This window comes from Carex rostrata, chromosome 9 (assembly GCF_964058835.1).
Source record: "Carex rostrata chromosome 9, lpCarRost1.2, whole genome shotgun sequence".
NCBI classification, from domain to species: Eukaryota; Viridiplantae; Streptophyta; class Magnoliopsida; order Poales; family Cyperaceae; genus Carex; species Carex rostrata.
The window spans coordinates 240,903-312,991 of NC_135926.1; the positions used below are offsets into that span (position 1 = coordinate 240,903).

The 72,089-nt window shown below is 34.5% G+C and overlaps 5 protein-coding genes across 9 annotated transcripts; 3 read left to right on the forward strand and 2 right to left on the reverse strand.

Annotated features, from left to right (window-relative positions):
- Positions 1–13,324: 13,324 nt before the first annotated feature.
- On the forward strand, positions 13,325–15,853 carry LOC144558949 (3-ketoacyl-CoA synthase 6-like). Its single transcript, XM_078307826.1, has 3 exons — positions 13,325–14,284; positions 14,761–15,335; positions 15,451–15,853. Exons 1-3 carry the CDS (start codon positions 13,568–13,570, stop codon positions 15,647–15,649), a joined length of 1,491 nt encoding a protein of 496 aa, XP_078163952.1. The 5' UTR covers positions 13,325–13,567; the 3' UTR covers positions 15,650–15,853.
- Positions 15,854–32,158: 16,305 nt separating this feature from the next.
- Positions 32,159–35,391, reverse strand: RPL15 (ribosomal protein L15). Its single transcript, XM_078308164.1, has 5 exons — positions 35,225–35,391; positions 34,902–35,133; positions 34,219–34,326; positions 33,425–33,576; positions 32,159–32,478 (listed from the first exon to the last, which is right to left on the reverse strand). Exons 1-5 carry the CDS (start codon positions 35,306–35,308, stop codon positions 32,257–32,259), a joined length of 798 nt encoding a protein of 265 aa, XP_078164290.1. The 5' UTR covers positions 35,309–35,391; the 3' UTR covers positions 32,159–32,256.
- A 5,802-nt stretch (positions 35,392–41,193) lies between these two features.
- On the reverse strand, positions 41,194–55,262 carry LOC144559637 (rho GTPase-activating protein 6-like). Of its 5 annotated transcripts, XM_078308723.1 has the most exons (26): positions 54,919–55,257; positions 54,296–54,351; positions 53,896–54,030; positions 53,558–53,594; positions 53,329–53,405; positions 52,515–52,585; positions 52,114–52,192; positions 51,868–52,015; positions 51,005–51,121; positions 50,755–50,832; positions 50,569–50,624; positions 49,449–49,518; positions 49,258–49,342; positions 48,470–48,731; positions 47,710–47,994; positions 47,003–47,068; positions 46,748–46,918; positions 46,160–46,209; positions 45,916–45,982; positions 45,501–45,584; positions 45,145–45,258; positions 44,591–44,754; positions 44,150–44,192; positions 43,176–43,322; positions 42,147–42,431; positions 41,194–41,692 (listed from the first exon to the last, which is right to left on the reverse strand). In XM_078308723.1, exons 3-26 carry the CDS (start codon positions 54,028–54,030, stop codon positions 41,549–41,551), a joined length of 2,835 nt encoding a protein of 944 aa, XP_078164849.1. In that variant the 5' UTR covers positions 54,296–54,351; positions 54,919–55,257; the 3' UTR covers positions 41,194–41,548. The 5 variants fall into 5 exon arrangements, 4 of the variants coding, with proteins under 4 accessions (XP_078164849.1, XP_078164846.1, XP_078164848.1 ...); XM_078308720.1 differs by having other exon boundaries at positions 46,748–47,068; XM_078308722.1 differs by having other exon boundaries at positions 46,748–47,068; positions 51,005–51,118; positions 54,919–55,256.
- Positions 55,263–56,610: 1,348 nt separating this feature from the next.
- Positions 56,611–59,033, forward strand: LOC144560008 (Cytochrome c oxidase biogenesis protein Cmc1-like protein). Its single transcript, XM_078309169.1, has 3 exons — positions 56,611–56,763; positions 57,717–57,864; positions 58,771–59,033. Exons 1-3 carry the CDS (start codon positions 56,709–56,711, stop codon positions 58,847–58,849), a joined length of 282 nt encoding a protein of 93 aa, XP_078165295.1. The 5' UTR covers positions 56,611–56,708; the 3' UTR covers positions 58,850–59,033.
- Positions 59,034–69,061: 10,028 nt separating this feature from the next.
- On the forward strand, positions 69,062–70,298 carry CXE17 (carboxyesterase 17). The gene has a single exon (XM_078308865.1). The coding sequence runs from the start codon at positions 69,158–69,160 to the stop codon at positions 70,184–70,186; it is 1,029 nt and encodes a 342-aa protein (XP_078164991.1). The 5' UTR covers positions 69,062–69,157; the 3' UTR covers positions 70,187–70,298.
- Positions 70,299–72,089: the final 1,791 nt, after the last annotated feature.

The window sequence follows — 72,089 nt, forward strand, 5'->3', positions numbered from 1 at the left end:
CCTAATGGCTGATACTGCTTGTCAGAGGTAAGGCCAACTAACTGTTAGCAAAAGAGGATTTCGGAGGACAGTTTGTGGCCCTGGCCCGTTCCGTTGTTCATCCCTTTCTAAAATGGTTCTCTTATTGAATGATCCCTGATATTATCTTATCATTTTTGCAAATAAACAACCAGCTTTCTGTACTTGTAACTTGCTCTCTAGCACTACTGGAAGTAGTGAATACAACTTCTCAGTCAATATAAAATTTCGGGGCAATTTGGTAAAATTGAGCTTAGTGGGAGTATCTTCTGATTGACCCTACAGATGAAAATGATGTGTGCATTATAAAGAGTTAGTGCTTGATGTTGTGCATTATAAAGAGAGAACTTTGAGTTAATTGGCCCTTCCAGTTTCACCTGCCCTGGGATTTGAATGGGGACCTTCCTCTTTCATTTCTTGCTTGAGAGTTGAGATCAAAGTAGATTTTTGTGATGTATTTTGGACAATGAAGATACAATTCAGTTGAAAGAATCATTTATTTGATCCATTGCTTGGTGGAAAGAGCGTATGATATCAACTGATTCATAAATGATGAATCACAGCCCACTGATCTGTGACATCTGCCTAACTGCATTTAGCACTTAGGAGGCTTTCCTGGAACTGATATTCACAAGTCTGACAAGTACAAAAGGGTACACCAATCTCTCCAAACTCCAAAGTATATTTAAATGACAGGAGCTAAACCAAACTCTTAACAAGTTATATACATGGATTACCGAAACTAAATTGTACATTTACTGGTAAAAAAAAGTGAGTTTACGAGTCTCTTTTTGAGAAATCTCATATATCTGTGCAAGTTTTGATTTTCCCCAGCTAATCTATTTTAATTTCTAAACTTTCTAGACTCCAGAAACTTACAATTAGATCCGAAATATTTGATATGATCAAGACAGTTCGTCTTGTAATAGAGACAAAATTGGGTAAATGTATTGATGTCAGTATATTCTTATAATGACACTGCTTGAATTTCGATAAATGACTATTTCCAATACATATAAAATGACATAATAGTAATTCTCAGTTCGATTATTATGGAAATTTTTTTTGGTAGCAAAATCATGCAATGCCAATTTGCAGACAGTTTAATTTCTAACTGTACAGTATACCTTGTTGTGCATCTAATCTGTAGATAGAGAATTGTGTGCTAGTGCATGGATATGTATCTCTTTCTCTGTTTACTTAAAAAGTTTTTGTCAGTACTCGGTAGCATAATTCGAAAGAGACAAACAGAGGATATCTACTTTACTAGACTCACCTATTTCTTGCATTCAGTGCCGACTATTTATATATACATTTCTCTTGGTTCATAATTGTCAATATTCTCAATGTTCCCTGATCAATGGTAAGATCTAAACAGCACTGATAGTTTTTTATGCATGTTCTACTATATATGTAAGGGACTAGGGCCTAGGGGGGCAACTAATTTAAATGAAAGAATATTAATGGCTAATGAAACGGGCCCTTCGAAATAAATTCTAGTAACAGTTTTCTTTAAGCGTATTTTCGCATGAGGCCCACCACCGGCCCAGTAACTACTCTTGACTTAGTGACTTGATATCGCTTGTTGTTTCCAATAGGAGTTGAAACTGTTGATTTTTGACTCGTTCTTTTCAAGCAAAAAACTGTGTCATGATAAATTCATATTAATTTATAATGGACGGTTCCAATATAAACTCAAAAATAATTTTTGAATTGAATATGACACTTGCTTATTTTTATTTTTATTAATTTTCGTTATTGTCTCGCTCTTCTCCTTACCCCTTGCTTGAAAAAGGTGAGAAGGAAAAGTGTTTTTGTTTGTTATTTGCTTGATCCAGGTGTGCTTGTTACACCTAGTGTTGGGCCCCATTCTATAATGCTCTTTGTAAGATATGAATGAAGTCCAAGTTCAACACAGGTCAGAGGTAACCGAACCAAACAATAAAACCGAATAACTTTACAATTTCCGAAATTACTCCTATTGAATAGTTCATATTATTTTGATTAGATGATTATGATATATCACTGAAATTTTCTAAAATCAAATTGCAATAATATAAAATTAATTTTTATTATGATTCATACTTATTAGTGAATATTTGATCACTAGAAATTTAAAAAAAAAAAAAAAAAAGGTATGAGCCCGTTTCATATATCTGAAACTGGTAAATTACACAGACCCCATTGAAAAAGAATAGTGCCTAATCCCTGGTGTCTGACAATATCCCAAATACATACCAAAATGTAGTAAAATAGTATATGAAAGATGCATAAATGGTCAAACATAGCAAGGTGCACGCAGGCACAATAAGCGCATATATAGCAAGGATAGAACACACTCTAAAACAACATAAATGTCTAAAGAGGCTGATAACAAAATGTGTGAACTTTGGCTAAAGGATCAATCTTCATTGTTGTCGCCAGTAACCCAGTCCACCATCAGATCATCAGCTGGCTTCACCACCTGAAGTGAATCTCATCAAGGTTTTGAGGGACCCATTCTTGCACAGCCTCACGGATATCCTCCTTGATTGTACCTGACCAATAAGAAACGAGAGACAAAATTTGTAAGATAAGATTGCGAGCAGTATATTCCCTAATATTATTAAAGCACAAGTCATTACGATGTTTCCAAATACTCTAAATAACCGCAGAAACAACAATTAAAAATGCCATTTTTTGGTATGTGTTAAAGTACAAGCAAATATGATAACATCAGATATAGAAGACCAAGTTTGATAGCCGTGTCGACATCTTCCTATCCACATCTATATTTGTTTAGCATAAAAACATCTGAAAAATAGATGGTTAGAGGTTTCATCACAACTACAAAATTGACAGACAATATCACCATTCCAGCCCTTGTTTTGCAAGTTTTTCTTTGTCAAAATTTTGTGTTTAGTCACTAGCCACATGAAGGCTTGAATTTTTGGTGGGATTGGGAGAGACCACCAAAGCAAGGGCTGGTTAATCCTGACACCTGGAAAATTCAAAAAGGAATATAGGGATCTAACTGTATAAAGTCCATTACTGTCCCAACACCTAGAAACATTGTCTTGTTCGTGAGTAAATGACACACCACTAATGATATGCAACACTTGGCCATACTCCCGTAACAGAACACCCCCCAGTGTCCTTCTAAAGGAGATAGCAGTTCCTTGAGTACTCACAGCTTCCTGAACTAAAATCATAGGGGTACTACAGATATCAAACAAGTTGGGGAATTTGATTTTGAGAGAACAATTGTCATGCCATTGGTCATGCCACAGCAAAGTTTGCCCCTGACTGCCCGGTACTACAGTACTACCTAATGATGTAATTTGTTCAGTTTTTACTACATCAGCCCAAAAAGAGGAATATGGTAAAGGGTTGGGATTATCATAATATTTGGAGGTAATCACTGTTTTCCATAAGCTTGTGTATGTGGGGTCTTTGAATCTCCATAACCATTTAACCAACAGCGAAAAATTCATTTGTTGAATGTCAAGTATACCCATCCCTCCAAACTATTTTTTCAAGCACAGTGTCTGCCAATTGCATAGCGCATATTTTCTTTTAGTGCTAGTCCCTTGCCAAAGAAAAGATCTCCTAATTTTATCTATCTGAGCCACAATTGTTTTGGGGATCTTGTTAGTTTGTAATAATCTAGAAGTCAATAATACGATAAGTTAATCATAAAGCTTTGTTCATGAATTGAATGTTTATTTATATATCATTTTGTTGCCTTGAGTATTATTGAAATTATGGATCATTTCGAGTTCATGACTGAAATTGTGAAACTCCATAATATAGATAATATATACTCTTAAAAGTCACTAACCAAGATAATTAGCAGGAACACTAATTACCGCTATAAGGTTAGTATGTGGATTAAAAGATGGTTAAGTTTTACAAACCACTTGACACAAGATGTCATTTTAATCACATAGATACATGTTCTAGGAACATGGTATTTGACAGACCCCGAATGAAACATTAAATAGAATTGTGTTCGTGTCATTAATGTTTTCATTCAGTGTCAAAGTTCTACAGTATGAGGTATTTATCGTTCCCACTAAGAAATATATATGAGTGAGTGTTATCTACCGCTGTCCGTAAAAAGCAGCCATAACGGTAGCATTTCCATATATATAACTTAGCTGAGGAAGTGATAGTCTGCCAAGAATACTATTTGTCCCTCGTATCTCTATACGAGCTATAGCATCACTGGGCCCCTTGATAGAGTTAGATTATCTGCATGCGGTATAATTACAAGAGTAATTATATTTGATAATCTACTCAAGATCAAGAAAAGATACAGTTACCAAGGATGACACACATCTACCTTGAAACTGATCTGATAGCTATGAGACAGAAGAACTGACACAAGTAAATTGTTTACTGGATCGTGATATTGTACAGTACAGCATCATCTGTGTAATTGGATGGTCATGATGTGTTGCCAGATGCCACCCATGACTAACAGAAGTTAAAACAGTTTTAACTCTATTTACCAACATAACACAGATCCTATTGGGTCACACCATATAGGAGCTACTCGGAGAATCTTACTGATTAATTATAAATTGATTATAATTAATATTAAGATGGTTATAATTAATTATACGTGATATAATTAAATTATAAATGTCATTTAGAATGACAAGCAGAAACAACGGTTAATTTATAAACGTACACGTTACGTTGTATAAAAGTTACCGAACAATAACCGAAAAGAAATATAATTGTACATGACAATTATATATATATGATTTGGAATTTTAATTGTTAATTATGGGCTTGAATTATGGATTTAAAAGCCCAAAATAATCAAAGCCTTAATTAAAATTAAAGGCCCAAAGTCAAAGCCCAAAATCAAAGCCCAACACTATTCATGCCTTAATGGGCCAAGGGTATTTTGGTCATTTTCACCCTATGCCGACTTCCCTTGTGTTGACATGTGTCATGTGAGGTGGCAAGGGTATTTTGGTCATTTCACATGATAAAAGGATGAGGTGTCAAGGGCTTTTGGTAAATAGATTTGTTTTGAGGGGTATTTTGGTCTTTTGCCAACCTCCTCAAAAGTCTATAAATAGAGGGGTAGGGGTAGAGAGAAAGACTCACTAATTCACGTGTTAATCTGATTACTTCGTTGATCGGTTTTCCCTCTCTTCCCTGATTTCGGTTATTACGAGATTCGGAAAAATATATTTTTAGATTCTGCGGTATTTCATGTTTTGCTTTATTAGTAAAACGGAATAACTTGCATTCTTAAATATATTTAATCTGTCTCTTTTTCAGTGAATAGTGTTTCTGCATAATTCTGCGGTTTACGGTATTTCTGGCAGAAGAAGTAAATCGCTCTCCGGTTAGTCCTGGTGGATAACCAATAGAGGTATCACACGTGTGATACTGCGAGTCGATTCCATCCCTGGTGAGGCTCTACTCGCTCGGTCTGCATTCCAACTGAGATTTGGAATCAAGGTATAAATTGTTATATTAATCTATTTAATTTGTAAATAGATTTAATGCTTTAGGAAATCAATTATGGAGTAGATCTGTAAATAGGATTAAACGAATCTTCTTGATTCATTTAATCCGTAGCTTAAGTTAGATGTAAAAATTTTTGTTTTACTCTTTCCGTAGCTTAAGCTAATTAAATGGGTTTGAACCGTTCACGAAAACCCAACAGATCTTATACAGAGACATAGCATACATAGGAACAGCGGACAACACAACATTCAATAACGTGATCCTACCTCCCAAAGAGAGGAGTTGACCTGTCCAGTTTTGGAGTTTGTTACTATTTTTATCAATAATAAAGCCCCAATCTTGCACACTAAGTTTTCTATTATGCAGTGGTACTCCTAAGTATTTAAATGGGAACTGAGACAGTTTGCATCTAAATATGTGAGCTAGTTCATGTGCAGTTTCAGTAGGCAAGTTAATGAGAAACAGTTCTGTTTTTTCTAAATTCATTCGAACTCCTGAAACCCCTTCAAACATAATCATTGCCCACCAAGCTGCTGACACACATTGAGGGGTGGCTTGAAGGAATAGGATGGTGTCATCAGCATAGTGGCAATTAGTAAGAGCTTTATTGTTAATGCAAGGTGGACCAAGACCAGAAATAATTGAATGTTCTTTACTCGATTGGAAAAGTTTGCTGAGGGTATCAGCCGCAAGATTGAAAAGATAGGGAGATAAAGGATCAATCAATCTTTGTAAGATGGGCTCTAGCCGAAAAGTGAGAACTCACTAGAAATTATTAACTAGTCTTAGAAAACAAGTAATCATTTTTTTTAATCTTTGTTTGACCGGATAATCAAAATTAATTATTAAGTTTTTTCTCATAACATATTATGCACTGAAGCCACAGACGGATCTAATTATGCAAAATGGGATTCAGTGTCCCCCATTATTTTTCAAATTGCACCCTTATATCTGATAATTCTTATGTATATTATTTTGTTAAGAAAATCTACATTTGATGTTTATAAATATGCAACAATTATTCCATTGTAACTCTGATAATTATAATTTTGTTTTTATTTTGTGTATGTGATCATTCCACTGATATCAATATTTACTATATTATTTTTCCTCCATTTAATAATTGTATGGCTTCATTCATCACTGAATAATTATTTATCAATTCAAGCATTAATTTCTCGCATAATGATAATCATCATAGTGTTGTAAATTTAAGTTTTATACATGAGGTAACATCTAAAAGATGTACTTGCCATGTGTGAAATATATACTCTGTGTGTGTGTGTGTGAAATTGAAATAAAAAAGTAATTAACTACACAAGCACCTTGTCCGGTCCGATGCATAAAATAATTTTATAATACATCCCGTATACAGTTATCCAGTATTAGAATTAAAGGAACCGTAGACGCGTAACATTCAATATAATAAAAGTGTTTTTAATTTTTGGTTTGACCTTTGTGAAGCGATCAGCTGAGCCTTGTAAGTTGTAAGTTGTAACCATCCCAACTCCCAACCCCGAACCTCCAGAAAGATACAAGATGGCCAATCAAAATCACCACGGATTACCATCTCACCGTTCAAGCTTTATTGTTTTGGTTGACTAAATTAAGCAGAACAAACTGTTGTGTTGGGCTGTTCACTGTTGGCCCATCGATATCCAACAGATTATTTCTACTTTTAACGTGAATTAATAATTGCAATATGCCAATATCATTTCCTCTGCGGCGGCCGGCGGGTGAGGATATATACACTCCGTATGCCAAGTCTCTCAACAAACTCTATATATATATCTCCATATTCTTTTGTTTCAATATCATTGAGTGACTATTTGGAGCCTCAGCCGAGGGAACCAAAAGGGTGATGTAATCCGTCCCTAGTCTTTGACCAGCTAATTAAAGCGGTTGCTAGCTGTTGGTAATGTGTAACCGGAAAGATCATTTTATGCAGACAAACAAATTAAGACCATATCCTCCAATTACCACGTTCAACTGATCATGCATGCTACCATATTCTAGCTCCACTCACCAAATTAGGATGGGCTGTTTACACACATTAGTATTAGTATCGGATTTTAACCGATTCTAATCAAGGCGATACTAATACTACAATAATCTGGATCGGTTGTTTAATACAACCGATCCAAATAAGCTTTTATCTGGATCGGTTCTACAGAATTATCGATCATAACATATATTAATCTGGATCAGTTTTTGTAAACAACCGATCTGGATTAATATACATTAGGATCGGTTGTTTAGTATAGAACCGATCCTAATAGTTTTTTCCCATTTTTTTAATACCCATTAGGAAATATAAATTAGGTTCGGTTGTATATAAAAACCGATCCTAATAGTCTGTATTAGTATCGGTTGTTATATACAACCGATACTAATTGTTTTTTGGAATTTTTTTTAATAAAAATTGGTATCTAGATCGGTTTTTTTAATAGAAACCGATCCTGATGTTTTATTGAATCTAAAAAAAATATTTTTATTTATTTGACCAGCTTCCATATATATGCTGACCCAATATGCTAAATTATAATTTTTTGCATACAAATCACATACACATCCTAAATTATCATAGACATACACATCCTAAATTAAATATCATACACAAATTCTAAATTATTACAAAAAATTTATGTTCATGCAAATTAAGTTTACACATCACATCCTAAATTGTTGTATTTCTTCTCGGCTTTACCTCATTTAGTAAAATTTGAACCCACATTAGATGAATGTCGGCCAAGCGTTGTACAATATGTTTAGCGGGAATATCCTGCATTTTTTAAAAGATAGAAGAGCATGCACAATTAATTGTGTATTTTATTATATTTGAAGCAACGATGCTTACTTTTCAAAAATATATAAATTTTTATATACCTTTAACTTTGAAAAATCCTCGAGGAATTCCTTTATTATGTCTTAAAAAAAGAGATTTTTTTTATGAATATTTAAATTTTAGAGATTTAATCTTTATCAAAAAAAGAAGAAGAAGCAATTCCTCTTCATTGGTTGTGGTATCCTGAATTCATATCCTCTGCATTAACTCAAAAGGGAATCTTTAGAGTTAATGTATCTTGATCATTCGATATGTTTTAAGATTTGTGTAGACTAGATCTGCACTAATATTAAAGGACCCCTATATTATAGGCAAGAGTTGGATTAACTCCATTTAAAATCAGACGGTTGAGATTTATTAACTCAAAATATTTTCTTTTGATTTAATGCAGAGGATATGCATTCGTGGTATCCTCATCTCTCTTAATTTCTCGTTCTCACTGTTAGCGGGCCGAGAAAAAGAGAGAAATACTACAAGAACTTGTGAGTTTTTGTGATTGTAAAAAATAATTATTATCGAGATTAAACCGACATAAATTATTATTTTCGAGAGTATTGTAATTATCGACAAGAATATATGCAAGGATACCGAGATTATTAATCATTTTCTATCCTTATAAATACTCGTATATTTTTGTATATACTGAAGCGATAACATAATATAATGAAGTGTGATGAGATTTGTGGATGCTTGGGTTTGTTTTTTTAGCTGTTTTCAAAGATTGGTTTTGATTGAGCATTGGGATTTGATACAGGACATCTTGTATGATTGTAAAACTTTTTGGAGGAGGTTTCACAATATTTGATAAACAGGTGGTATTATGCACCACTTTATTAAAAAAGAGTCCTAGCTTGGTCTATCAATTTGCAAGTCGCAGCAGTATATGTAGAAATTCGGATAGGGTTACAGATTTACAATTTAATTTAGTTACTACCTAAATCAGAAATTATGTATATAAATTAAATTCAAGATAAATTTATTACTAATATTGCAATGGAAGTTTTTTTTTTTTTTATAAATAATATATATTGTTGTACTGCAACTATTAGTATCCACGTGAACATGTTAACAAATGACTGCAAGTTGATCAGTATCTCTCTTATTATCCAATTCTGAATAATAGTAAATATTAGGCTTTGCAATATTTAATTGATGTGCTAGCACCAAACATACAATCTCTCTTTTTCATGTTATCTCAGTTCTTAAAATATGTGTATATTGAAATATGTGATCATCTAGAAATCTAAATTGTTGCATATATTTAACTGAATGCAACTGTTTGGTCAAACCTTTTCAGAGAAAATGCACAAACTTTCGGCTCATGATTCATGAGATCCATTAAAGTTTAATTCATATTTAATTTTATAAATTAATTATTAATTTCGACTCAAACCATTTGGATGGGGCATTATTTCTAACAAATAATATATTTATACTAATCAATCACGAACAAAGCTGGAGAAGGCGAAAGATGTTATATGATAATATACTATCTTAAGGGTATATTTAGAATAATAATTATTAATTTTTATAATATAGAAAAGTAATATTTAATACTAGATTAAATTAATTATCTTTTACAAAAGGAAAATTTGTATCACAAGCACATGGATGAAATATACACTTTTCTGATTTTTTTTTCTTTGTTTATCTTTATAATAGCCTTTATATACAAATTAAAAAAAAATGTTATATAAAACGTTAGATGTATGCAAATAATATTTATAAAAACCGTTAACTCGTGATATATTGTCATAGATATATATGGTAAAAAATTGACTGCATATTAATCACCCTCACTTTATAAGTAAAAAACTTATAATATCTCCATTCTTATATTATGCACGTAGATGTCATGATCTGTCAACGGCTATGATTGAAAGATGAAATTTCAAATTTAATATCAACCCTCCAATCAAATAATATGTCTTATTTAATTTGATTAAATGTATATTTTTTACTTGTAGAAGTCTAACTTTAGTTGGAAAGAAAATCAATTGATTCATTTTCTTATTTCTCCTCTGCTATCTCCCATTCTTTATTTCCTTATTTAAGAATTATGATGGATGATCAATTTATTTCTAAGAATATCAAATGTTGACATCTTTTAAAAATATTTTACCAGCATTTGATATCTTCAAATTTAACATATTACTCAATTTAAGCTATAGTGAATATTTTTACAATTTTACTTCTTCAATTTTGATAAGATAAATTTTTTCTTTTTATTAGTATGTTTAGGTTTGTTCTTAGTTTCAGTTGTTAATTATATGGATAATAAGAGCAGAAATTTTAGTAACATTAACTATAATTAGTGCCACAAAATGGAGCAACTAATTTATTAATACGAATTCACTTTTACTAAATATTTTTTGTCATTTTGGTTTTTGCCTAGAATATGTATATATTTCTACAAGTCATTTGCCTTTTTTTTTTTTTTTTTTTTTTTTTTATCAAATCTCTTTACTCACATCAAAGTTTGAAATTCAAATTGTAAATTAAACTCTTGATTTTCTTGATTTTATAATATGTTTCCGTTGCAACGCACGGATACGATGCCAGTTTTACAATGTGTATGAACAATCTTATTATATATCTGACCATGCATGTCACTCAGTTCCCTGTGTATAGCTGCATGTTGATAAGAAATTTGAGCTTTAATTTCGAATATTTTTTCTTTCGCAATCCACCAATTCCCGGTTTCCCCCTCCTACCAAAAGGAAAAAAAAAAAAGACCTCTTTGAAAAGCAATGCTTACACTGACACTGACCCACACACACACACACGCATAAAAGGTAATTATGGATGTGCTGAGCACAGTTGGTTGTTTAAGCATTGACATGAGTAACGAGTCTCATTATAATATATGATTAGAGCAAGTTTCAATCTTCATTGGTTTTTATTTAGTCTAAAGTAGATAACCCAACTAGCTAATAGTTCAGTTATCCTTGTTAAATATATTATATATATATATATATATATGTATATAGAGATGGGCTAGGGTGAGTTGCGAAGTAAAGCGACTATTTTACTTCACGCTCATATTTTGTGATTTTTAAGTTCAAAACGTCGATCTGAACCGTTCATCTTGTTCTCCATATTGAAATGTGCTTGGAGACCAAATTTTACATTTTTTGGAATTTTTTTACTATTTATTAAGCAATTTTGAAAATTCATGGAGGGGTTATGGTGCATTGCAATGCATGGAGGGGTTTATGCATTGGACCATAAATCTAAAATTCAAAATCCAAATGGCCGATCCAAACTGTTCATCTTGTTCTCCATATTAATATGTGCTTGGAGACCAAATTTTACATTTTTCTGAATTTTTTTACAATTTATTAAGTATTTTACAAAATTGTTGATCCAACGGTGGATGCTGATTTTACTGTTTTGTTAAGCCACCGTTGGATCAACAATTTTGTAAAATACTTAATAAATAGTAAACAAATTCAGAAAAATGTAAAATTTGGTCTCCAAGCACATATTAATATGGAGAACAAGATGAACGATTTGGATCGGCCATTTGGATTTTGAGGCATAAATTACGCAGTTAAGTAGACTTTGTAAATAGCTTTTTTTTATCAATATATTGTTAGTGGCTTATTGCCATCTAACCTTAAAAAAAAATAATGTGAGCATAAAATTAATTAAAATTATCCCCCAAATATACCCATGAAAATCCCTTCTTTAAAAAGTATCCAAAATATGGATATCTGTTTTACAACCGACTCTAATTGCAATCGCCGTGGCACTTTTTTTGAGTTCTTGTGCCATTTTTAAGTTCCTTGAAAGACCTACTTAATTTCATGTACGAAGCTGCAAAACAATTAATATAAAAGGAACTCCTGTAACTGAGAAGATAACCTCTGCGTCTTAGATATGCGCTTTAGATTAATTTATACAATTAACAAATCTTGTCCAAATGGTATGTCATCTATCCTCCTAATTAATTAACTTATCATATATAAATTAAATTATAGACTGGCCGTTTCAGTTGTTAAACCAAATCTAAGCTGAAAGCACAAAAAAAAGGACATGACACCAAATTATGTTACTTAATTAAGGTCTTGATGTTTTTTAGATGATTTATTGTTTTTTCATAGCAATGATGTCTCTTTTTGGTCAAATTATGTTACTAACATTCATGTATGATAAGATTACATGTGGATTCAAATTTCAAGATTACTGGATTACATAATTGTCAGGCTTGCAAAGTTGATTTGATTTCACCAGTTCACATTTTGTCATTATGAGGGCTGTTATATATTTGGATTTTTCTTCTTCGCCGCTAGAAGAGCAGAGAAAGTACAACACATGAAAACATGAGGCATGACGATTTGATTTGAGTATGATACCAAAAAAATAAAATAATAATAATTGTAAAAAGATGCATATGCATGAACCATAATTTAAAAAATTATGAAACGGTTGAAGGGCATGGACTAGGAGACTGAGTTATCTTCCCCTGTTTTCTAATCTGATCAGATTTCAAAGCAACTCAATGCCGTTGACCAAGGAACCAACTGTTTTCTTTCCGATACATAAAAAAGGATAATTTTAGCGCCCAAAATATATCCACTTGATAATTAAAAAAAATTATAATTATAATTGTATCTATACTTTTAGTTATTTAGATACTCTGTTAAATTCGAATCAATTAAAAATTTTAATTGATCATTCATTATAAAATTATTACAACTTTACTCTTAGAATATTTAAATTGTTTGATTTAAAACTTATGTATCTTTCAAATCAATTCAAATTTAATGGACGTACATACAATTTTTAAAAAGGAGCTTGTAAGAGGCAAGTAGGCAAGTGTAACTAGCTTTACCAAACTCAAAATAACACATACCACAACCAAATAGAGAGAGAGAGAGAGAGAGAGAGAGAGAGCAATAAGCAGCGTAGGCTGTATTCCCTTCCCACTAGCCGGTTGGTGGCGGTAGGCTCTCATTTAAACTACCCCATCTGCCCTCATTACTCCTTCCCCCCCTCTCTGTTCCAAACCCCATTTAAATCCCCCCCCTCCCTCTCTCTTTTTTTCCCCACTAAATACAATACAGGTAATCACTATACATCCCTTCTCTCCTTTCCTATCATCCCTTTAAAAGGGGAAAAACATAATAAAAAAAAGAAGATAGAAAACCCAAAGCCATTGCCTTATAACATAAGGCAAAAAGGAACTAGCTAGTACTGCACAAAGAAACACACACAAAGCAAAGAATCATGCCGAGACAGCCGTCGCCGGATTTTTCTACGTCAGTGAAGCTAAAATATGTCAAGCTCGGTTACCAGTACCTGGTGAACCATTTCTTAACCCTTCTTCTCATCCCCATGATCGCTACAACTGCTCTCGAGTTGTTCCGTCGGGGTCCTGAGGAGATTTCCACCCTCTACGATTCAATCGAGTTCGATGTACTCCACATAACCTTCTCTGTCTTTGTAATAATTTTTGTCCTGATCGTGTACTTTATGTCCCGGCCCCGTCCAGTGTACTTGGTTGACTATGCATGTTTCAAACCTTCTCCATCATGTCGTGTCCCCTTCGCCACCTTCATGGAGCACACTAGCATGATTTGTGAGGACCCCAAGTCGGTGCAATTCCAGACGAGGATACTAGAACGGTCAGGCCTGGGAGAGGAGACATGCTTGCCTCCTGCAAATCACTACATACCGCCTAACCCCACAATGGAGGCAGCACGTGCAGAGGCTCAGCTTGTCATTTTCTCAGCCATTGACGACTTGATCAAGAAGACGGGGCTCCAGCCAAAACACATTGATATATTGGTCGTGAATTGCAGTCTTTTCTCGCCGACACCTTCCCTTTCTGCCATGATTGTGAACAAGTACAAATTGAGAAGCAATATTAAGAGCTTTAATCTGTCAGGCATGGGGTGCAGTGCTGGGCTTCTCTCCATTGACCTCGCAAGAGACCTCCTCCAGGTTGGTTTTCCTAATATCCTTTTCAAATCGTCCTTTCTTATATATTAATTGTTTACTGTATTGCAAATAATCTCAAGCTACCTTTTGGCCTTTTGGGATTCAGCATATATATCCAGGAGAATAGCCTTTAAGTTTAAGGGCACCATTTGAAGGTCCTTTCCATGAGCGCGTGCAAGTTATTTAATTAAATTTTTAAGGGAACTGTTGTAAAATTACGATCCATGGTCCATGGAGCTTCTATTGGAAGTTCATTCTATTTAAAAGAACAACGGTACTGTGAACTGTCTTTGCTGGCATTGCGGTCCTTGCCAACAGAAGTGATGGGAATTAATTAATATAGCATAGAATTTAATGCTACAGATAATACAATATTTAATGAATTTTGCAACAATTTAAGTTGAAAGAGAATGACCTCAGTAACAATTTTTACCTTTTTTTCCTCAAAAAAAAACAATTTTTACCTTTTGTACGTACAGGTGCATCCAGGGTCAAATGCTCTGGTCATTTCTACCGAAATCATCACACCAAACTTCTACAAAGGCAACCGGCGTGACATGTTACTTCCAAACTGCCTGTTTCGCATGGGTGCGGCTGCTGTACTGCTGTCAAATCGCCGCCGTGATGCCTCACGAGCCAAATACCGCCTTTTGCATCTGGTAAGGACACATAAAGGTGCAGATGACCGGGCATATCGTTGTGTGTACCAGGAGGAGGATTCTGACGGCCACTGCGGTATCTCTCTATCAAAGGACCTCATGGCAATTGCCGGGGATGCACTAAAATCCAACATCACCACCATTGGGCCACTTGTGCTCCCTATGTCAGAGCAATTACTCTTCTTTTTCACTCTTGTTGGCCGTAAGTTAATAAAGCCGAACTTGAGACCGTATATCCCAGACTTCAAGCAAGCTTTTGAGCATTTCTGTATTCATGCCGGTGGCCGTGCTGTCATTGATGAGCTACAGAAGAGCCTCCAATTGTCTGCTGAGCACGTCGAGGCCTCCCGCATGACTCTACATCGCTTTGGCAATACTTCTAGCAGCTCTCTCTGGTACTTAATCAAATAATAACTTTAATTTTCATATATGCATGCTGATAAAAGACCTAACTTAAAAAAACTATGGAGATGATCGATCGATGTGTCAATTTTATTTGGTTGTCTACAGGTATGAGCTAAACTACATTGAGTCGAAGGGTCGGATGAGGCGTGGAAACCGTGTATGGCAAATCGGGTTCGGAAGCGGGTTCAAGTGCAACAGTGCAGTATGGAAGTGTCTGCGCACAGTGAAGACACCGGTTGATGGGCCCTGGGAAGAATGCGCAGATCGTTACCCAGTTGACATCCCGGAGATAGTTAAGCTCTAAGTTTTCAGAGGAGAACCGTCAGATCTTTCATGTTCATGTTTAATTAGCTACTTTTTTTTTTTTTTTTTGAAAAATATTAAATGTATTTGTTAATTAAAGTTGTGACAAAATAGGGAGAACAAGAGATAAAATGGACAACACTGGTTCATTAGTAATGTAATTGAGTGAAATTTTATACACAATTAAATATTAATGCTTGTCAAATGGCAGAGAGCAATTGGTGACAATTTTATTGGTCATGATCTGACCTATGTTTATATATGCAATAAGCAATACTATAGCAATGATTAATTTATTGTACATCGATCTGTTGTACTCGAGACAAACAGATATGAAAATAAAAACAGTATATATATTTGACAAAGACCAATAACTTATTGGGTAATACAGATTACAGAATGCATCTTATGAATAGCAAAGGAAAAAAAAAAAAAAAAAAAAGGGAAGAAAACAAAGCACAATTAATCTGGATAAGAAACGGCACTGGATAAATTCTCCATTAGATAAAGATACAAGACAAAGGTACAACAACAAATATTGTGAGCGGCGCATTCTTGTACTCCACATTTCTGGCGAGCAAATACTATTTAATTACTATGAGGAAGCCCCACGCTTGCATGTGATTTGTTTCTCTCGGCAAATTTTCATGTTAACTGTGAGAGCAATTATGGCGTTGTTTGGCTCAGGCGGTCATTCAATTTTTGAAGAAACAGAATGTGTCTGATGTGCTCCTCCTATCAGACACTGTTAATTGAGTTCGATAATTGGAATGCTGGCAAGTTTGTCAGATCCAAAAGCGGGGCTCAGAGCATCGGACTGATTAGAGCGCTCCCAAGCAATTATAGACACAAGTACTTGATCATTGTTGGATGATACTTTATAATTCTTAAAAATCATAATGACAAATTTTGGAAACATTAATCTTTGGACTGGTTCAGTATATTTCGCATATATTAATTAGGTATATCATATATGAGATAAACAAAAGTCCATTTTTTAATTAGCTTGAACAATGGAAAAAAAGCTCATCACTGTTCATGGTAATTAATTCAAAGAAGTTCAATTAGACTAATTATGATATGGATACCCTCCAGAGGTAATTTACAGATAAGTTGTTTTCAAAATGCAAAATAATATACGAAAATATTTATTAATTCTTAAAATAAAGTCAAATTGCATTTTTTTTTTTTTTTTTTTGAGAGAATCAACAGAGGTCAATGCCTCTGTTTTTCATTAACCGAAACTGGTTACAATTTTCATAAAATTTATTAAGTCAGGCTATTTAATAAAACAATAATACACATTTTATTATTACTATGTCATTTTAGACTATGCTCCAGGAGCATATAAAGGAATGGAGAGGAAGGTGCAGCACTAAATAGAGGATAGGTAAAGAAGTCAACTCCTTTACATTCCGATTTAGTGTAAGAATCAGTGACAAAATTAGCTGAAATTATTAGGGGGGTCAGTGATACCCTTTTAACCGTTTACCCTATCCGTATTGTATTCGACTTGATGGATATGAGTAAGATTTTTTTTTGTTAGGTTATCGGATATGGGTATGAGTAAGGATTTTTTTTCATTAGCTAAACGGGTAAGGATACAGGTAAAATCTATTTCGTACCCGTTACACGTAATTGTATAAAATAAAATTTTATAATAATATAGTATGGTGAAATTTATTTGCGAAATATTTCATATAATATAGTTTGAGCAATAATTAGTGATGAGCTTTTGTTATTTAATGTTTTGCTATAAAAAATATTAAACATATTATTTTTATTTGCACATTTTGATAAATAATCAAATTTATTCAAAGAGATTGTGTCTTTGAATTTTCTTATTTTATATTATTTTGTTAAATAATAAAATTTTATTGTTTAGTTAAATAATAAAATTCATTCAAAGTGATTGTGTTTTTGAATTCTCTTGCTTTATAAAAAAAAAATAGTTGGAATTAATTGTATATTTTTTTATTAGTAATGTGATTGTATATGTGTGAAATTAATGATTTTTTATGTTCTATTTGTAAAATATAATAAAACTAATTATTATATTAGTATTATTCGTTATTCACCCGCTACTGTTTGTAGAGTAGGATAAAATTAATTCTTAATTAATATGGATATATAGAGTATGGATAAAAGCAATTCTTTGTGAATATGGATATGAAAATGCTTGCAACTTATCGGTATCATAACCATTGACACCCTTATAAATTATACAGTAATTTCACCACCGCTAGCTCCCTTCTACTTCTGTACGCTATTCCGCTCCCTTTTGATTTTATCATTATTAGCGAGTAACTGAACGTAGACCAATGCAGTCAGATCGGTCTCTCCTTTGTTTCCTTTCCTTGCTCTTGTGACCCCTCCAGAGTTATAATAAACACAAGGAAATAACATGCACAGGTTTTCTATTAGGTAGGGATTTAAATATATAGCAACATATATAGTTTAATACATATGGGCTTTCAAAAGCATTTTATTAAAAAAGAAAAAAGAAAATACAACATACATTATATTTTTTTGCAACTTGTAAGACATAATACTGTATAGGACGACCCTATATATATGGCGGTGGATCGATCAACAAAACTAGCTATATATATAGTTGGTGGTGGCTGCGAGTGAGAAGTAAGGCCTCATAAATAGTTTCACAAAAAGAGAAAGCTAATTTGATCTCTTATTTATTGCGTTACAAACTTAAATCTTAAATTTGGAACATTTTTTTTTGTTTATCCGGGCTTTTTAAATTAATAACAATAACCTTTGAACATTAGTGAGGGCGAAAGTAGGACATTAGCTGATATATTTGATTGTAAAATCACTAGTTTACCGATTACTTATCGTAGTGTACCTCTTCATTGGAAAGCTTTACCTTTAGAAGTTGGAATGTGTTAATTGATAAAATTGAGCAAAGGTTACAGGGTTGGAAATTAAAGTAGATTACTTTCTATAGGTGGTAGAGTGACTATGTTAAATGTTGTAATTTCAGCTATTCCGATGTATTGGCTTGCTATTTATAAGATGCCTGTAGGGATTAGAAAGATGATTGATCAGTTAAGGAGGAGGTTTTTATGGTATGGAGGTAGTTCGGTGAGGAAAAAATATCATTCGTTTCTTGGCAGGTTGTATGTACAATTAGAGAACAAGGAGGTTTAGGGCTTTTAAATTTAGGTCATATGAACACATCTTTATTAGCTAAATGATGGTTTCGATTTCATGATCCCAAAGTGATTGGTAGATGAAAATTTATTTATTCTCAAATCAAAATATGACAACCAAGGAACGGGGAGTAGACTATCTACTTTTTGGGCAGGTGTTTTTAAAATTAGTCATATAGTAAATATTATTGATTTAAAAAGGTTTTGGGAAAATGATAAAATATAAGTTTTGGGACAGATAGATGGTGGGGAGATATCCCCCTTAATAGTATATTTCCTAACTTATTTTTAACTGCGAAAAACCCTAATATTTCGGTTGCTTAGGTTTTGGAACGGGGTACTATTACTTTAGACTTTAAACGACAATTAGTGGGAACATTTAGGGAAGAGTGGTATGAATTACAAACAATGTTACAACATGTTAGATTGCATATAGGTGAGTTGGATGTATTGAAGTGGAGATGGACTTTAAGTTCTATATTTACTGTTCACTCTTTGTATCAATGTTTGAATTATGGTGGTATTAAAAATGAGGAGTTTTGTACAATATGGAAGTGTAGAATTCCATTTAAAATTAGAATATTTTTGTGGTTGCTAAAGCAAAAAAAACTACTAACGAGGATAAATTTGAGTATAAAAGGTTGGCAAGGGGATGTGAGTTGCTTATTTTGTGAGGAGCCTGAGACTACTTCACATTTATTTGTTAAATGTCCTTTTGTTAAGTGTATATGGTCTTGGATTGCAAATTATAATAACTTTGAGTATGATTGCTTATCTATAGAGAATTTATGGTTTATAGGTAGGTGTATTCCTTTGAAAGATGCATTATTGGTAGAGTTAGTAAAGGGTGTTGTTCTATGGACAATATGGTTAGTTAGAAACAAACTTTGTTTTCAAGGGGTTAGAACTACACCAAGGAATGTTGGGCTTCAAATTCTATCTTTGACAAATTTTTGAGTTAATTCTAGAAATGATGGCTCTAAACTTAAACTTTCTTTAATATTATCTAGTGATGTTTCAAGTCTTTCAATTACCTTTGATGGATTGATGATACATGAGTGTTTAGAGGTGGCTATTCAGGAGGAAGAGGTCCTGCCTCTTTTAGGTGGAAGAAGGCAAGAGGAGATATAGACCAAGAGTGATCCATATCCTAAAAGATGAAGGACTTTTGTGCTTTTTTTGTTAATCTTCTTAGTAGTCGATGCTATGGTGTTTTGTTTTGCATTTTATAGTTGTTTTGTTGTTAATTGACATTGCTTTAGGAATGCTTAGATGATGTAATATTTTCGGTCGATTTTTGTAAGGTGTGTGGTACCAGTGGTTTGATATCAATTCTCAAATGCTTGATTTTCAATAAAAAATCGGCGAGAGTTACCTACTTTTATTAAAAAAAAAAAAAATTGTTTTTAAATATTTGACAACTTCATGTCTATTAATTTAATATACTTTTGAATGCACAAGTTTCTGTTATTGTACGTCCAATATTTTTATTTTTGTTCACATAGTACTATATGTTCAAAATCCTGTAGTTTAATTAATTTCTTACTTGGAAAAAAAAAGTATATTTAATGAATAAAAAAAACGAAATGTAAGCAATATTATTCGAGTATTCGACTTACAGATATGTAAGATGTGCATTTAATTTTGCTTGGATAATTTAATTACTACTTAAATGACACGAGAATCTTTCTAATTATGGTATTAAAGTCTTTATGTATTTTTAAGGAAAAGTTAATTGCGAGACTCTAGCTGATGCTATTAACAGTTAGCTCGCTGACTCTTGTATCATATATAATTAAGCTTGCTGTGTTAAAATTGCAACTTATTCGTAAGTGAGATGACGATGTTTTTATTCTCAATCCAAACAAAAACAAAAAAAAAATATCATAATTTTTTATATATGTATGCATAAAAAATGATATAACATTCTTATTTTGATATTTTGAATTATTAAGTTTTTTAAATAGAAATATGTATAAATAATAAGATACTAAATTTTTTTTTCTTTATACATAATATTAGAGAAACGATTTTTATTTTTATTTTTTGACGAGTTGTAATATTGATATTGTAAACCCATTTGTTTTAATCTTATAGAATTTCAAAATTCGATTTTTTTTTCCGCTACAGTTGCATCGATCTCGAAAACTGATGAATTAAAATCCCTTAAATATTATAAGTAGAATTATTAAATTCGAACTGTTTTTAACTCTGACACAAAATGTCAAAATAAATCTCTTATATTTAGAGTAGACATGAAATTTAATTTTGATCGGGACTAAAACCAGATTGTTCCTTTCTAATTGAGGGAGTACGATACGGCCGGGACACGGATTCAAAACTGATAGACATAGAAACCAAAAAAAAAAAAAAAAAACTGATAGACACTGCTGTTTTTTTTTCCGTCTTCTAGAAGACCGGAAGAACATCGAACTCTTCCATCTCCAGTTGACACCAAAATGGATGCGTTTAACAGGGAACCATCACATATTAAAATCGGAAAATCCAAATTGCAAATAATCTTATTTTTGTCAGTTGCTGGAAATTCAGATTGCACAAATTAGATGAATGCATAACCACATGACCACACAATTTAATTTTGACAGGATACATAGAATTAGAAAAATTACTGGTCTCTCCATTTCTAAAAACTTGAGAGAATGAGAGCTATGGATAAAGAACCGGACCATGCACGGTGCACGGTGCACGGAGAGTCTTTTATCTATATATATTTTTTAGTATACATACACTCGACACCATAGCGTTGGGACTAATAAATTCAAGGGACAGTTGTTAGTTGAGCTGATTTATCCTGGATTTATTGTGGTTGTTGTCACTATAGTTTTTTTTAATTAATCTTCATCACAGATGCAGGGAAATTTTGGTCCACTAGATAGCATCAAGCCTTCAACTCTATATATACAGGCTACAGGCTACAGGCTACAGGAGAAACATCAATTAATTAACCGTTGACTGGATGTATGTAGTTGGTATCATTCATCATTCATAATAATATGATAGTTACTGCTCTTAAAAATAAAAGGTCTCTAAATCAGTCTTTGGTACAGTGACAAATGTATTGCTATTCGTGTAGAACAGTGAGATGTGGTAGATTTGAAATTCAGAAGAGAATCATTTATAGATATTAAATAGTTGAATAGTTTGATCTTCAACTTTTATCTAAAAAGAAAAGAAAAAGAAAGATCTTTAGTGTAACTCAGATATTTTCTGATAATTGAAATTCATTAGTTTGCTTGTACCCAGTGTTTTAAATAGCGCGCTATAGCATTTTCCGACCAAAAAAGCTATGGCGCTATGCCCAAATAGCGCCGCTATTTGAGCATAGCGCGATTTTTTTAACCCGTGCGCTATTTCGCGATAAACGCTATTTAAACCATTGCTTGTACCAATGCATATACTTTATTATTGGAGATGTTATTTTAGTTAGATATAAAATTGATGATTAGAAATTTATTTTAATTATTTACATATCAACTTATTAATTTTGAAATAACTAGCTGGCAACAACGAGCAGCGGCCATTTTTATTAATATCCCTAAAACAAATGTAAATTTTAAAAATGCCCATGTTTCCCATTTTTTTTTAAAAATGCCCTGACCGCCTGGGCCCAGGGCGGCCCAAAATTCCCCATGGGGCGCCAGCCCCTGGCGCGGCCCATAGCACAAGTGAGGCGCCAGCCCCCAGGGGGCCTCATGTGTGTGTGTGTTTTTTTTTTTTTTTTTTTTAGAGAAATCTTAGTATTTTGATTTGAATAATTTTGTGAAAAAAGTTTAGGATTTATGTATATGTGTATGTGTATGTGTATGTCAAAAAATAAAATATTATGTGTATGGCTATCGGAAGCATTTCGGCCGAGGTGCTTCCGGAGTTATATTTTAGTGTGTATCAAACAACAAATCTAAACCGTTGGTTGTTCAATCTATTATAAAATATGTTTGGAGACCAAATTTTATATTTTTTGGAATTTTTTTACTATTTATTAAGATGGTTTGAAAATCGCTGTTTTTATTAAAATTCTGCACCATTAAAAAATTCAACATAATGCGCGCCAATGTAATACAACAGTCCCATAGTAAAAATACTACAGTCAGAAATATATTACAATAAACAAAAAAGTTCACACAAGCAAAATAGCAAGTTTATCTGCCCCTACCACGACGTCTCAATAAACCTAACAAACGACTAGTTGTACTGGTATGAGCTGCAGGTGCGGCATTACTTGTAGAGGCTTGGCAACTAGATGATTGGCTCGGAGAAGGGGGGGTTGTGTTCTACCAGTTGCTTCAGAAACAACTCTAGCATTTTCTCTTTCGTTGTGCGCGTTTATGGCATCTGAAAATAAGAATACAATTCAGTTAGTAATATAATAAAATCATAAATGAATTTCGTACAATGCTACATACCTGCCATGTGCCTGTCAGAAACAGAACGGCGAGCCCGATTTCCCGACGGTCGCCTACCACCCATCTCGTCCATGGTCATTACAATACGCTTGTGTCTCCTCCTCCCCTTTCTTATCCATCCTTCTGAAGGGAGTATTCTATCACCGACATATGCAGGCCACTCGTGCTGATCGGGATAAGAATGGAAAGATCCACCCCAAGTGGAAGCAAGGTAATCAGTACGGTACATGTCAGCAACATAGTGATCCTCGCAGTAGTTCCTCACTCGTACTCATTTGGATTTTTCACTTCGAATTCTGTTCCATCATTACCCATCGGGATAATGGTCATAGTTGCACCTTTGTCCTTGTGTCGTCTTAGTTTCTCCTCCACCCTTGTTGAAAATAACTGGTTCATCCTTATTAATTCTGCGGCCTTAGCACGTCGTTCCTGAAACCAGGCATTTAACTTGTAGATTGTGTCCTCTACAATTGCAGCCACAGGCAACATCCGGCTCTGCTTGAATACTGCATTCAGCGACTCGGACCCGTTGGTTGTCATAATTCCCCAACGCCAACCTCCATCACGGGATTGATATATTTTCTCGTATGCTGGATCTTCGTTGACATCTCGGGATTATTTTTGCCCACCTTCATTAGGTAGAGATTTGCCTTTGGCATGTACTACACAAAAAATAAGGAAATAGAATAATGTAAGTAAACAATTGTACTGAAAAAATCGTTCTCTTAAAATACAATAATATATGTAAACAATTGAAATACATGTACCTTTGCAAAACTGCTAGTCATCTCTACCACCCTTCTCGGCTTTTTCTTTCTGCAATTCCATCTAAATGTTTGTTGAACCCACTCGTCGCCCCCGGTTGCCTTGGAAAGGTTCTCCGCAACGTGTTGCATACACAACCTGTGCACACACTGGCCAGTACGTGTTGACCAACCGTAATCTTCACGATCAAAAACATATTTTATTCCTTTGTGCTGGTCTGATATCATGCAGAAAAACTTCCCTTCTCCAATCACCCGTCTTCTTAAAAACTGCATAAAGAATCCCCAGTTCTCGTCGTCCTCTTTATGAACAATTGCAAACGCCAAAGGCAACAGCTGGTTCTCAGCATCATATGTGCATGCTATCAGTAGCCTCCCCTCGTAACGGCCAGACATGAAGCATGCATCAATGCTGATAACGGGTCTGATGTATGTCACAGCCTGGATACAAGCACCGAAAGCCCATGCTATGCCCTTGAATTGTTGAGCTCCCTCTATTAGTACTCCGTCTTTATAAAAAAAAAGGCCATGCCATCGCTCATATACGGTGCCGACATTTGTACTTGCCATGGCCTGGAGCAATGGTGCCAGATAGCCATACGAATCCTTCCAACTACCGAATATCCTGCAGATAGCAAGTTCACGACCTCTCCACAGCCTGTTGTATTTTGGGATTACATATTTGTATTTGTGTCTGACGGTCATAGCCACCGCCTTGATGCTCATCGATGGATCCAACTTAATGTCCTCCTCAATTGCATCGGCAATTAGTGATGTCGTCAGCTGCGCATGGTCTGTCCTTGTGGACGCAGACTTGCATGTATGAGGTGGTTCACACTTCTTAATCATCCATGCTTCCCCTGAACCCGCAGGGGTTGCAAAAAGGCGGAACTCGCAGTGCGAATGAGTTTTACACAGCACAACTAACCTTGTTCGGTCCCTTTTGTGTATTATACATTCCCAGTTGCCGTGAACATGAGTCTCATTTATTTTCTTTACAAGTTCGTCTATGTTGGTATAAACTTGCCCTGCGGCAAGTTCTTTATTGTATTCAACACGAGGACCGAAGAAACTAATGTCTGCCTCTTCGAAAGCTGTGGTGTCGTTGAATGTGGCGACCAGATGCTTACTTCCCCGACCTGTAATCAGGAATTTTTCTACCCTGGATAAACCTGGTACATTTGCATCACCATCTGATAAGTCATCAGCTTCCCAAACCCCTTGGTATTCGTCCCCCGTTTTCATTTCCCTTTCTGGTATGGCATCAATAGCATCAACATCAATATCAATATCATTTCGATTAACGGGTACCGATCCTGACTCTGGCATAGTTGGAAATATAGGGATTATGGGTGTCTGTCTGGGTGGTGGTGGCAACTCTTCAGTATTTTCTGGGGAGTTGTGGTACCCCTGGTTGTCATAACCGGGGCTGTGGTACCTCTGGCTGTCATAAGGGGACTGCTGGTGATATCCCTGGTTGTCATAAGGGGACTGCTGGTGGTACTCCTGGTGGTCATAAGGGGAGTGCTGGTGGTACCCTTGGTTGTCATAAGGGGAGTGTTGGTGGTACCCCTGGTTGTCATAACCTGAAGGTCCGGCCCTCGTTCGGGGAACCCTCTTCGAATATATGTCCATTACCGGGACCCAACAAGCTACAAATTGAGTATACACAACTCTCCACAAATTGGCATTTGTTATTGGAAACTTAACAAAGTAAGGTCTACCCCCCCCCCCCCCCCCGCGTGAGTTGTCAATCCGTGTAGCCAATTCTATTTCATACCTGTTGGGGTTTACAGATGTCTTTTCGTATATTAGCTGCTTCAGTTCCTCAAATGTGGTATTTTCATTAATCTCGAAGCCAAATGCGACTTCTTTCGTGTAATGCACGCCATCTTCATCCCTTTCTAGCTTGCCGCCGACATACAGTGCAACTAACATCTCTTCTTTAACAAACTACATTTAAAAAAAAATTTACAAGTATTACATGACATAATAATGGGTACAGTAATAAATGACTAATTGAAAAATAATTAAAAAAATTACAATTTTGCTACAGTACGATACAGTAATTACAACAGTCAGATACAGTAAATGTACAGTGCGCTACAGTAAATGTACAGTCAGATACAGTAAATGTACAGTACGCTACAGTAATTACAACAGTCAAAATTAACTACAGTAATGACTAATTATTATAATTAAAAAACATACCTATTCACTCAGTTTCTCGCCTCGAGCGAAATTCTCAAATCGGGAAGTGACAGAGGCAGAAAACGAAGGGTTTAAATCAGATTAAATATGGGGCGCCCGGCTGTGTGGCACCTCACTTGGCTTATGGGGCGCCCCAGGGTGTGGCGCCTCATTTGTCTTGTGGGCCGCCCCAGGGGCTGGCGCCTCACATGGTTTTTGGGCCGCCCTGGGCCCAGACGGTCAGGACATTTTTAAAAAAAAATGAGGGACATGGTTATTTTTAAAATTTCTAAAAAAATAGATATTAATAAAAATGGCCGAACGAGCAGCAACTTGTCTCTAGAGTCTAGACAGCTGAAAGTTGGTGGTTTGCTCCAGCGAAATCTTCTCGGAAGGACACGTTTGAATTTTCACACCTCTTTTATTTTTATTTTTCTAATAAAATAATAATAAAAAACAATAAATGAATTTTTTTCTCTCCAGTTTTAACAAATTATGGATTGCTCTACTTAAAAGTGAGCCTCCACACGCAACTATATTATATCTATTCAATATCATACATGAATGCAATTTCTCAGTAGTGAGCCTCTTTTAATAAGCAGTTAAATGATCCAACGAAAATATAAGACAAAATTATACTACATTATTATTATTTTTAGATTAATTAAAGATTTTTTTTTTAAAATTAGTGTCTTTGAATGTCTACTCTACTCTCTAAGTCGGGATAAATCTAAGGCTTAATTAAAGATGGCTAAACTAATTCTATAATTTTAAAATTTTAATTATTTATATTGAAATTTTAATTATGTATATTTAGTCAGAAGCTGTACTAGAGTTTTTGGAATCGCCTGCGAATCACATTGAAATAGCGCTCTTAATTGCCTACACAAAATTATTTGATAGAAGACAATTTGTTGAAAAATCGATTAATTAAAGTTCTTACGCACACTTCAAGTTGGGTGAATACTTAACCTAGTTAAATTTGACCTGGTAAAGTAAAGCTTCTCCATCAAGTCTATCATGCATTTGCTGCCATGCATAAGTGCATAACTATAATTAAGAGAGGTCCTCATCCCTATTCTACCTCTAATACTTAACCTAGTTAAATTTGACCTGGTAAAGTAAAGCTTCTCGTGAGGTCCTCATCCCTATTCTACCTCTAATACTATACAAAGTTTTTCCAATTGTGAAAATTCATTATCGTTTCATTTATCAACACAGAGTTGGTAGCTGTCTTTCCTGCGAAATTAAGTTCTTCTGTTTTTTTCTTTCCACAGCGCTTATACCCTTGCCAACCATGCTATATAAATCTCATTTCCTTTTATCTGACTTGGTGCATCCTCTCCTAAACAACCACCAGATGTCCACCATTGTTTCCCCCATTGTGTACGTTAGGTTCAAATTCGCCAAGAATCCCCTCCAGAATCGTGTCGCATAGAATGCCAATCCATGTTATATATAATAGTCGTTAATTAAGATTAATTTAATATCATATCCAACGCTGCCCATGCATGAAACTCAATATAATTAAGATCTCATTTGCTAAATATATGCCTGCATATCGTTATGTATATGCATACACAGGAGCGGACCCAGGATTTTCGTCGGGGAGGAGGGGGGGGGTAAAAAAATATCGAATTGGGTTTAAATAACTTATTGGATTTTAACCCATTAACCAATTGGGTACTCGATAAAAAAATAATATTTTGACTTGTATTTTCCAATACCCTGACTTACAAATTCTAATCCTATAACTTATAATTAATATTACCAATCATAATTCAAGAAATTTATTTTAATTTTAACACTAAATTTAACCCGAATTACAAATCAAACATCCAGAGGGGGCAAAATTTTTTTCAGAGAGGGGACAAAGTCGATCGGTAGCAATAGATCACTACTATAAAACTCGAAATCCAGTGCCCTCCCCCCTCCCCCCGTGCCACAATAGATCCGCCCCGTGCATGCAATAGACCAACTTACAACAAACAACATATGTACATTCAATACTACAATGATTGAACCTATTTATTGGTGCAGTAGGGCAGAGTCAAGTAATTAAGGACTGATATAAAAATATTAAAAAATAGACCAGCTATTATATATATATATTTTTTTTTTAAATATACAATAATATGCTTATTATTAAAAGTTAATGGTAAAATATACCTTAATTTTAAATTTTTACTTCACCTTATGTCAATTTTTGCACTCTGTTCCTGTAGTGTAAGCTTTCAAAGAAATAACTCAATGAAAATGAGGTAATAACTTATACTATGTATGGAGAACCTGTATTTGAACTAATGCTAAAAGACAATATCTTTTAGAGACAATTTCATATATGCCACTCAAAACTATGAAATTACATATTTACCATCCAAATTTTTGTAATTACATATTTACTATTTAAAAATTTAATAACTCACATATTTACCCAATATAACTTTATTATATATCAAATATACCCAAAACTCAGATTAATTATATTTAACTTTCTTAAAACTATAATTAATCAAGGATTAACTTAGCACCCTCTCTTTCTTTCCTTAGAACCGTTCTATACCCAATATAAAAGATTAAAAATATATATTTCAAACTAAGCCAGTAATAAAACTCAGTTACTACTTTGATAACAGGTTACGATATCATCGTCGAATTCAATATGAGTCATTTTGTTTGAAAAGTTGGAGTGATTACTTTGTTTTTAGACGGTCAAGCTGGAGTTTGAATCCTTAAATCTAAGTCTACTACCATTCTCTTCGAGTTTAAGCGGAGAGAGACGAGATGAGAAGAGTTTAAGTGAAAATGGGAAGTTATGTCAAAAAAAGACGAGAGGAAAATCTGTGCGCAAAAGAGAAATGAGGCAGAGAATGGGAAGAGACTAAATAACTTATTAATTATAGTTTACATAATCTTAAACTTAATCAATCTCATTTTTTGATTAATTGGGTAAATATGTGAGTTGTGAGATTTTAAAATGGTAAATATGTAATTATAGAAATTTGGATGGTAAATATGTAAATTCACAGTTTTTGAGTGGTATATATGAAATTCTCCCTATTTTTGATGTAGAAGATCGCATGTCTGAAATATGGATGTGAAATCTTGTATAGTTATTAAAATTAATTTGATCAAATATTAGACCACCATCTTTCTAAAAATAATAATAATAACAAACAATAATAACAATGACCTCGTGAAATTTTTGGACGTTGTAGAAAGATGGAATTTTTGGTCAATCAATGGAAAGCACGCAGTGACATGGTCCAGAGTCCAGACATTATATATATATGTTAGTTTTATGGAACTAATCAATGACCTCGTGAAAAATATCTTAACTAGTATCTTACCACTTGGCAATTGGCATAGTGTATCATTTGTCGTTAGGAATTAATGATGAACTTAACCTTGCTCATTTACTCGAGAAACAATTACTAAAAAACTTATGCAAAATAAAGAAGACGAGTGATTATTAAATTATTGCTCTTCGTGTAGGAGGTAATTATAATATGTTTTAAATATAGTGTATGTATTGGACTGAATTATGAGATTTAATTTGATTCTCATTTGTGCTTAATCAAATGTGAAATTAAAGCTTCAAAAGATGCAATATTCTACCATTTTTTATATTAAGCACGTAAATGTTCTGATCTATTAACGGCTTCGATTAAAATATGAAATTTTGGATTGAATATCAACCCTCCGATCAAATATTATAATTTTATACATTTTTTATGTTTTTTTTTTTTTTTTTTTTATGTATTGAAGTCTAAATGTATTTAGACACGTACTCATCACATGTAAATTGTATCGTTTTTTTTTATTGGTCGTGATTTTTTTCTTCTATTTTTTTAAATGTCATATAACAAAATTTTGAATTAATTGATAATTAATTGGATCGTGTCTTCATTTCTTTCTATTTTTTTATATCAATTAAAAAATGTTATTTGTTATTTGTTATTTAGTATGGCATTTTGTTTGAGATTTTTTTATGAAAATGTGTCAAAAAGATAAAATAAAAAAATATATGCCATTTAATATGTCATTTAAAAAATATTATTTATGTAGATGTCATTTGTCATTTAATTTTGTTTTTATGCAAATATGTCATGTTGTATGAGTTTTTTTTTGTTCTCTTATAATATATTTATGTTGCAACACATAGACACCATACTAGTTCACCTTTGAGCAATTGAGACGTCAATAAGAACCGGTAACAACTAGTGTAAACCGCGGGTATAGAGAGATCCAAATGTAATTGGTGAGCTGATGCTAGTGTGTAATATGAGATATTAACACTAGGGATGTAACTTTTACTCTTTATTAATGCACAACTGGTAGCTTCTATCAGTATTTTGAAAAAAAAAAAAAGAGAAAAAAACAACAACAACAACTAGCTAGCTAGTGTTCACCTTGAGCAATAATATTTTTTCATTTGTGCAAACTGATAACAGGTTATGAAGGCGTAGAAGCAAATATGAAGTATTATTCCACGTATGTCCTGGTGCTCTGCACTTGAGAAAACATAGATGAAAATGATTGATTGGGATCGATAGACGTACATTAATTAGTACTCATGTTCATGCTACGTATCGATGTGGACACACTACTATAGTCTATAGAGAAATAAAAAAAATCGCGTTTCTTCCACTATAAAAATTGAAATCTCAAATTCAATAATATATATATATATATCACACCACATCTTTTTATATAGTCCTTATAATTGAGTATATTGCACATGCACATATATATAAACTACGTACGGAGATATCTTCTATGCTTTGACCATAATTAATTCACTTCCATAAAATAGTAGTACGTAGCAGCGCACAGTTTGGGTTTGGTTGCCTCTTTCAGATTTCAAAATGAGAGATTTTTCTCGAGTGGTCTATATATATATGTTTTGTGGATTACACTAATTCTATATTATGTTCCAACCAAAATGTACCAGAAATTAAATAACGAAATTATTAGCACTTTTTATACCGTTCGATCTTTCATATTTCTGTGTGGACTATCATAATGACATGCAGTTACATTGTTATATATCCCCCAAGATGGCAACGTCTTGTTCTCACAGAAACACATACTCGTAAAGTCACAACCGTCTCCAAATTAAATCTCATTATGAAGATGTGATTGTTAACTAATTAATTATACTATACTATTAATTGTAGCTACTGCTCCACGCTTTACAGCTAGCTAGTTTTAGCTTTACTTGTCAATCACTGGAGCATTTAGTTCGAAAGAGACACGGAGACCAAATTAATAATTAACTACACTATCAACAATTCAAATTATTTTGGATCACCTATGCGTGGCCTATATAGTTTCTCTTCTGTTCTCCAACTACACAATTTGATGCAAGAAAAACAAATATTATTTATTTTTATATCCAGGCATATTACTAATATAGTTTGTTTTGGGTTTTTCTTCTTCTTTTGTTTTCCTTTTATTTATTTTTTTAAGTGTTCTTTCTGTTGCTGAGAATTGTTAAAAGAACGCACACCACCCAGCATCAGAATGTTTAGTAGTGGACTGAAGAACATTGAATTATAATGACAAGTAAAAATAGTGTGGAGGATAGACATTGTATTTCATGCAAACTAATTCCACGTGTTATCACAGAGGAAATGTTTACATAAAAAACTATTCAACATGAGGGGGAAAAAAAAATCCCTATCTATACAGAACTGGTTAAGGTACAAGACAAATTCAAAACTGGTGCAATAATGTCGACATCCACGATAAAGGAGTAAACTAATTCTTCATATAAGAAAGAAATTTAAAGTTAGAAAACGGAGGAGAAAAATAAATAAATACAGAGAATCCTTTTGAAACAGAATAATTTTGCTATAGGCCTAAATTTCCATTTATGGGAATCTTCGATCTTTTTTTAAGACTAGATTTGGCGCATTATATATGAAATGGAAGAACGAACTATTTTAATGACAAAAAAATATTGCACAAAAAAATATTTATCAAAAAAAAAAAATGATTCTTCATATAACAAAAAAGCTGCACTTAGGAAAATAAGGAAACTCTACAAGGATGGAGAATCTACGCTGAATCCTCTACCTCCTTGGTTCCAGATGCTTTTTTGGCAGCAAAATACTTTTCAGCACGGGCGATGTTCTTCACAACTGATGGTTTGAGCCATTTTTTGCGTCCGGGTAACTCAGTCAGGGTACACCCTGCTGCCTCCAGTTTCTCTTTTGCTGAAGACGAAAATGCCCTTGCCTTGACATGCAATTTCACTTTCAACTCCCCATCCCCTAATATCTGATTTTAGCAAACAAAAAGCAATACACAAACGAGATGATGAACACACAGTAGACTAAAATAACCTTGAAATGTATTTTACTATTTTTACACAAGTGAAAAATAGTACAAGAACAGCAATGTAGCATGAGGAAATCCTTCAATACAAATTAACAAAACGCTCTGTATAAAGCTGGTATACTGTAAAAGATTTGCAAGAAACAATATGGGACACATTAAAAATAATTATTTATCTGCAGTCACAAAAATGTGGAAGGACTAGCAAATTAACCATTACAAGAATAAGCAAATGATGTTTAAGCTTAGCAGCATATCCAAACATCAAATATCATGTATAATTAGCAAAATGTAAAAGTACCATTATACTGTGCAGAATGACCAAAAACATCAGATGCTCTCATTTCCACAATTATGCATTATGTTATCCTCTTTTTTCTTTTTTTAAAGAATCTGTCTCTTTGGAAAGAGTTGAAATATGAATACTATGGTAATTTACTTGATCATATTTGCGTTGTTACAGGGGTCAACGGGACCCTCATTACTTAAAATGTGAACCCACATGGGTAATAATGGTGGAGTTGACAAGCATCCAATATATGAGAATTCTGAGGTTCTACAGAAGTATAGTTTTTGACTCTTTCTATGTTATTGTATAACTGCAAGCCAGGACTACCCTAAAATATGATTTACTAGCCAAAAATGCAAACAAAAGTTAACATTTATCAGACAATAGTACCTCCTGTGGGAGAAGAAATGTCTGCTTAAGAGGGAAGAAAATATTTGCTACCCAAAAGCAGAACCATAATAAGTATGATTTCGGCCGACATCAATAGATACACCAGTATGAACATGCCTGAGTTTTATATTACCACCCGAATTGAAGTTTTGACACTTATCATACCTGACTCGTGCTAAAATACTAGTCCACATCAGTTGAATTATGTACCTTCAATGGGAGCCTTCTCTCTCTACCAGATGGGTTGATCAGGCCTATTGCCTTCAGAGTCTCGAGACAGACCTCATCTCCATCCCTGAACCCGAGATCAGCTATATCTTTAAGATTTACAGCCACATACTTTGGTAAACCAACCTTCATCCCTAGAAATATATAAGCTTAGACTGTTATATCATCCATTGAAATGTGGTTTGTTTATATGCATAGTTAAAGTAAGAAAAATAGTAAAACCTCAATCCTGCAATAATACAATGCATTGCTTATTGTTATCATTTGAGTTCAGGTTGTCTCCTGCTCCAAGAGGGGCAAATAAGTCAGGCCAAGAGGGCTCAGATCAGGTTGGTTTCTAATTGGGATTGGTTTAAGAAATATGGGTCACTGGTCCAGTCAAATGGTGTTCTGGTTACTTCAGGTTTGAGTAAGATATGGTGCCAGATCTGCGGGCATTGTATTGCTCACAAAAAGGGACCATATTTATAATTCAAAATTAACCCTTAGTTACCCCTCAACAGGTACAAATCTTATTAAGCCCAAAGTGGACTGACCAAACCTCAATTTAATGGAATGTTGCCACAACTCGTATACTGAGCACAGAAACAATCCTAGAAAAAATAGATTAAAATGATGACAAGAAAGTGCTGCAGAATCTTGCACCTTGGTATGCTTTCACACATTCAATGTAGGTATAGTTTATGGTAGCCCAAAAAGTATCACCGATATAGTAAATTACTGAATTATTTCAAATTATTTCAAAATATCTTCACATCTAGGAAGAATAACAGTACCTCCAGCAATACCACGAAGCTTGGGGAGACGGCGGTACAGAGGCATCTGCCCTCCTTCAAATCCCTTTCTGACACCGGGACCGGACCGTGATTTCTGGCCTCGCATACCTATTAAGGACACAAAACAAATATTCAAATAATGATTGATCAACACCGAAAAGGAAAGATCATAATTAATTATTGATTATTGAATAAAGTATACTGCTTGTTTAACAAAAATTGTTTGTATTAACATACGATATATTTTCTATTAATATTGCAGGGTTCACAAAATTCTTGCTACTTTTGATGAGAGATTATTATGAGCCAATTGCTTTATATGATTTATAGCTCATAAATTGATGCTGAACCTTTAATCCATTATTCCATTGTAAATAAGAGGAGATAAGGGTAAAAAATATTAACTTGAGAAAGGCTAGAATGGAAAACATAAGAAGCACTGTGCTGTTTGTGGCTTGTTACCTGGAGGCTAATCCTTTTTTTCTGTAGTTAAGACTCATTGAACACCTAAATTGTGCAATTAAGCTCTAATATGTAATAATCCTAGATAAATGCCCTCAACCTGACTCTAAAATGTCCATTTCTGCTACAATGGAAACTGAATTTACCCTCATACTGGGCATAAAGTCAATTTGGTGGTTAGGACGAAGATTGAAACTTTAATAGTTGATTATTAAGCATACCAAAACCACAGCTGTTGCCTTGACCAGCAGCAGTACCCCTTCCTTTTCTCTTCGGTTTTTTCCTCGACCCCACCTGTGGCCTTAAGTTATCCAGCCTCAACCTCCCCGAGTCATCCCTGGCTCTAGTTGCTGCTTTTTGTTCCCGCGTAATCCATGCATGCACAATTAGTGATGGAGTGTTACTGCTTTTCCTTAGGGGTCGAAGAGAACGCGAGATGGCTACTGCATTTCCCTGTGCAAGAATAACGGAAAAGTTAGAAGTTGAAAGAAAGTACCGAGCCTCGGAGGAGAGAGGGAGAGAGGGAGAGAGAGAGAGAGAGTACCGTAAATGAGGTCGAAAGAAGGTGTCTGACAAATTTGGCTTGAGTGGGGGTGGAGGAAAGAGAAAGGGATAGGAGAGAAGCCATGGCGGAGTCCAGTGGCACGCACGATAGACGATAAGCAGTGGATAAAGTAGTGGCGCTCTATCTCAGCTCAGTCAGGCTCTGCCAATCCGGATCACCCCAGGTACCTGACTAAAGCGTATTACAAACGGACGGCCCCGGACCGTTATATTAACTTGGCACAAATTTCAAAACAAACCCCTTATAGTTTATATATGCACCGGATTGACTTGGTCCCAGCTGGGATTAATCTTAACCGTCTGGTTATAATTAACTTGAGTCAGGTACCTGCGAGGAGACGGATTCCAGGCTCTGACTCATCTTGGGAGAAAAATACGCGGATTAATTCGGGCTGAATGTTACTTGGGTTAAGGCCCAAACCAGGCCTAGAGCAATAGTGGGCTTATGAGGTATTAAATTGACGAGGAAACGAGCAAAATACTACCATTTTTATCGGATATAGAGAGAGATAGAGAGTAACCTAATAAACTTAAGAGGCTTTATTGGATTAAATTTGCTATTTGCTCAACAAATTCGAGTCAAACTCATGTTTTCATTGGTTATCCTAGGCTTTAATTTCATATTAAAATGAATTGAGTTATATTTTGCAAACCTCCGAAATTGGAGCCAAGTCAGTGCTATCGCTCAAGTTTGGTGAACCAAGCCGAACAAATAACGACCGCCTTCCTGCCGCTTAAGCGGTGAGCAAAAACAAAAAAATCGCCGGGTGATTTCAGTAGCTCCAGAAGCTCACCTCCGTTCTCATACTTACACCTTTATCTTCCGCTTCCACCTTTCGTCTCTTTCTTACCTGAGCAGAGCAGATGCTTTTGAACTTTTGTCTGATCGATCTGACTATCATCTTGATGTTTTTCGTCTAAGGATCTGATTATTGTTTAATAGATCTGGTCATCGTCATCTGCTAATTAGATCTGACCATTGTTTTTCATTCTGGAGGGCCTTATTCTTCAAAATAAGCGGTTCGCTTTTTTTTTCTTTTCTTTTTTCTGAGCTCTTATTTTTCTCTTTGGTAATGTGGTAATGGAAGAGTGGGTGGAAGAATCTGTACATATAGTTAGTATTTTATATATTTGTGTGTTATTTGTTGTTGGCTTGGTTTGTTGTGTTTTCTAGTAGTTATGCTATCTTTCTCATCCTCCTCACTCCTGTTTACAAGCTCTTTTCTGGCTCCCACACTGGCGGCTCTGTCTTGGAACCTCTGGGTGGTGATTGTTCCGGTTCAGTTCATTTCCTAGTCTGGTTTGATTCAGAGTCTTCAATGGAACCTTTATGTGGTGACTGTCCTAATCTGGTTGATTTAATTTTTGGTCTAGTCTGATTCAGTACCCTCTCTGCTGCACTTATCTCTGAACAAGGAAGGATTTGATACGGTGTAGTATGTCAGAAGGAACAAGACAAATATGTGCACAAATGAAACAATCACTAAGCTCTTATCATTAAAATCAGGCAAGGATGATCAAATTTGTGTCCACGGGATGCACATATTCCCTGTGTGTTTTTATTTGTTTTATAACTGAATACTTTTATAGACACTCGTTGTCTAATCTCATGTAATAGCTAGCTTGTAACTCTTTGAATTAATACAATAGCCTACGGGCTTTTTATATAAAAAAAAGTTTGGTGAACCGAACAGATATTGCAACGAGCCTCAATCTCAGTTGTAGAATTAATTGATCTCAAGAGAAAAGAACAAGTAATTTTGAGTAATTTTAAATAAAGAGAAAAGTCTGACAAGAATAAGAACTTTGAATGTTAAAAACAATTGGCCTATTTCATTGAGTAAAATCACGATACAACCCCACAGGAGCTCAAGCCTTATATAGGTAATGCAATTCGTAAAAGAAAGTAAATAAAATGGTAAAGGAAATAGCAAAATTATCCAAAGAGCGCCAAGTCAGCAGAAAGCACTGACGTGGCCTAACAAACTCCAACATAATTTAAATTGTCAGTGAACCGTTCGCTTACACCTCTTCTCCAGTTGCTACGGACTGATGCCTCATTTTCCGAGTACACGGATCCTCCTTGTCAGCTATTACCTTTCCTTTAACGCTTTGTTTCTCATTTAAGTTCGAGGTCCCACTGTCAGACAAAGAATTGAATTTGAATACTTGATTGTTTCTCTTAACCAGCTTGCCCCAACCCTTTTCTTCTACTCCCGAGTCTTCTTCTCTAACGGTAACTCCCAAATCGACAACTTCGCATCACAATTACCCCTCTTTCAGATAATTTGTGTCCTCACAAATAAATTCAAAATTTTTTGTGCCATAATCTCATCTTCTTCCCATGTCGTATTATTTGGAGCTTGACTTTTCCATTGAATTAACATTTGGAATTATGTTGCATTATGTTTCTTAATCATGCACTGTCCCAACATCAATTGAGGCACATAAGTGACTCCAGTACTTGGACCCTCCAGTGGCAATGTGGGAGAAGGTATTTGAGTATTTTCGAGCTTAGCTTTCAGCTGGGATACATGGAAAATAAGGCGAATTAGCGAACCTGGTAGCAGATTGAGCTTATAAGCAACTGGTCCCACACACTTCAATACTTCAAATGGCAAATTACTACCATTTTCAATACTTCAAATGAACTCAACTTTTAATTGTGTATCCCTCCCACAGTTAATTGTATATATGGTTGCAATTTGAGGTAAACTCAATCACCTTCCGAGAATTTCTGCTTAGTATGATGTTTGTCATCATTCTTCTTCATCCAATTATGGGCCTTCTTCAAATTGGAGTTCAATTGAATTAGCGTTGTTTGTTTATCTCTAAAAAATACATTCACTGACTCTACCACATTTTTGGGAGCGTTACCCAGTGCCAACAAATGGGGAGGATAACCGTATAGTGCCTCAAAAGGTGAGATCTTGGTGGCACTCAGTTTGTGTTATACCACCATTCTACCAATGATAGGTAATTCCCCCATTTGTTTTGCTTATCATACACCATAGCTTTCAAATACTATTCCAAACATTGGTTAACCTTCTCAGTCTGACTATCTGATTGTGGATGGTAAGTGGTACTCATGTTCAGCTGTACCTTCAATTTCAACATCAATTATTTCCAAAACCTACTGGTGAACATTGAATCCCAGTCAGAATCTATATTCATAGGTAAACCATGAAGCTTACAAATGTTATCCATGAAGTCATGTGCCACAGAAGCTACACTAAAGGGATGACTAAGACCAACAAAATGTGCATATTTGATTAAACGGTCTACTACTACCAGTATCACTATTAATCCCTTAGACTTAGGCAAACCTGTGATAGAATCTATGCCTACACTGGTCCAAGCTTCAGTTGGTATGGGTAAGGGTTGCAAGAGTCCAAGTGAGGCAGTGTGTTCAATTTTGTTGAGCTGACAATTGGAACATTGTTGTACAAATTGATGCTCACTCTCCTCTATCATAGGCCAATACAAATTTATCTTTGCCCTCCGATAGGTTGCAATTACACTTGAATGACCTCCTAAAGTTGAATCATGCAGTTCTTTTAGTACATGTCGCCTTCAATCACCTTGAGTTCCCACACAAACTCTTCCCTTATACCTGATGAGCCACCACCAAAAAGAGAAAATAGAAAATGGGTCTAAAATGAATTGTATTGATTCCTTTGTTCTCTTGGACCTATATAGGCGTCACAAATTACATTCGTAACCCTACGATTCTCTATAATTCCTTTCTTACCAATATAACCCTATAGTTACTCTTAATGCAATAAACATACATAAATCTCAACACTCCCCCTCAAGATAGGCAAAAAATATCCTTCAAGCCCATCTTGTCACAAAATCTAACTAGATCCATTGAGCTAAGTCATTTGGTGATGCAGTCAGCTACTTGATCTCCACATGCTTGGTTCTGTCATGTTGCACAGGATTGTTAGCAATGTTGATCGCTGACTTGCTATCGCACCACAAATTCATTTTAGCTCTGTGATTCACCTTGAGGTCTTCCAATAACCTCTTCAGCCACAGCATCTCAGCAACTCCCAATGCCATAGCCCTGTACTCAGCTTCTACCATTGATCTCGAAACAACCGGCTACTTCTTGCTCTTCCAGGAGACCAAGTTGCCCCCTACGAACATGCAGTACCCAGATGTGGGCCTTCTGTCATCTTGGCAACTGGCCCAGTCAGAGTCACAATAGCCCTCAATGTTCACGTAACCCTACAATTCTCTATAATTCCTTTCTTACCAATATAACCCTATAGTTACTCTTAATGCAATAAACATACATAAATCTCAACATGTTAATTTGAGTTACTCACACTATCTCATCTTAGTTTTTCCTTCAGGGTTTCAGTCCACTTATCCCCTTCATAACTAGCTTTGATATCTTTTGTCCATTGAGGTACTATCTCACGCACCAGATTCCCTTCAGCTTCTCAATTCTCTAACTTTCCATTTTGCCCCTTCTTACTTGTCAGTTCACTGACCTTCTCAATTTTAGCACCTCTTTCCCTTACATTCCCATTTTGCGTCTTTTTTCTTAACAATGTATCAGCCTACCCCTTTATTGTATTCAATTTTATAGTTTAGGCCCAATAATTTGCTCAATCCTCTATGCTACACGGGGGTGTTTATTTTTTGTTCTAACAAGTACTACAAACTAACTTGGTCAGTCTTTATGATAAATTCATTACCAAGAAGGTAGTACCTCCATTCTGTAACAACAATGTACAATGTAAGTAGCTCATTTTTATAGGTTGACAGTGTTTGATTCTTCACTCCCAACTTCTTGCTTATGTAGGCTATAGGTCTCTTCTCTTGCATTAGCACAACACCTATGTCTTCTTGACTTGCATCTGTCTCCACTACAAAAGGTTGTTGAAACTCAGGCAATATGAGAACTAGTGTTGTCACCATGGCATGCTTCAGTTGATCAAAGACTTCTTGTGCTTCATCACTCCACCTAGAAGGATATTTCTTCAACAATTTTGTTAGTGGCTTAGACAACCTCTTACAAACTTCCTATAGTAACTAATGAGAGCCAAAAAAACCCCCTTAATTCCTTTATATTTTTAGGAGTTGGCCAACTAGAATGGCTTCAATTTTCTTAAGATCTGTGGCTACCCCTTCTTTAGAAATTATATGCTCCAAATATTCAACTCTATGTATCCTAAAATGACACTTAAAAACTTCTTCACAAATAACTAATTTTCTAGTAAGGTATGGAGTACAATTTTTAAATGTACTTTGTGAGAATCCAGATCCATGCTATAAACAAGTATATCATAAAAAAAAACTAAAACAAATTTCCTCAAATAGGGCTTGAAACAGTGTTCATCAGTGCTTGGAAGGTGGCAGGAGCATTGGTAAGTCCAAAGAGCATGACTTGAAACTCAAATAAACCTTCATAAGTTTGGAATGTTGTTTTATACAAATCAGCCTCATACATTCTGATCCATTCTGATCCATTCTGATTTGATGGTAGCTTGACCTTAAGTCAAGTTTTGAAAATAGTGCACTCCATCTAGTTCATCCAACGTATCATTAATCAAGAGTGTAGGGTACTTGTTATTGACAGCTGGTACTAGGTTGGATTAGGCCTTTTCGTATGAGCTCCTGTATTATCTTTTCTACCTCCAGTTTTCGAAAATGAGAAAACCTATAGGGGCTGAGATTGATAGATTTAGAATCTGGTTTGAGGAAAATTTTGTGGTCAATGGCTTTTTTTTGGTGGTAAAGCTTTTGGTCCTTCAAAATTCAAATACACCAGGATATAACTCGAACAACTCTTGTATGTGGGTTTCAGTTTTTACTTGAGAATTATCTCTTATCAGTTATTCTGAAGAATAAAAATGTTAAGCCCTGTGGGAACTATTTTGAAACAATATGAGGCTCACCTATTAACTAGTATGGACTGATTACAGCAATAATCTCACAAAGTTGATTGCATGCATACTATTGTGAACTAACAGAAGAAATATTTATTTTTCTTTGGCAAAGATATAATACATGTATGTACTCTATAAGAGTCTGACAAAGAATCTTAAGTTTGTATGTGTAAGATCCTTTAGTCAATGCCTAAATCAATATGCATCCATCAATAACTTCCATATACAAACTCATACAAGCCAAAAAAAAAAATTCAATCACTCATCTTAGTTTAATGCAACGTGGCTAGACATAGATAATCTATCATTTTTGCCAATCTTCCCCATATCTCACGGCATTAAGCAATCTATTTAAGGTCAGCATTAAGCAATCTTCAAATTCAGTTAAAGATTTCTACAATTCATAGTAAATTTGCAGGGAGAGGAGGCAGTGCCGCAGATTCGGGACCACTGTTTTCACCTGCTCGTTGGGCCAGCCGCTCCTTAAGAAATTGGAGCCTCTTTGTCAGCTTTGCCTTAGCAGCTGGTGAAAGAGACCCTGCATCCTATAATTAAAAAAAAAATAACAAATGAAAATGATTCATTAGAAGACCAGCCAGACTACCTTGGTCTTAATCATCTTCACAAGGGACATTTGAGGGCACATTATTAAATCATTTTTATGAAATAAGACATGGCTCAGGTTAAGTGCATGTTGGCTAAAGCTGAGTCTTAACTGGGCTTGATTTAGACTTATTCGCACTTTTAAGGATAGGGTCGTCGATACTTTTTCAGTGGTTGAGGTGCAAGAAGTATTGTATGAAATAGGTAAGTCTGATGAGTCTGGCTTCTCGACAGCACTTTCTCTGCAGTGCCATATATAGACTATCAATTCCTTGTAGACCACACTACCTTTTGAAAATAGGAGGTTGCCAAAACTGTATATAACTTATAGTTCAGTTGTTCCACATGTCACCCCACTAAGATTCCAAATCCAAGCATAACGAGTTAATGACTTACGGTTGAGCTAGACGAAGAGCTCTTCTTTGAAGAGGTAGCTCCCACAAATCCATCTAATGAATCCTCTGGGTGCTTCTGGGACCAACTTTTCGGCATCGAGTCCAATGCAAAAGGGGTCTCCCTCTTCAAATTTTCACCTTGGGAATAGCTTCTTAGAGAATATGGCTTCTGAGCAGTTGCTTGCTTCTCAGGAGGCGTACTGAGCATGGCACTGGGATCTTCACCACAGGAACTATTGATACTGCTCTGACCTCCTTTGGTACTTTTTGGTGGAAGATGCCTCTTCTGAGGATAAATTTTTTCATTAGTAGCAGTTTAACGTATACTACTATAGAAGTTTGAAAAAATATCACTGAAAAACATGAAATGTACGTACTCCTACAGACTATAAGTAATATCAACTACATCCCTTCTAAACGAGAAAATAATAGCCTTTACAACTCTCACATCCTCATTTACTCGAAAAATATACCCAAACAAACCAATCTTTACTATCAATATTCATAAAGTAAAAGAAAAAGGGGTAATAAAGTAGGAGAACAACGGCATATCAGGTATTCTCATTTCAAGAAGGACATATGAGATATTTATCATTTTACAAGGGTATACATGACTTTTGACACTCTGTAGGGTCAAACACAAGTCAGTTTCTTTTAGTGAAAATCAGAAATGGTGAGAAAATAAGTGATAAATTTAAAAATGTGTTTAGAATGGTGTCAAATACAGTTGAATTTCAGAAGTTGGTACAGGTTACCGTCACAATTGATTACTAGTAGGGACTGCAATCTAGAGGTAGATTTCAGGAATGGAAAAGGTACTGGAGTTAGCTCTTGACAGGCTTGCTAATCAGTATCCTTGCACTTAATGTTCTTATCATTTCTTTTGTTTATAAAAAAAATGATTTCATTAAACATATATTGAGAGAAGTGCTCAAGTTGACTTATGTTGCTCATATACTTAATTATCTAATTTCACTGGTACTTGAAGCAGCTCTAACACAGGAAGGGAATAGAAAGTGCTATTGCAGACCTCATGCTCTGAGGAAACCTTCTTAAATTTTGATGCAGGTCCATTCTTCACTTGCTCTTCAGTAACAGAACTGTTATTGTTTTGGTTGGTCAATTCTGTTCCCTGTATCTCTGGAGAATAAGGAGGACCATGTTTATCTAGAAAATCCTGGTTCAAAAAAATAAGCAATAATTACAATGGCTATGCATATTGTATGGATAACATAGTGATGATATCAACCATTAGGATATCCTTTAAGCCTTATTAGATGGAGGTACATAAATTATTCTGTAAAACATGGTTTTACAAACATTGCTTTTATGATAATTAATAATAAATATTTTAATGGTTAATTGAGGTGTGCTCCTGATTACCCAGGAAAAAAAAGTGCCCAGGGCTTGCCACCAGTAGGCAGTGGTGTCCTACCCCCCACCCCCCACAACCCTACCAACTAGTAGTCGAACATAGTGGTAATTGAAGTGTCTACCCAAGATAAATTAAGTGTTGACCTGTTATGTTAAGTGTCAGCCAGTCCTGGCCATACCAATTAAACACCATAGTCAACCCTAGCCATATAAAATGTTAATTTGGATGAAGCGTGAATGTCATTATATTTAGCATGCAACAAGCTACATAAGTGCTTAATGTCATCACTAAATTTGTCAATCCTGAATGAACAAAGTACTAATCAATAGATTCACTTTTCTTTCTTTTTTTTCAGTAGAAGGCTCAGGCTATTTTTTTTTTGTGGCATAAACCCCAGCAGAAGCTGTGTTCTGCTAACCTATAGATTTCAACTGTCAACCTTAATGTAACTCGCAACTACATTATATGAATGAACTTAACAGAAAAGAATGCCTGAAGAGATAGGTCTTGGGCCTCTATGATGAGCAAGCATTGGGTATATTTCCTTGGGTGGGCCAAATCAGTTCCCTAGTTTGCTTAAGGGAGGCATAAACAGTTACATAATTATGAAATAAAGTTTAATATCATACCGCAAATATTTTATCCCTGCCATCCTCCAGTGTTGGGCAGTTCCTGTTTTGAAAAGAAAAATGATCCAAAAATGATTTTAATTAAATTCCATATATTTTCAAATCCACACTACTGGAGTATAATGCTGAGTATACATAGAAGCAGCTTGTGTACTATTTACCTTCACCTGACTTTGCTAAATAAGTTGGCACAAATTGGTTTTGTGGTGGATGGGGTTCCCTTTGTAATACACTAAATACTAAATAATAACAGGTTAACTAGAAGTTGATGCATTTAGTATGAAAACTTAAAATTGAGAACAAATTGGTTCATGTGTGAACCAAACCTATCGGGTCAGCCTTCACCTGGTTGGGACAGGTAAGATCAACAATCGCCAGCTCTATATGTGAGACACTTGCCTTAAAGATTTTAACAAACACACTTTGAAGCTGAGATCTTACTTGAGATCAGTACTTTTGCTGAGTTTATTATTGCAAAAATCACGCAAGGAAGCATAGTTTTTTTCGAGCTTGCGATTGTATTCACCACGCAGATCCAAAACCTTCTGCTTCAAGGTTGATATCTCCTGCTCTTCCACTGCAACTGCCTCCAGATCTGCCCATAACTTTTACCCAAAATAAAATAAAATTAAAACCAGACTGGTACCTTTTGGCTACACGAGTCAAATTACAATTTTAGACCAAATTTCTGGCTGAGGGGGGGCAGTACTGTATCAGCGCTGTTCGAGCACTTTAAGCATCAGTAGAGCTCAGAATAAAGCACTCAAACAAAAGGACCAGAAAAAAAAAATATGATATTAAATTGGGATGAGACAAACATGGAGCCAGAAATCCAAAAAAATACCATGCCATATTGGTATGTGCTCACCGAAACTTCAATTTTTCATTGCACATTTTTGTTGACATATGAGTATATCCCACCAAAAACAAAATGAAACATACTATTTATAAAGCTATAAAAAAGGATAAAAGAAAGAGGAAAAAGAAAATAGAACCTTGCTGTCAACTTCGGTAGGACTAGAAGAAGATTGTCCATCTTGTGAGAGCCCAGCCTCCAAAAAGGTTCTCAGTTGCTTCTCCTGCTTCAACTGCTCTCGCAGCTTTTCAACCTGTTCTGTTTCAAAGATGTCAAGTATTTGCAAGTTTGGGCCAGTGTAGTAAAACCTTATTGATATGGCGCACCAAAAACCCCAAGGTTTCTATTATGAGGAAGGGAACAAGACTACCAATCAACAGGTATATTGTTAACTAACAAGATTGAAGGGAAATATTCCCTTATGTAATGTCCATTTGCAGCAAGACTGGAACTATTGGAATATTATGTAAGTACTAGACAGGAGGAAGCACTTACATCTTTCTCCAGTTGTAACCGTTGCTCCTGTAGACCATCCCTCCGTCTCTCTAAGCTAGCTAGCAAAGCTGCATTTTCTTTCTTCTAAAAGAAAAATATATATATATATATATATATTTGAAGTATATGAATGGTTCATAATAATGTCTCATGTTAAACCAGCAAATATAAATTGGAAATACCATCATAGAGCATAAGACTATCCTAACACTTAAGTCATAAACAAAGAATGTAGGAGGTACTATAGCTTTTTCCAATGATGGAAGAGGGGTGAAGAATATACTTCGTGTTTTGTAAAGCATATAAATGACATTTCTTTTATTTTGCATTAGAAAAGTTCTCATTTGCAGGGGCGTAACAACACAAATAACATCCATTAAAATAAAGCCGGCACCTAGTTCTACTCCATACTTACCTCCTTAACGAGTTTAGTCTGGAGTTGCATCTTAGTGCTCTCAAGTTTCTGAACCATGGCCTGGTCTCTGAGAAAGAGAGAGAAAGGGGGTACAAAAGTGAAGCTATAACATTACAAATTCTCTTATTTGAAAAAAACATTTTTATCCATTAAAGAACAAGGAAAACAACACCCAATATGCATCTGGTCTTCATCAAAATTAAGTTAATAAAACATTTAGCAAAAACCACAGCTGATCACTTACTCATCATCACTATTTGTCTCCGTTGATTCCATTGAAAGATTCTTCCTTGCCTGAAAGAAGAGAAAGGAATCAGTAATCTAATGAATAAGTCCCTAACAGCATGTAACTATTTGGTATCGATCAGGATTAGTATGGCATAGGCAGATTACATTCGAAATATTGGGTTCAATGTCCCTTATTTTTTTCAGCAATCATTTATGTACATGTTGTATTTTAGGTGTTAGGCACACATTTAATAAAGAAAATTCATATCTGAACCCCATAAAAAAGAATTGTTGTATTATTGACTCCCATGATTAAAATTATAGTTTTGATGTTATCAATTATATTAATGTCAACATTCATATGATACTTGACCCTATTTAAAAAAAAATGACACCGTCCCTGGATGTAGGGGCCATCTTCTTACCTCTGAAACACAACCAGGTTGGATTCGAACTATTTCATTTTTCCATGTTTTATTAGAAGCAAATTTCATTGTCTTGTTTAAACACTCATTTGATAAAAATATAACCTGTGGTGACTGACTGTGCTAAGATTTCTTATATTAAGAAATATTATAGTGTAAAACAAGCATAGTATACATACAGAAGTACGACCCCACATGGAGGCACGGTTCACACTAGGTGTCATCTCACTGGTTCTGTCAGAGAGTTTGATGGCTCTGGAGAGTGGTACATGAGAAGCTGAAGCTGTTGACTGTGGAATTTGACTATCATCTCGTTCTTCCACTGGAGCTGGATGTTTCTTGATCCGGCCCTGTGAAATATCTTTCTTTGCAATGGTACCCTCAGGTAGAACTGACGTGGAGGTAGAGGAAGAAGAGGGATTCAGAACACTCACCACTTTTTTTTCCATGGTATCGACCTTTGGATGCTGTATGACCCGTGAACTGCTATTTTCAATATCCTGCATTAGATGACTAAAATTTAGAGCTGTGCATCTATAGGAGATCAACACAAGTAATACATGCAAGGTTTCATAATTAAATGATAAATATAGGTTAAATCATGGATTATAAACCGGTTAGTAAGTAATATGTATTGTTACAGTAGCAGTATCAGCATGATAATGATCATAAAAAACCAGGGATACCCAAAAAAATTGTTGCATGATAGCATACTTGGGGAACTTATAACCAGGAATGTCCAAAATTTACTGGATGAGTGGTACATTGGACAAGTTTAGTATTTTAATTTAAGGTTACATTGTTTTGAGGTTTTCCTTGGGCAATCAAAATGATTCGAGCAGGCTTACATCACTGATTGATACTAATGACAGCAATTTTGAATGGTCCATAACAGGACCCTTACAGTGTAAGTTTTTTTATTATACTGTGTCATGTGTTCTTTCCTTAATGTTTATGCCTCAATGGAACTGTCAAATAGTCTTAATCAAGTAATTGAAGTATTGAACAATTTGAGAGGGAAAAGGAAGGAAAAGAAAAGGAGCTGTGACCTACCAAAACAGTATCAAAAGTCAAGATTGTCACCCCAGCAGATCCTTTTTCCTCAGAAAAAATATAGAAAAAGAATGGAAAGAAAAATTACTCTGTCATGAGACAAGTTGCTCTCAGCCTCACTGTTGCTCCCACTCTTGTGGGCTTCGTACAGTTTCGCTGTCTGATCACCTACACGCACTTTATGTTCATGATGATCATTGTGGTCATAGCCACCATCATCATGCTCTGTGTTCTCATCCTCATCCTCATCCTCGTCCTCATCATAACCGTCAAGGGAATCTCTCCGCTTGTCTGAGATTTCGTTATCTGTCGATTCTTCATGGTACTCATCACCCTCAGATTCTGTATAAACCTCTGATGAATACCCATCTTCCTACAAACAAAAAATTAATCTCCTACGCTTATAAAAAATATACAAACTTAAACGAAACAGTTATACTTATGAAACTATATATATGGATGAAATCCTTTTCTTTTACTCCTAGCTTGAAATCTTTAAGTATTGAGCTTCTGTTATTTATATATGAGATTTAATGAATCGAAACTAAAAGCAACGTCAGTTGTCACAGGCAGAATGGTGCTTTTGATGAAAGAAGGAATGGAAGGTACAATGGTATATCAAAAAATTAAACTAGTTCTAATGCCATATTGGGAAAAGAAAAAGAAAAAAGGAACATTAGTGATTCTTAGCAGTAGGAACACCAACTTCAATGTAAGCAAGTGATGTCATGTGCAAGTATCACATGTTTTGTTTTACACAAATTACCCGCAATGTTGCAAATGTAGAAAGTAGTTGGGTGATAAAGTAAGAAAATGAAAAAGAGAAGTGAGAAGGTGGAGGGACTAACATCAAAAATGTGATCAAATTCCTCAAGGAAGATGATAACAATATTTTGGGCACTGTTGGCTGCAGCGGCTGCCTGAAGGAGCTGGAAGGAATCCCCCGGTCCACCTGAGGAGCTATTGAAATCGCCATCAACACGGCCACCCACCAGAGGCCCTCCTACCAGTGGCCGTAGCAGCAGAGGCGCCATGCATGCTGCCAGGGCTTGCAGTGACATCCTGTTCTCTGCCTTGTGTGCCGCCACCTCCAGCATCATCCTCAATATCCTGTACAACAAATTTAGCAAAGAAGTACATAATATACAAAGGCATCAAGTTCATAAATGTCTTCATGGGATTTTGAGTATGGCCAGTCAGGCAGCTTACAGGAATTGTCTGGAAACAAAATCAGTACATGGTATAGAGCGGGTAAAATAACAAAAACAAGGCAAGAGACAGTTGTTATGATTCACAGATATAGAATACATTAATAAAATGGCTTGTGGTATTGGAAATGTTGGTCCAGAAATTAACCAAACAGTGCTAGTATAATACAGAAGCAGTCAGGATATCCTTTAGTTATCTTTGCACATCTAATCGTAGAACCATCGATTGAGCAAGCAAGAGCGGAAGTTTGCATCAATTAAGTCATTGAACCATTGATTGAGCAAGCAAGAGGGGAAGTTTGCAACAATTAAGCATTTCAATAGAAGAGAGGGGAAAAGGCATCAAGTAAATTCCTGTAATTTTGTACCCAAATAAAAGGACTGCCTCTTTTATTTTATCTTATTCTTTGGGGGAGTGGGAAAGATACCTTTGCAATAAATGGCGGTTTGGCTCTGGAAAGGTTTCATATATAGTGTCCCTGATTGCGTCTATTCTGTCATTAACTTTTGCTCCTGTAATACAATTTACACTGAAAATTTTAAAATGGCACAATTACATTAAAGTGGAGAATCTATCAATGAGAACAAAGGAAACAAAAGTTTAAAGGCAAATTCTTACTGTAAGCATCAACTAATGCAGTACAACACTCGGCTGGAACAGGATATTCTGGCATCTCTCTAAGCACGAGCTAGAAAAAAGAAATAAAAATAAAGATAGGAAAATCTACAATATTATAGATAGACGCGGCATTTTGCTCTTTCTAATCATTTAAGTCGTTCTCTCCTTTTACCAATAAAAAATGTCCAAATTGACAAGAACATACCAGAATGCCCATAATGAGTTGTTTTCTGTTTAATGTCACACCTTTTCTCTTGTTTACTTGTTCATGCTCGGTCAATTAGTTTCATATTCCACAAACATTGTAAGGAAATGGGTTTTATCATACAGATTTTTAAAGCCAAGAAACTCATTTTTAGGGTTCTTTATCAGAGGCAGAGCAATACCTATATCAGTAGGGTCAAGGGGTGTGTGTGTGTGTGTACTTGGGCTGTGCTTCATGAAGTAAAGACCATGTTTTACTTCACGTCCCTATCTCCGTTTATAAAGTCCAAGACGTCGATCCGAACCGTTCAACATGATCTTTATTTTTAAATGTGCTTGGAGACCAAATTTTACATTTTTAAACTTTTACTATTTTTTAAGATAGGTAGAAAATCACTGCTTTTTGATGGTCCAGAATCTCACAAATCAATGGATTACTTAACTATCTAGTGAAATAGTAAAAATATTCTAAAAATGTAAAATTTGGTCTCCAAGCACATTTAAATTTGGAAATCATTTTGAACGGTTTGGACTTTGAAAACGGAGATATGGACGTGAAGTAAAACATGGCTTTTACATCATGAAGTACATTAGCCCAACACACACACACACCCTTGCTGGGTTTTGAAAATTTAGTACCAGGAATCCCAAGACCAGCAATTACAGAGCAACGGGCAAGTAATGGAATTTTAGGCAGGCTAGGTTTTACTTCAGTTGAATTTCCTAAATTTTGTAGTGGTGTGACTACATATCATTTTGCTTTGATCTTATGTTATTATTGTTCTTAACCTAGTGAGAACACTGTGGACAAAGATTCTATCTCTGCGACAGTTTATGGCATAATACTGGTCAGGTCAATCCAAGGAGACATAGCAGTTGATATTACAACATTCCATTTAAGCTTAAATAAACAAACCTTGATGCAATCACCAATTACATGGGCATCCTCATCTGGTGAAAATTCGTCTTTCCCTGAAATTAAATATAACCTTATTTAGTAAGAGACCATGGAATTGGAAAATCTACAAAACAAAAATATATAGAAAAAAAAAAAGTAAAGAACATAGTTTCGAAAAAAATAAATAAATAAAGTCCTGTGCACCTTGCTCATAGTCCTGCACTCTCCGCTTGACCTCTTCTACATCAGCTGATTGCCTTAAGATTCCTTCAACCTTAATTCCTAAAATTAAGAACACATAAACAGATTAATAAGGTAATTTAGTCAAGATCAGCCTTTGGTGATATAAGAAAAAAATTAATTTGTGGTTGGCACTCTCCCATATAGGGAACACAACAGTAGAGTATGATTTAAGGTAGGATAAGTGCTCAGGCATTAATAGATAATGCATTACCATAATCTTCGATGAAGCAAAGGGCTTTCTCTAAAAAGGATGGATTGCCCTCTGGGTCTTCAAGTGCAAACATAACAGGGGCCTGAACCAGTGATTTCTCAGGTGCCTTCTCCTCTGCTTAATAATAAGCACAATAATTTTGTTACATCACAAAAAAAATTGCAATAGAAATGGTTCTATTTTGTCAGCTTAACCACAAAAGGACAATGTTAGACAGGTTTTCTAGGTGTAGCTATCTGTTCTCATCCTTGCAGAGTTCTTATCTAATATCAAGTTACCATTAACAAGAAAAAGAAGCTTAACAAAACGGAAACAAATTATTCACTGACGCATTCAAGATACTAACCAGTAAAACCAAACATGTCATCTGTTGATAGTTACTTGGTTTACAGACTCTGGAATGAAATTAAAAATAAATTCTTTGACCATACCACACAAAGTTCGATAGCATTTGCAAATATCTGTGTGAGTTTTATTATGATACAAGATACTAGTAAGTTCCTTTCTCTATTAGCTTAAGCTTCTATAGCAGTTAATCAAGTAGCCACCAATGCAAGAAGTACCAGGTTCATATCCACAAGGCTCCCTACTTTCATTAATTTTATTCAATTAATATATTACTATACTTGAGGGGTGTATGTAGATGCCACAAAATGCAGCAACAAGGTGCGTAGCGTTGAAGAAACTATTAGGAGGTTTGAGAAAATGAGAGCAAAATTGTTGCCAGTGATGCTCTTTTATATTAGCTTAAGCTTTAAAAACAGTTGTGGTCACTGAATATAAATTCATGTGTTACGTACGGTTTGTGAAATTCCTAGAGCACACAAACAAGAAAATTAACCACATATTAGGTGGTAACATACTCTGTTCTGGAGGAAGCTCCACTGGTTGATTGGCAGAATCATTCCTGAATATTCCATTCTGTCCCAGAGTGTGGGACGTACTAGGGGCATGCACCAAGGCATTCTCCAATGCATTTTTCCATTCATTAAGGTCCTCTAAGGTATCAGCCTGTGGAAGCCAAACGGTAAAAATACACAAGAAGAATTTATCATGTATTTCAAAGAAAACAAAAAAAAAGTTATGAAGTTTTCATCTTAGAGTGGTACTTTGAGGGTAAAAGTGCGACCATCACGACCATCAGGAAAAAGAACAGTCAACAATTTCTTGTCTGCTTTCACAACCACACTGAAACAGAAGCACAAACAACCTATGTTAGCTTAAACTTAACAAAGATAATTGTTGGGTTGTGTTAAAAGAACCGATATCAATTTAGAAATTTACAATTATGATCTCCTACATTTCACTAGTACTTTGGCCAGAGTACTAATCTTAAAGAGACTTACTAGAGCCATGAATAACTTGTAATCTTACAAACACTAAAACAATGAAACAATAATTGCAAAGTGAGGAGGGTCAACTGTTAAGGGCTCTGTGCTGACCATTCTAGCGCAAACTAAGTCTTGTCACCCACATAAGCTAAACAGTGTTTTGAGCTTCATATGCTAACCTTCCTGAGCTATTCAGGTCAATACCACCTAGAGTAGCATTAGGTTCACTTCCTCTTATTGGGGGGGCATTCTGGGAAAAACAACATCAAAATCATAAAAAAGCAATGAATATAATAAATAGGGATCATGATGGTGATGACAACAGCCACGCTATAAGAACTAAAACAGCAAGAACTGTACTATAAAAGATAAAAACAAGCAACGAAGAAAAGAGAAAAATGTAAAATGCACAAAGTATAACTACCATGGGACCAATATGTTAAGTTCATTGCAGGGGCTTCAAGACAAAAAGGATCATTTGCAAAAGTGATGGTGTTAGTCAATTATAATGACAAAAAGGGTTCAACTGGGCTCTTTCTTGAAAGTTGAAGGACCAATTTGGTCTTTTATGGGGAAATTCAAAGACCAATACCAGGATTTTTACAAACAGTAGATGTTCGTCATATTTGCAAGTGATGATATAATCGATAATTTATTAACTGTGGCTTCTGCTGAATTAGCATGTAACTTATAAGGGCAATATTCATCATACTAATGATACCCAAGTTCCTCACGGTTGCAACTTACGTCCAACAATTCTACAGAATAGTGTGATGAAAAGGTATATATATCACCAAAAAATGGCAATTTTACACCTAATTCTAGCTTGAGAACAAACTGAACACAAAGCTATTAGCAATCTAAGAGTAATGCATTATTTGCAAATGACAAATAATATAGGTGTTGTTTGCAAAGTAGCTATGTAAGTATTGAGTGTAATTTTCAAAGATACTAACTGAAATGTAAACTAAAGGGGAGACAGGTAGTTCTTACTGGGTCATGTCTGAAGAAGATTAATGAGGTTCGAGTGAGAACAAACCAGCGCCTTTTCCATGAAGGCCAGGCTAGTCCTGGAATATTAACGAGGTAATATTGAAATTTAATTTTCTATGAAAATATTGTTCATTTCTAATTGTTTATTTAATATAATTCTGTTGATTTTGTCTCAATTCCTATTATTTTATAATTAGCACGAAAATATATTAAAAAAAAAGACGGTTACCTTTTGATGAGACCAATAGATGCCCACTTTTTATAATCTGTAATCAAGCATGGTTTATATAAAACCTAATTAGCTCAAAAAGTTTAAGTTATGTTTATATTTAATACTTATGCAATGCTACACATCACTCAGTTTCAAAATAATTTTGCAGGAAGTATGACCTTCTTTGGCTTAAAGAATATGACCCTTTAAATCAGGTTTCGGTGGACTCGGTGAATCCTTGATTGAGCACAACCCAAAGCTAATATTACATTTCACTTGTGCAACTAAAGCCCTAAGTTATGCAATTAGGACTGATTTGCTCAGCACAAGCTGTTAAGAAGAAAAATTAAATCGACCTGGCAATTTGGGCAGTCAGGGGATTGCTTATCGGAGTTGTCAGAAGCTCTATTGATCCATACATTTGGGTCTCCTTCCCCACACCGGCATGTCTTATTTTGAGTTCCATTTTCTCCATTCTGACTAGAGGCCATCTGTACCAGAAGAAGAGGATTAGAAAACAAGAACGAAGGTCTTTGTTCTATTTCATCCCAAAAAAATAAATCACCAAAAATGAAACTAAGATTTGTGGACTTAAAGGCAAAGTATTATTTGTGTTCTATTTCATCTTCTTGTGGACTAAGATTATGGCCAGGTAAAGTGCTGCATTTATATACTGGTATGATGGTACCTATGTAATACCTATTAGCAGCTCTCTAATGCAGGTACATGTTGGCAATTTGTAACAAGCATAAGTACCTGATGTAAGCCACCTTATTCGAGTATTGGTATGTAGAAGCTACAATTTCATTATTCTACAAGAGAAGAATTACAGCTGGTTAGAGAGATAATTCATACTTTAAAGGGCTGCTTTTTATTGTACTCAGAATACATTCATTAGTGAAATCCCCAGGAAACACAATGAGAAATCAATCAAAGAAGGCACTATATAAAAGTTTGCAACTATAACTGTATGATTTGTAGTCCCTCCAGAATGTAAGATCAAACTATTGCTTTATTTTGAACCTAATAAAGGAACCTTAGTTTTATAAAAAAAAAAATTAAGATAGTACAAGTCATCCGACTAATAAAAACAAAAAATCGCTAATAAAAAATAAATAAAGCATTATCCAAATTGCAGCTGAAATCAAATTGGCACTAGCAATTATTTCGTTTTACATGACATTACGACATAAATTATGTCATAAATACTAGCTCCAGAGCTAACTTTCTTTGATAAAGATATTTCAACAAATCAGGTACTTGTTGAAATGTCATGAAAATTAATAGAGTTGAATCAAATAGCCCTTTACAATATCATCTCAAAATCAAATACACGCTCTAAATAATAAAAATTAAAAAAATGCAAAAGAAATAGCTACCTGGATCAAAATGCGGAGGTATTACAAAGGCATTGTTCAATCTATTGTTCCCTTCCTCTTTCTCCTTTTCTCTTTGGGATATCTTTTGCTGTTGTTGATGGAGCTATTTTTTTTATCGTTCGTGCGTTCGTGCTCTCACGCCTCTCTTTCTCTCTCCGTTATTCTCTCTCCCCCGCGTGTATTTAGCAAATAGTACACGTACCAAAACTACGCGCGCCAAATTAGTGCTACGACCTCCGAAATATCGGACCCACTATCCGAGAGACGGTTCTGCGCTGTTTGTTTTCATGAATTGATGACGTGGCATCATCTTGGCGATCCAGTAGGTGTCGAGCTCTGACGTGAATTCAGCAAATGAAAAGAAATTTATTTTTTCATTAAGATTGACGGGATTTACAGAAATTGGACTTTCATATCGCGTCTTCAAAGGACCGACTTTTTAAATCACAAATTTTTTTTAGAAGAGGTTGGTCCTTGTAAATTACAATTTTGTGACTTCCATACAAAAAATATTGTCTTTTGAAACATCATAATTTCAAATTGTGGCCATTGGCCCTAGTTATTCCTTTTTAACTGAAAAATTACGGATCGAGATTTCAAATTTCAATCTTTGTGAATTTCGGTTAATATTTTTTAAATTATTTAATTTAAACTTTTTTATTTAAACTCTTAAGGTAGACCGGTTTGAACGGTTTAGATTTATTATTTGAAACATATTTGATGGATTTTGTAGTCACTGTCATCACAACTGAAATAACACCGATGTCATAGTAGCGAGATTCTTTTGATAAATCCAATAATTTTTCATAATTAGCATTACATGTCTAATAAAACATCTCCATGAAATATTGAAATTAAATTTCAGGTCCATTTCCAAAAAAAATATTCTCTGTGACTTTTAATCTTGATGATTTAATCACTTAAAATTGAAAATTAATCAAAAACATCTAATATTCATTCAATTTGAGTAAAAAATGATATATCCTTTTGAAATTCTTTGGATAACCATTTATGCAAGTTTAAGATATTGTTTGAAGCATGACGGTCAATTTTGATAATTTAATCATTTAAAATATTTCTACTCTAAAACTAATCAAATGGACTTTTAATGGCCTGTTATGAGATTTTATTTTTTTTAATTTGCATGTTGACATTTCTCAACATTTTCGGGAAAAAAAAACAATTACAAACTAGATTTTCTCTCTCCGAAAATACCGGACTCCGGGGACCATCCCCGCCTTCAAGGAATGCGTATTCTCTACATTAACTCAAATAAAGAATCTTTTGAGTTAATGAATCTCAACTGTCTGATTTTAAATAGAGTTGATTCGGTCCCTGCTTATGATATAGGAGGCTCTTTAATATTAGTGCAAATTTAGTCTGCACGAACCTTAAAACAAATCGGATGGTTAAGGTTGATTTAACTGAAAAGATTTCCTTTTGAGTTAATGCAGAGGATACGAATGAGCAATCAATTTAAGGCTATTTAAGCCCATTGACTTCTTCTTACACATTTCATATGCTCCATTTCAGGCTCAGCCCAACTATAGAACTTGTATTGAAACGAAATTACTTGGAGCCCAATTATCGCAACCACTTCGTCAGACAAGTAGCCCAACAAATTGTTCGCTGATATTTTTCTAACAAGTAACAAGCCCCCGGCAACTCCTAAGATAAACCCTAATGTTTTCAATCTCAGCCCAATTACTACCAAGATCTCAACTCTCCGACCGACGACCGTGTTCTCTCTCAGTCTCACCGGTAGGCTTCTAATCAGCGGTTGCCGTCCGATGGGATACTTGGAAGAGGCCAGACAGAATCATGTCAAGAAGAAAGTCGAAGAAGGTGATTTCTCGCCTCTGTTTCAAATGCGGTGTATATTGTATACTGTTGTTTTGGTCAACTACATTGAATTGTAAGATGAGCTACTTCCAATATTCTTTTATTACACATCACCTATGCCGGATGGTGTATGTTACAATTAAGCATCTTTGGTTTGTTCTTGTCAAAATTTAGTTTCTCATTAATGTCTTAGTACTCTACACCAGAAAGGTATGCTGTATTTTCCTTCTGTTCTGACCTTTTTTTTTTTTTTTTTCTATTTATGCTCGCTTGAAATTTATGGTGTAAGAACCCTTACATGCTTTAAGAGGGTCCAGTTCCACTGTCAATAAGAGTATGCTGCTTTAGATTTATGAGGCAAATCATGAAATGGGTGTTGTATTTCATTTTGTTCTTGCATATGAAAGGTTTAAATGCAAATGTGATGTTAGGAAAATGCAAACTTCAAGGGGTACATTGAAAAATGCAAACACAGAATTCGGAATTTAGCCCTACAATACGCTTATAAACTTAGTATTGCAATTGTGCATATTATAGTGTCAGTTATTACTTCTGGTTGATATTTATTCCTTGCAGTTTCAATTTTTTAATTTTTTGTAAATTCTCCATATAATGCTTCTGATATCAAATAGATCCCTCCAAGCTTGCAAAATGAAATGGTTAAGTTGTCAATTAGCTTTCGAAGTTAAGTTCAGCATTAACTTGACTATTGGGAAAACAAGTACAATTTTCTCCTACCTTCTTTGAAGTATATCACTCCACATGGTTTCCTTATCTGCTCCTTTTCTTTTCTATGAACAACAATTCAATTTTGCATTGGTTGACTTGAAAAAAAAGACTAAAGGATATTAGATTAAGTTTTTTGGAGTTAAAATGATAATATTAAGTGAGGGTATAATTCTAATTTTTAAACAGCATGTATGTGCGAAATTGACGAGCCTATGTTCTTCCTGTAGCTTTGCGTAGCAAGATGAAAGCAAAGGCGTTGAAAGAGTGTGACGTCCTCTGTGAGAAGTATGCACAATGTGCATATGGGAGAACGATTTCAGTCATATGGCGGTGTCGTAAGGAGGCAAATGACTTGAATGAATGCCTTCACCAGTAGTATGTCTTTTCTTTCTTCCTCCCTTTTTTTTTTTTTTTTTTTTTTTTTTTGTGTGTGTTGGTTATGGGAACTTGAAGAGTTTGTTCTGCAAAATTCCAAATCTGTGGTGTTTTGTTACAGAAAGCTGATAATCTCCTTTTTGTCCATAGCTGTGTTACCCTCACTGTGCAGAGAAAACAGTGGGCGTTTTCACGCATTTTCTCTCTTAATCATTTCCTCTGTTGTTTGGTGACATCATTTGTCACCAAACAAGAAATATTCTCTGTACCACAAGTTATACTATAAAGCACAAATTTAATAAAGCATTCGAGAAGCTCCTAACATTTTCTTCTCGTAATGTTTATGAAAAATGACGCAAAGTACCCCTCTTTTTTTAAAGCACATTCTGTATCATTTACAAGTAGAGAAACAATCAACTTTCAAGTTCATTATCATCTGAAGAAGGTACATATATGTTTCTCAAGGCTAAAAGATACTAGTCTTACCTAGGCTTGTGCATTAAGACCTCAATTTTGACAAAATACAGAAGTAAAACTTTTAAGAACTGTATGGTTGTCAAATGGATATTGTATCTCATGCATCAGAGGGGTATCTAACTACGATTTCACTTGTACCAGATAAATCATGTTCAGATGCTGTAGCTGCCGCTGGCTGCTACAAAACTCTGTCTTTTTTTTCAACATTTCATTATACCAAACTTATTATTGTGTATTGCTTTTATGAACCAGTTTTTACGGTCCCCTGCCATATATTTACTTCTTGTTTATTTCTTTTCTTTTTTAATTTGTTGTGTTTAAAAAACCAATACAAGTAAAGAATTTAAGGTGATACAAAAACTAAGTAGTAAAACAAGTTCTGGTTCTATGGAGAAGTTACTGAAATGAGAATAACATTTATTTTTTCAGCACAAATGACAGTGTTTTGGAAGAGATGAAGAAGAGCTACTTGCTTGAGCAAGAAAGCAAGGAGAAGACCAAATCGTAAAAATTAACATAGATTTCATTTTGCCACTTGATACTTGTTATTGTAAACTTGTGCTTAGATAATCATGAAAGTTTTGAAACCATCTTTTCAGTTTAATAAATGTGCCCGTGTTATATTGAAAATCTGTTGTATATCATCACTGCTAAGAGGGAATTAATTTATCTTCATACTTTTTTTCCTTTTGAACATTGGCCTCTATTTGATCAATCATACGGTTCAACCACCTGTTTGCAAAGGATGGGTTTTCTCTGTAATTAGTATACAGATGACAAAAGCATATAAAATCACAATTATTTGGCCAATTTGCATTGCATCTGTTTACTCTCGTACTCTCATGCTCGGTCAAGATTAAGACTTATACTTGGCATCATGGCAATGTATCACATCAATCCATCCATCATGCATGAAAACGAACGTACCACACTAAGCTTTAACAAGTCAAGACAGAGACAAAAATATTCATGGGTACAGTGCTTATTATGTATAGAAAAGGAGAATTAAGAATAAAGTATGTCATTTTTCTTTCAAAAAGCCAATGAAAAGTAAAGAACTTCAAGCTTATCTTTATTCTTTCAATATGCTATTGTTCCTTCCTTGCATCTCAAGATTTGGCCCCTTGTTTGCATTTTTTTTTCCTCCATAAAATTTCCCCCCTTTTGAACGGATCAACTTGTCAGTTTTCTCCAAATGCTGCAATATAGATTACCTAATTTAGTTTAAATCTAAGAAATAGTGGAAAGGAACTGTAATGAACTGCATCAATTATAATTGTTGTCTATCACTGAATTTGGTCTCTAATCTAAGACCAACAAACATTGTACCAGATTGTTTAAAGGCTACTAACCCTGCAGCTGACAATTAACAACCCCCTAACCCTACAGTTTATTCATACCCTTATACCAGATGAAGTGGATGGTTTCACTTGCAGATGGTACGCCCACGTAATACTGAGAAGGAGCAACATATTAAATTATTAACGGTACAGGTGGTACCGGTATTTTGATGATGGACATAAAAGCACTGGATCAGTTGGAGAGCTGTTATGCACAGAAAGCAAAATTATCTTCTTTTTACTTGTTATTCTTTGTTGCCTTGTTGGTCTTTATAATAAGAGGCATATATATATATATATATTTTTCTGGGTTACTGCTGCAGATTTTGAATTGTTCAGATCTAGATTAGGTATGAAAATTTATAGGCTAATGATGGTATAACTTTTCAAATTAAGGCCGGTGCATCTCTGTTCTCTGTTTTGTAGGCCGAGGAGGGTATGAAAAAAGAGATAGTTAGGTCAATGAGGGACTATGTTAATGCTGAGACAGTTTTTTTTGTTTTCTTCAGTATTCTGGTTAGGGGGTTGTCACTTGTCAGTAGGGTTCTTATCATTTGTGTTGATTGGAAAACAGTGTGTTGACTTTGCCGAGATTTTTAAAAAAAAAAAGAAAAACAATGTGTTTCTCATTATAAAAAGGTGGTACCTATTGTGTATTTGTGTACCACTATTTAAATTCCTTCTTCTTTGAAAAACACTACCTACTTTGGACTTTCATAATCCCATATAAGATATAACAATGCAGATGAAGGTTTTGAGGATGAAGTTCATTAAGTTTATTACTATAGGAAAAAAAAAATGAATTGTTTCCAGGAATAGGAAAACTGAAATTGAAGTCTCAATCCGAAATCTAAAAATGCTTTCCAAAAAGCTTGTAGATAAGCTATATATTCCATGCAACATGGTTAGCAATCCGAAATCTAAACCAAGAATCTGGAGTCAGAGTCAACATGTCTCTCTTTAACATGCTCTCCTTAATTGAGATTGAATTTATTCTTTTGCTTTGAGTGAAGGAAACGATAGAGTGCTGGAGTAAGATGATTTAGAATCATTCTTTGGAAGGAGATAATGGAGGAACGGTGACCCGTGACCCCCATTTGTTATGGCACGGGAATACGGGATCCTTTATCATATGTATTTAATGTACTTGTTTGATTTTAGAAGTTTAAACTGCCGACTGATTTAAGAGTTGTTTCTTGGACGAACTCTGTTCCCTTTTCTCTTTGCTCAAGTTTGCCCCCGCTTCGCACATCTCACGTGTCGCCACACGACGCGTCTGCTTGCAGTCTTGGAGAGACAAATGGAAGTGGAGATCACATGTGATTTTGGCCGTGCATATTTCTGTGTAGAATGATGAATTATTGTTATTGCTGCCCGTTGCACCAATGTTTGTGCAGTTAGTGCCTTGTCTCATTTTGTTTTTGTTTTTGTTTTTGGGGTAATTTCATATATATCCCTCAAAAGTCTCAATATTACGAATTTATCTCTCTAAAATCAGTAATTACATATTTTTCCTTGAAAATTGTATAAATTCACATATTTGCCCAATCTAACTCTATAACATATCAAATATCTCCAATTAAATAATTTTTTTTTTTAATTTTAAAATTTATTTTACAATATTAATTAATTATTGACCATTATGCCATTCGGTCTCTTTAGTCTACTTGAGTTCCCTTCTCTGTAAGGCGTCAAACCTCCCTCGTCTCTCTCTCCAAATGTTCCAAATCACATATTTCTCCCCGCCTTCCCTAGTCACCTCTCCTCTCACAGATTTTTGCCGCCCCTCGCTGCTTTAATTTTTAATTTTCATTTGGAGAGAGAAACAGGAGGTTTGGCGCCTTAGAGAACTTGACAGACTAAAGAGACAAAAAAGGGTAATAGTATGTATTATTAATTAATATTGTAAAATATTTTTTTTTGTAAGTTTTAAAAAATATTGTTTAATTTTTTTCGGAGATATTTGATATGTTATAGAGTTGGATTGCACAAATATGTGAGTTTGTATGATTTTCAAGGATAAATATGTAATTATTGATTTTGGAGGGATGCATATGTAATATTAAATCTTTTGAGGGATATACATGAAATTGCCCCTTTGTTTTTTTAGGGATAGCCCCCGATAAAGATTTAAATCTGAAAAAAGTATAGAGAATAGTTTGATTTTAATTTGTTAATGTACATATTTTATTAAATGTCTAATAGGGAGACCTCAGATTAAAGGCTAAGCATAACCACTCAACAAAGTAAAATGGAAGCCACAAAGAATAATTTTAGTATGGATATGATTCTTTGAACTTAGAAGTCTATCCCACGTATAATTGTCAACGTAATAATTGCAATTTTATTGTAGGGAAGTGGAGCAATTGCTAAATTAACAATTTGTCTAAAATGCCCATTAGTTTGAAACTAATGTGAAAGCCAAATGATGGAAGAAAATTTCGAAATTATAAATTGCTAAACATAATGAAGATGGTATGAAATTAGAACTATTATAATTAATTGGATAACAACAAGACATCCAATTTATTGAGATATATGTAAGAAAAAAAATGGTCATCATTTGCAATTTTAAGGATGAAGAAGTTCTAAAGGTCTCAAATTGATTTTTAAAAGTTAGGACAAATTGAGTAACTACATAGTGAATTTGAGGGCATTTTCATTCCTTAAATTTTATAAAAAAAACCTATTTGGTTAGATTAGCAATTTCAGTATATATTTTTCATTAAATTTCATGCCCTATTAGTAATTTTGGGATTTTAAGTTTTACATTTCTGTAATGGTTAATTGGAAGATGATGTCTCACTTTTATATATATATTAAAATTGCTCTATAATCCTGCAAATGTATCTGCATGAGCATTTACAGTTATTTTTAAAGTGTAATGAATAATGATACCCACTTTAATCAATTTTAATTTTTAATGTGGAATGGAAATACTGTAAGACATGCTAATTATACAGAATGATGATAACATACATAAAAATCTCGCATTTCAATTTTGCAAAATCCAATCATAAAAATGTATAGTAATTATATATTATGGGAATATTATAAAAAGAAATATTCAGCCGCTCTATGAAAAACGTAAAATCTTCTTTCATCTTGTATATAAATTAGTTCCTTGAATTACATTAAAAAATTTCAGTTTTGAATTTGATAATGATACTGGCTCAATACACATATCGATTCTACTTAATTCCTTGTAAATACTTGTATCTATTTGACAAGTAAATTCAAAACCTTCATTTACCAAAATCCCATCTATTTTTTTACGAAAAAGACGATTCATCCTAAAATAGTTATTTAATCAGTTAAATGCAGCATAGACGACGTCACTATCTTTCAAATAAATTAATCCCAATACTAAAAGGCTAAAAGCTAGTCTGTTCAACTTCCAACATATATACTCCTTTTTGGCATTGCTTTTTCACCAACTTGCATTATAATATATTAATCTAATTAAACAGCTTCAATCGTAATTCCTCGAAGATGTTACATATATACTCCTAAACAACCCCAATTGTTATTGACCAACTTCAAAAAAAAAAAAAGAAAAAAAAAAGTGCACTGACTGACACTACCGAGTTTACATTGGTGTTATACTGAAGTGGGTATTTTTGGGAGTTTGAAAGATGAGTCTGAAATATGAAGATAACTGTAAAAATGCGTTTTGACTTGATAAAAAAAACTTGACTCGTAAGAGTTAGGAGGAAGTGTAGAGTCTAGAGACTGATGTGATGACACTAACTTAAGTTTTTCAAAAATGATTTAGCGGGACAAAGCACTAACTCAAGGAAGGTCCAACATGACGGAATTAAGGTGAAATTAAAGTTGTAAATACAGAATGCATGTATAATTTCCCTAAATAAAAATGAAGTGACAAGGATATTGATGAAAGACACAATCCAAGTTTCCTGTAATAATTTAAACGACAACTACAAGTCTGTTAGAACCAAAATCAGATCCGGTAAATACATTTTAAATTTTATTTTTTTCGGATACTTTAATTATTTATGAAGCTACTGGACGTACGCTAGTGCTTTCCTATGGAGATTGGAGGTTTAATTAGTGGTCCTTGACTACTAATCTCTGTCCTAGTACTAGTAGTCTAATAATTAAAAGACTACTTTTTTGTTTACTTTGTTTTCTCTGGAAGTACCTTTTCTGATGTGTATTGCAAACATTCTGGATTCAATTTTACCTTTACAGACTAAGAAAGTTAATTGCATCATACACATTGAGCTTTTGTAAGAATAAATTAACAAACAATATACAAAGCACTAATTGGTGACTGATCTGCTATAAACTTGAGCAAGTATGACGCAGTACAGTATGTATTCCTACGGAGACCATGTAATTTAACGGTTCGAATTGATCGTTAAGACTAGTTAAACTATAGAGCAAGATAAAAAAAAAGAAAAAAGAAAAAAAAAGATAGATAAATAACAGCCTTAATTTTCTAACCAATAATGTGGGTGTAATTTTGACAAATATAACAAAGGTTTCTAAAGTGTAACTGCCAATAATATAATATGTATATTATTTCTCTAGTGGTTATTGCAAAAGGTAGAGTTGCCAAATATATAATCCTGCAACTGACCAACTGATACATTTCCAAAGGATAGACTCTCAGGGTCCGGATCCCCTGCAGTAACTCAATCTTTGAGTTTTGGATTGGGACCGTCCGATTCGAATCCGTCGCTTGAGATTGTTTCGCGATTCGAATTCATCTCTCGAGATGTGTGCGCTCCACTTCGGATAGATTTTTACAGATTCGAATCGGACGGTCCCGATTTAAAACCCAAAGATTGAGTTACTTCACTGGATCTGAATTGTAGACTATCATCAACTGCATAATATATTTAATTTGCATTTTTGTTTTTGTTTTTTAAAGTTCATAGTGGTTAGAGATATTTAGCACCAAAAAGTGAAGCTGGAACTTTGGTCACAAATGTACCACAGAATTATGAACGAGGTGGGATATACAGATTCCACTTTAATTAATTAAGATTTATTTTTGTTATTTGCAAGTTAAATTCTTATTAGGTAAGCAAGCTTTCACTAGTGAAATTACGCCCACTATTAAAAGCAAAGCATGATAAAGGACCCCTAAAAAGATGTAGGGGATTTTCAACCACTATAGTGGATCAGTTAATGGATTTGTTATGCTTTTTATATTTTTGTTATCTTTTTCATATCTTTTTGTCTCCATTTTCAATCTATTACAAAAGTCCTTTGCCTCTTGCTCTTCAGTCACAAATTCGGATCATCCCGATACCGCACATTCAATTACTAAATTCAGACCAATATTTTAATTAACTTGACATGAATCTTAAAGCAAATCCTCTTTTTTTAAGTAGACACTAGATTGAATTTAGCTCAACTGAGAGTAAATCTGAACTGTAAAGTTGTGAAACCTACTTATGTTATGTTGTACCCGAGACGATACAGAAGAGCTCTTCTGTCCACTGGGCAAGACTTATAATGAATTTGATTTTTCAAAATATGACAAGTCTTGTTGATGTTAATTTGCAATGTTTAATTTATTTATGTTACTTGTTACAAAAAGGTCCCACAACCTCATTTTATTTATATTTTAAAATTCGAGATTCAAATATTAAATAAAACAATGAAATTTCTTCATTTTTGTGAAAGATGTATGTCTTCATGTAAAAGCTTATAATTTTTGGAGTTCATATTATAGTAGATCTAATGGTCAGAAAATGAACGAATATGCAAGTATGATAGATTGATAGATTGATAGATTAATTAAATATAATTCATAACATTTGGATCTAGTATAAAAGAAATTTTATATATCATAAAATTTTACGCGGATGTAATTCTCATGAAAACGACCGAAATAAGAGTTTGGATTTCCTATTTGGAATATAAATGAAAGTGTAAAGCTGTGGCATTTTATAATACAGAATATTTGTGATATTAAAGCATTCATCGTTATCCAAAGTCTAAAATTTGTTCGATATAACTGGACCTGTTTAATGATGATAAAATAAAAAGTATTTGGAAATAACTTTAGCAATCTATATATTAACTTTATGAATGATCTACCACAATGCATGTATAGATAGCTAGACCAACAACAACTCATTTTCAATAAATGAGCAAAATTGTAATTTTATTTTATTAATATATCTGTTAGTTGGAAATTTTCCACTAAGCATAAAAAAAAAAACCAAAAAAAAAATCGGCAACCTTAAACCCACTTTATCATTAAGAAGGATATATTATTACAAAATTATCATTTGATTGCTTTGTTCCTTTAAAAGGTGAGTTTGGTTGTATTTTTTTTGTTTACTTTGACAGAAAGCCATCCAATGCAACACAAGTGCGTGCTATTTTCAGCTGATGCCAACACGGTTTGTGTATGGAGGATACATCCACTATAAGAGTAATAATGGAGAGGTTATATATATAGTACCACATATATTTTTTGAACATCTCCGCGGTTGGGTTGGGGCGTTGGGCCCATCAGAGTACTTAACATATTTAAAAATTCAAAAAGTAAGCCTTTACATTTTAAACTATTTTTAATTTTTAATTATGACTGTGGGAAATGTGTTCAATTTTCATGATTTGGACCAATAGCCTTATAGCCTACCTTACCTATTTAAATTTAAATGAAATCAACACGCCTTCGTCTACAACTCTACTCTACTGGATTTCACCAATTTCACCTCTGTTCTCTTTCTCTCTCTCTGTGTACCCCTTTTGCAGTTGAGTCTAAAATTTCTTGGCGTAGATAATTAGTTAATCACTTACAATATTTTGAAAATGTATCTTTAATTTTTTTTTATTAGAAGTATTACAATATGATAAATTATGGGTTCGGTTCACATAACGACCGGATTCCGAATGGGAGTCTAAAAAAAATAATTGTCCCGTATTTTATACCTGGATGATGGATCACATATTCATATGTTAGGTAAAGTGGATTTCATCTCTTAGACCTTGTAGCTTGTAAACTTCAAAATTAATTTTGTAAAAGATTTATATATAATGTGACACGTTCTAAACTTCATTATGAGTATACATGTTTTGTTTAGTTTAGTGATATATATATTAAACAATTTAAAAAAAAATTAGATAAAGAAGAGAGAAATTACAAAAGCGAAGATAAGAAAATATTTCATAAATTAATAAAAGTTTAAAGAAAAAAGATGACATGTCATTATTTCTTATAATACATCTGTCACATAATAAATAATTAAAATGACATGAAAATAATAAATAGTCAAATCTAAAAAAAATAGTAATATAATAAAGTCTTATAAAAAACACAACATAATTTAATATTGTAATTATTCATCATAGAAAATGATGAATTAATGGATCTGTGGAACTCTCTTATTGAAACTTGTACTTAGCCATTAAGAAGATTGGAGAACTATCTTGTACTAAATCCGAGTCCAAATTAGTTAGGTTTTCGTCACAATGGTTACATCATTATATACTAAACGATCACATGTGGCTATACTATACGCTGTTAAGCACTCTATATTAAAACCATGCAGACTTCAATATTATTAATGAAAATATATATATTACGTGTACGTTTAAAATGCATCATTCGTTTTTATGCTCCAATCATGTTTTACATTTATTTCATTTTCAAAGGTTGAACAGTCCATTCGAATTACTCAATATAATATTTGTATTAAAATGTGTTTGGATATCAAATTTTATATTTTTTGGAATTTTTTTTACTACTACATTTTTAAGTAAATACAAAATTAATGTGTTAAAAAGATTTGAGACTAAAAAACAACGATTTGTATCTATCTAAAAAATAGTAAAAAGTTTGAAAAGAAAAATTATATATATAATTTGGTCTTCAAACAGATTTTAATATGAAGATTGTATTAAACAGTTTAAATTAACTGTTTATATTTCAAAAACAAAAATAAAAACATAAAATATAATTAGAACACATACTAATAATACATTTTAACCCTCCCTACTAATATATTATAAAGTCAATAGTCAATACTCAATACTAACAAAAGTTAAAACTAGATGGACTGACACCCACTCAACCTAAAAGTTGCGGCACATCCAACCCAATACCAGCAGGAGTTGAGAGCATACAGTGCGCGCGCGCGGGCACACACAAATGCAATTAGTATCCCCTCAGGTTACCTGACTGAGTATAATTGAATCGGACGGTCCGAAAATAGTGTGGCACGCATCTCAAAGCACAAATAATACTACCCTTACTGTTATCCGATCGCCCACCGGCTAAAATTAAATCTGGGCCGTCCATTTTAATTGTGTTGGCCAGGTACCTGGGAGGATACGGATCCCAAAAAATAAGCACCTTGGTCACCTCGAGTGAGTATCCTCTGAGATATCTCATTTTTTGCGTGACCGACGTGTGGGGTGTCTATTCGGGGTGACGTAGGAGGCCATTATTATTTGAGCTTTGAGATTCGCGCAGAACGTATTGCAACGGTTGAGATTTTCCCAAAAGTCACGCAAAATTTGAGATATCTCAGAGGATGCGAATTCGGTCACCTCCGACTCCGAGCAGTTGTCAATTTCAACATCTGAGTATCTGACAGCCACGTTACACACATCGCGAAAGTTTGAATCACAACAGACATCGAGAACACACTGCTCAGACAAAATAGAGTATCTGACAGCTACGTTAAACGTGTCGCAGAGCAATTGGTGGAGAGGGAAAGCTTATAAGCTCAGTTTGCAAGACGTCAACGGCAAGTTAGGCCAATTATTTTGACTACCAACTTGAAATTGAATAAAACAAAAAGGAAAGGAAAATAACACAGGGCTCATACCGGCCTCCAAACACGACCCCACCAAACACCACTTGTCTACTTGTTTTGTAGTGTCATTTGGTTTTCTGCGGCCACGAACTAAATTCTTTTTGTAAAATTAATTGTACATTTACTTCAACTTTTTTTTTATGAAAGTAAATTTATTTTAACTGAATATGTGACAAAGTTTTTACTATAAAAATATGTACTCTATCACAATAAGTACAAAAATTGTACAAGAATTTTATATTATGAAAAATAATAATTAATGTAAGGTTTCAAAGGCAAAAATTTAAACTAGCAATTTAATTAAGATTCATGATTGTCTAGATGTTGTAATATTTAGAAAAAGAAATTCAGATAGTTAACTTTTGATGAATTACAAATCCACCAAACATATATCAATAGTTGCACATGGACATAAAATAGATAAAACGTGGCAGAAATGCTGACACCCACTTGTCGACGTTTGCTTGGGGCCCCCATTGTATCTGATAAGAAACACCAATACCACAGGAACATATCCCCTTTACAATTAGTATATATATCCCAATCCCCCGTTAGGTTTAGGATATATCATATTCATATATCTATCGATCCATCGTAGTGTCCGTAAAAGTTTAACAGAGAAATTACAAATCTTGCAATTCTTTGTTGCAACCTTTAGTATAAGAACAAATGGGAGCTCTCCAAATGAGTGACTCAAGGCAAAACTTCCACCTAGGCAAAACTAACGGCCATGTAATTGAGGAGATACAGGGGCTCGTTCGTGTCTACAGCAACGGATCCGTGGATCGTCTCCCAGTGGTACCAGATGTGCCCTGCAGCTGGGCCTTAGGACCTGATGTCACTGCCGCTGATGTGGCAATCGATCGGGCATCTGGTTTGTCAGCCAGAATATACACCCCAAGGGTCCAAGGGAACTACAAATCATTGCCACTGATTGTGTACTTTCATGGAGGTGGATTTTGTGTCGGGTCCGCCACCTGGAGCTGCTACCACCAATTCCTGGCCCGCTTGTCATCGTCAGCAAACTGCGTGGTGGTTTCAGTGAATTATCGTTTGGCGCCTGAGCATCGCCTCCCTGCAGCATATGACGATGGCATAGCCATGATGAAGTGGTTAAAGCACCAAGCAAGTTACCAAAATTATCATGGATACCATGATGCCAATTCCTGGGTTTACCGATCGAACTTCGACCGTATTTTCTTGGCAGGTGACAGTGCTGGTGCCACAATAGCCTATTATGTGGCGACACGTGTTTTGCCAATCGACCCGATGTACATCCGAGGACTAATACTGATCCAACCATTTTTTGGTGGCGAAAACCGAACTGTGTCAGAGAAGAACCTGGCACAGCCTCCGCAATCAGCTCTGAGCCTGGCCACATCAGACTGCTATTGGAGACTGGCACTGCCGGTGGGGTCGACACGGGACCATCCCTGGTGCAACCCACTTGGCAAGGGTTCACCAAGGGTGGAGAGCTTGTACCTACCACCTATGCTTGTGTGTGTGAGTGAATTAGACATATTGAGAGATAGAAGTATGGAGTTTTGCAAGGCATTGAAAAAGGCAGGAAAAACCGTGCAGCAACTTTCATATGCGGGTGTGGGGCATGCTTTTCAGGTGTTAAATAATTATCCACTGTCTCAGATCAGAACTAATGACTTGTTAGCAGATCTTAAGAATTTCCTAAGTACTAGATAAAAGGATATGCGTATCCTTTATTTTTTTTCTTTTCATGCATCAGGTATATTCTTATTTAGAAATTAACTGTTAAAGAAGAATAACAACAAATCTGAAGTTGCAATAATATATACATATTAATTTTAATTATCTCCTTTTTCTTTGACGTGTGTGTGTGATATATGTTACTGGGATACATGATTAATTAACGTTCCATGTACTGAATTTTCTTTATCTCGGCAGCGAGAAATTTTAATTATAAGATAAAGGCGGGATAAAAAAATAATTAACTTTAAATATTTAATTTAGCTATTAGACTAAAGACTAATCTATTAATTCACATAATGAATATTTATGAAGCTTGTTAATTAATTACAAAATGCAGGACTCAGTTGATATATATATATATATATATATATATATATATGAGCAAAACTAGGGTGTGATATGCTCACCAAGAGGGGTTGGTGAGCACACTTCCAAAAGACTATCGGATTGACTTCAAACTACTAATCCAAACCGTTAAAATTCAAGTACTTCGTGAGTGATGTATGTGCATGAAAATTTTTAAAGTTTCGAATTCATTTAGTACACGGTCAAGCGGTCAAAAAAATGAAGAAAAATAAATACAGAAAACAATTAAAAAGTTAATTTATAAAATGGTCATTGTTTTGACCGCTTAACCATATGCTAAAAATATTCGAAACTTGAAAAATTTTACATGTACATACATCACTCACGAAATACTTGGATTTCAACGGTTTGGATTCGTAGTTTGAAGTTAATCCGATAGTCTTTTGGAGGTGTGCTCACCAACCCCTCTTGGTGAGCACATCACACCCTAGTTTTGCTCTCTCTCTCTCTCTCTCTCTCTCTCTATATATATATATAGTGATACTACGATGTTTTGGGAAGTAAAGAGGGTGTTTCACTTTCCGCTCATATTTTTATTTCTAAAGTTCAAATAGTTAATTTGAACTTCTCAACATGATTTTTATATTGAAATGTACTTGGAGACCAAATTTTACTTTTTTTCTAAATTTTTTTCTATTTTTCAGAAATTTTGAAAATCAATGTTTTCTGAATTTTTTTTATTTTTTTATTTAATGAAAAGCTGTGATTTTTAAAAATTCTCAAAAAATAATAATTTTTTTCCAAAAATAATGTAAAATTTGGTCTCCAAACACATATCAACATGAAGATCATGTTAATAAGCTCGCATCAACTGTTTGAACTTTGAAAATGAAGACATGAGCGAAAAATGAAACTCTTTTTACTTCCCAAAGCATCATAGCCCATCTCTCTCTATATATATAAGGTTGACTAATATGCTTTCGATAGTACTTTGGCCAAAATGCTACCGAGTCAAATTTTAAAATTTTATATTTGAAATATCGATCTAATTAAGTAGCTCAGTAAATTGGTTATATATTGAACTTGTGGAAGAGGTTCTAGTCCCGAGCTCAAGTGCTTCAACGCAAGTTGAAGAAGAACTAAATCCGCACACTGTTGTGGATGAAGTTCGACAGCCAGAAGAACAAGTGCTACGTAGGTCAGTAAGGATAGTCCATGCACCCGAGAGGTACATAGGACTGCATGAGGTCTCAGTTTTTGACACTGAAGATCCTCTGACCTATGCGGAAGCAATGGATAGGCCTAACTCTGATAAATGGCTAGAGGCCATGAGATCCGAAATACAATCCATGTATGACAACACGGTCTGGAACCTAGTTGTACCACTTGATGGCGTGAAACCCATAGCAAACAAGTGAGTTTTCAAAAGAAAACATACATAGATGACAATATGACTATTTACAAAGCACGGCTAGTAGCGAAGAGGTTTCAAACAAATTCTGGGAATTGATGAAACTTTTTCACCCGTGGCTATGTTTAAGTCAATTCGGATACTCCTAGCAATTGCCGC

Bases quoted from the DNA above. Each gene is read 5' to 3' on its own strand.
- LOC144558949 (XM_078307826.1), top strand. From the start codon at position 13,568: ATGCCGAGACAGCCGTCGCCGGATTTTTCTACGTCAGTGAAGCTAAAA. The intron at 14,285-14,760 runs GTTGGTTTTCCT...TTGTACGTACAG, and splicing joins TCGCAAGAGACCTCCTCCAG to GTGCATCCAGGGTCAAATGC. The intron at 15,336-15,450 runs GTACTTAATCAA...GGTTGTCTACAG, and splicing joins ACTTCTAGCAGCTCTCTCTG to GTATGAGCTAAACTACATTG.
- RPL15 (XM_078308164.1), bottom strand. From the start codon at position 35,308: ATGGCTTCTCTCCTATCCCTTTCTCTTTCCTCCACCCCCACTCAAGCC. The intron at 33,577-34,218 runs GTACTGTTATTC...ATATATTTCTAG, and splicing joins GCTTCGTGGTATTGCTGGAG to GGATGAAGGTTGGTTTACCA. The intron at 32,479-33,424 runs GTACATAATTCA...TGCTAAAATCAG, and splicing joins AGAGAAGGCTCCCATTGAAG to ATATTAGGGGATGGGGAGTT.
- LOC144559637 (XM_078308721.1), bottom strand. From the start codon at position 54,030: ATGGCCTCTAGTCAGAATGGAGAAAATGGAACTCAAAATAAGACATGC. The intron at 53,595-53,895 runs GTCGATTTAATT...GCTTGATTACAG, and splicing joins CTGACTGCCCAAATTGCCAG to ATTATAAAAAGTGGGCATCT. The intron at 50,833-51,004 runs GTAATGCATTAT...TCTTAATTTTAG, and splicing joins TTGCTTCATCGAAGATTATG to GAATTAAGGTTGAAGGAATC.
- LOC144560008 (XM_078309169.1), top strand. From the start codon at position 56,709: ATGGGATACTTGGAAGAGGCCAGACAGAATCATGTCAAGAAGAAAGTC. The intron at 56,764-57,716 runs GTGATTTCTCGC...TTCTTCCTGTAG, and splicing joins CAAGAAGAAAGTCGAAGAAG to CTTTGCGTAGCAAGATGAAA. The intron at 57,865-58,770 runs GTATGTCTTTTC...TTATTTTTTCAG, and splicing joins AATGAATGCCTTCACCAGTA to CACAAATGACAGTGTTTTGG.
- CXE17 (XM_078308865.1), top strand. From the start codon at position 69,158: ATGGGAGCTCTCCAAATGAGTGACTCAAGGCAAAACTTCCACCTAGGC.